Source organism: Fundulus heteroclitus, chromosome 13, assembly GCF_011125445.2.
Source record: "Fundulus heteroclitus isolate FHET01 chromosome 13, MU-UCD_Fhet_4.1, whole genome shotgun sequence".
In the NCBI taxonomy this organism is placed as follows: Eukaryota; Metazoa; Chordata; class Actinopteri; order Cyprinodontiformes; family Fundulidae; genus Fundulus; species Fundulus heteroclitus.
Genome location: NC_046373.1, coordinates 9,712,017 through 9,782,796, shown reverse-complemented (window position 1 = coordinate 9,782,796; position 70,780 = coordinate 9,712,017). Strand labels below are relative to the sequence as shown.

At 40.0% G+C, this 70,780-nt stretch overlaps 4 protein-coding genes across 5 annotated transcripts; 2 read left to right on the top strand and 2 right to left on the bottom strand.

Moving 5' to 3' along the window:
* Nucleotides 1–5,561: 5,561 nt before the first annotated feature.
* Nucleotides 5,562–8,373, bottom strand: tfpi2 (tissue factor pathway inhibitor 2). The gene is made up of 5 exons (XM_012860199.3): nt 8,239–8,373; nt 7,958–8,128; nt 7,322–7,501; nt 7,059–7,232; nt 5,562–6,684 (listed from the first exon to the last, which is right to left on the bottom strand). Exons 1-5 carry the CDS (start codon nt 8,312–8,314, stop codon nt 6,602–6,604), a joined length of 684 nt encoding a protein of 227 aa, XP_012715653.2. The 5' UTR covers nt 8,315–8,373; the 3' UTR covers nt 5,562–6,601.
* A 3,162-nt stretch (nt 8,374–11,535) lies between these two features.
* gngt1 (guanine nucleotide binding protein (G protein), gamma transducing activity polypeptide 1) lies at nt 11,536–12,487 on the top strand. Of its 2 annotated transcripts, none has more exons than XM_012860030.3 (3): nt 11,536–11,646; nt 11,783–11,881; nt 12,013–12,487. In XM_012860030.3, the coding sequence occupies exons 2-3, from the start codon at nt 11,786–11,788 to the stop codon at nt 12,136–12,138; spliced, it is 222 nt and encodes a 73-aa protein (XP_012715484.1). In that variant the 5' UTR covers nt 11,536–11,646; nt 11,783–11,785; the 3' UTR covers nt 12,139–12,487. The 2 variants fall into 2 exon arrangements, with proteins under 2 accessions (XP_012715484.1, XP_012715488.1); XM_012860034.3 differs by having other exon boundaries at nt 11,560–11,650.
* Nucleotides 12,488–14,028: 1,541 nt separating this feature from the next.
* On the top strand, nt 14,029–44,132 carry zgc:85777 (acyl-CoA/acyl-ACP dehydrogenase). Its single transcript, XM_012860204.3, has 9 exons — nt 14,029–14,253; nt 19,712–19,832; nt 33,528–33,657; nt 34,954–35,060; nt 36,910–37,077; nt 37,854–38,027; nt 39,917–40,078; nt 42,328–42,478; nt 43,567–44,132. The coding sequence occupies exons 1-9, from the start codon at nt 14,053–14,055 to the stop codon at nt 43,655–43,657; spliced, it is 1,305 nt and encodes a 434-aa protein (XP_012715658.2). The 5' UTR covers nt 14,029–14,052; the 3' UTR covers nt 43,658–44,132.
* On the bottom strand, nt 43,999–49,535 carry bet1 (Bet1 golgi vesicular membrane trafficking protein). The gene is made up of 4 exons (XM_036145032.1): nt 49,349–49,535; nt 49,043–49,149; nt 48,874–48,930; nt 43,999–44,720 (listed from the first exon to the last, which is right to left on the bottom strand). The coding sequence occupies exons 1-4, from the start codon at nt 49,365–49,367 to the stop codon at nt 44,565–44,567; spliced, it is 339 nt and encodes a 112-aa protein (XP_036000925.1). The 5' UTR covers nt 49,368–49,535; the 3' UTR covers nt 43,999–44,564.
* Between the last annotated feature and the right edge of the window lie 21,245 nt (nt 49,536–70,780).

Here is a 70,780-nt window from a genome sequence, read left to right as displayed (position 1 = left end):
ATTCTCCCAGGCATTGAACATCTCACTGAGCACTGTAACCAGGATGTGATCATCTACCCAAACTTACAGGCTGAGTTCATTCAATGGAGCAGCCAAGAGGCCTTCAGACGCGACACTGTGAGTTCAATGGCTTTAAAAGAAAGGTTAATGGAGTTTCCCCTCCCTGTTACACAAGAATGTTAATATATATTCATGGTAGACTAAAAATTCAGCAGAAAATCTCCACCCAGTGTGTGGGCTATTTCAGTTAACCATTAACATTTTGACTCACATCCTGCAAAAGTGCGTTGATTAGCGAAAGGAAGGTTCTATCAGTCTATAAGGAAGTGTGTTTTATTTGACGATAACGCCACACCACCAGTTGCCGGGACAAAGTTCCTGTTTGTGACTTTAGTAGAACTGATGCTCTGAACCATATCCATTCCAGCTAAATTATATACAATATGTTTTTTTTTTCAATACTTTTATGCGTTGTGATATTTAACTGCATCAAGTTACACCTTCTAACTTGAATCCAAATCTGAATTATTTCGCACTCAAAGCCAGGAAAACTCTATATATATATACATATATACGGGTAAAAAAGGCATTTGACACGTCAATGTTCATCTCAGTTTGCTGTACATTTTTTCTCATGGGGCCACTGACAAAATTTACACCAGATGTTAACAATAACCCAAGGAATCCACACAATCCAAGGAAATCAAAGCAAATTAGTCTACAAATGGTAGCTATATATAGGTAATAACAGGAAATAACTTTTGAGCACATGAGAAAGGGTGTATAAAAAGGCATATAATGCCGAGTAAGTTGGAATCTCTCAGTATTTAGATAGCGTCCCTCCTGTTTTGGGCAAATAGACACCAGTTTAATATTAACTAAAAGCATAGACCATCACAAAACATCTAACGGTTGGAAAACAAACTAATGGCAGTGATGAGAGCTGCCTTCCTAAACTTCCTAATGGTTCAATGAACAGAGTTGAAGCCATAGTAAGTGGGTGTAAAAAAAACAAAAACAAAACAAAAAAACATATCACTGTAAACCAGCTATAGCCAGGTGCCCCTCACAATGTTTCTGACTGTGGATTTAAAGGGATGATAAAAAAGATTTGCCCAAGAGCTGCAGAGCACTTGCAGGTAGCAAGGCACAGTTTCTCCTATAAAAACAACTGTAACAGATCATTAGAAACGGCCTCTAAGTACACTCAGAAGAAGTACATGCTGAAATAAAGAATATTGAAGCTTGTTAAACGTTTGCTGCAAAAGATTTGGATAACCAAATGAAATAGTGGGTGAGTATAATCTGGTCAGGTAAGGCCAAAAATGAATTCTTTAAATGTCACTGCACACACCATGTTTGGAGAAAGAATGGCTCTGCACATCTCCCCAAAAACACTATGCCAAAAGTGAAGCTTTCAAGTGGAAACGTCATGAGGGCCGTCTTCAGCAACATATGGTTAAGGTAGACTTCATATAATTGAAGGAAGGGTGAAAAAAGAAATGTTTGGGTGCAGTCTTGATGAGGGTCTGCAGATGAAATGAGGGTAGACAATAGTCCCAAACACACTCTCTGTGTTATAGAGAGCTAAGACCTTAGATACAGCAGATCCAGCAGTAAATCTTGGTTGCACCAGGAAGGGCGTCTGGCAGGAAAACTCTACCAAGTCTGTGTGCAAGTTGAAATGGTTTGTTGTGGCTGCCTCCCTGAATAAGGGAGCAGCCGAATGGACTCAAGATAGCCCCAAACACATATAAAGAAAACTCTTAAATGGTTCCAAAGAAGGCAATCAAAAATGTTAGAGTAAAAATTATGGACGGGACTGAGTGCATAGAGCAACCCCCACCAGAACATGTAAGATTTAAAGAGTTTTTGTGGAAGAAGGCATCAAAACCATTACCTAGCAATGCATGTGATTAGTTTTGTCCATACAAGAGATGTCTTGTGCTTTTCATTACCAAAACAGGCTCACAAATTATTTAATACATCTTTGTAATTATGTTCAACACCAATTTCCTATGCAATTGTATTTTATTTTTTACCAATAGCTTCAATTATGGGGTGATTTGCTTTCAATACTTTGTATGTTTAGATTACTCTGGTTGTAACTGTTGTGTATTCAAGCCATGGAGGACAAATCAGACTGTATGTTGGAAACAACATGAAACGTGAGACCTTTACAGGCATCAGGGCATCACAGCAGGGGGTGCCAACACTGCTATGTACCCAGGCCCCATAGGATTCATCTTTCTCTTTTCCTGTGAGCCCTCGTGACACGTGGTTCACACTGGGTAGACAGCCACCTGAGTCGGACTGGATTCGGACACCCACGAGCATTTGTAGTGCCGGGCCAGGCTAAGTAAAGTCTATTTTTCTGTGAAACCAACATCAGAACTTAACAGCCGGCTGCCATGGAGAAGTTCTGCTTGTAAGCTTTCTCAGATGTTACAGGAAAGCTGCGTTCAGATGGCAGCCAGGTCAAGCTATGAGGAAAGCTGATCTGAAGGCGCCCGCTGCAAACTGCACAGGCCCTCACAAGAAGCAGCTACGCCTGGGATGCTGAGCGGAGGTCCCCGCTGTGTACAGATTGCCCAGGCCTGGTTTCCCAAATTACGTCTGCATTCCTCTTCCAGTTAGGCGCCCTGGTTTGGCAGAGTTAGGCAGGAAAAGTAAAGTGGTTTACTTAATGTGTTTTCACTGTGTTTTTTCAAAACTTGACCGAGCTGACACGCTAGCCTCACTAGCATTCTGGAAACCAAGCTTTGCTGATGTGCCTTGACTGTGTTTTTATGGTTATAACAAACTTTATTTCCAGAACGGTTTTATACGCCGATGGGACATTAATGTTTGTGTTTTCTGGTCCGCTCATTACGGCCAAATAGAGCTGAAGTCTTTTGAAATAGCACCAAATGTCCACTGGCGTTAGTGCTATAATTTTCCTAGCCCTAATAAACAACTATGGTTCATTTTTTAAACATAATGCTTGTTTTGTTTTGCTCCGCCATCATTTGACAGTGCTATTAGTGTTATTAGAGCACTAATATTGAACAACATTAATGTTCATTTAATGGTGCTTGTAAAACGTTAGGATTAAACTCAAGCTAATGCAAACATTGCCCACAGGAAGCGCACCGACACTTCCGGTCGATTGTTATTAATTTGGTGGTTTAATCCTAAATTACCGATTCAAGCTTTAATTATTTCCCTGAGAAATAATTGCATTACTAAAACCAAGTGTCCTAAAGGTATTGCTTTTACTGAGCAAATCATTTTTAAAATGTCATTTTCTCAAATAATGTTTTGTTCATCTCAGGATTTGCATTGTGAATGGGTTGAAGCACATACCAAATGTTGTTTTAAATTAGTTAAGCTAATTTAATCTCATTCCACGTTCTGTAAGACGAACTTTGGTTCTCAAACTTGGATTTGCAGTGAACCAGGATTGACTGAATCATTCTGATGATAGTTTTCAACTATTTTATTTGTCTTTTTGTTTCTATTGCGTGTACATAGTTCGTTAGCTTCTTTTTATCTTCATTTTGCTTAGTAGTTTAGTTAGGTTTCACTAGCCTAGCAGAATGATTTGTTGATTGAAATGTTTAATTCAGATAACCAGCATTCTATAGTGGTGTTCTCTGGATGTCCATTTGGTTTCTATTAATAAATTCTTGAACTTGAGGAGATGTTGTCACTCATTTATTCCATTTGTGTGCAGAGTTTGCTGTTAAAACAACGCCAGTGCTCGAATCACCTTTTCAATCATTGTTCTGATATCATCTGTTTGGGCTGATATTCACCGGACAATACCTAACAGACCGGGAGTTATTTTTTAAACATTCAATAACGTAAAATAGTGCGTAATGGCACAACATTTCTGACATGGTGTGACTTTTGTGTCATCATCAGTTCCATGAGAAATATTTTAACTGTGAAAAAATATTGATGTGTTTAGTAGATTTAATTTTAAAAGAGGCTTTAAGAGTGAACATTTGTTTTCATTGTTCGAATATTGTAATAAAAGCATGAGAAAACATAATCATTAACATCTATATCTTTATTATCTCCAACCTCCATTACTTTTTCTTCACATATTAAAAAGCATGTAACTCCTGCTACTTATATATTTATACTTGGTGTCTGAACACTGTGAACACTGTAACCGAAGTCAATTTCCTTGGTTGTGCACATAATCATTGCCAATAAAGCTGATTCTGACACTATTTTGGTTGTTAGTTGTAAATCCACCACCAGGGGGCATATCAGAAATTCACCCCTACTAACAACCACTCCATCTGATTTCAATAGCGCCTTAGAAGCATCAAGACCTGAAACTTAATATCTCTGACAACAGAGACTGTCTGACAAACACTGAGAAGAATCTTTGTGTACAAATTAAAAAGTTATTTATAACTAATGAAACATAAAGTTACTATTCATAATCAATGAATTTGTGTAATGTTAATGAGATAATGACACACTCAGACAAGATCAATTAGCCTAACTACTGGAAATGTTTTAAATAGGGCTATAGCATTACCACCCACTGATGGGAAAATATAGCAATTTGTTCTGATTATAAGTTAAACACTGAGTCTAAACTGATTATTTTAAACATCATAAGAATCATAAGTGTTGTTCACTCTAGTTGCTCTGTTATTAATAATTTACAGGCTGATTTTTATCACTTATATATAACTATAGTTGACTGAAAGGAGGATGTTGAGCAACATTGGTTGGTTTTGAGATTACGTCAACTTTGAGAAGGTGCATACAGACTCTGATTACAAAGGTTGCCTCTCTCATAAGGCTGTCTAACAGATGTTTTGGCCTTGGTTCTTCCCTGCTCAGCCAGATGCACTTGTGTTTCATTGCTATTTATAGTCAAGTGTGTAGTGGCGAGTGGTTTCTTTGAGTTTTCTGCCATAAATATTAATGATCAGAAAAATCAAAGAGTGCTTCAATTGCTTTTTTTTATTCTGAGACATAACAAAATACAGGTTTAGAACTGCACATTTATTTTGTCAGATTTCGGTATTAGACTTTGAAGCACCCATCTGAGAAGACTAAAGAGTTACGGACCACAAAGGAGTTAAAATCTGCCAAATTTATGTCTAGTAGCACATTTGTTAGTTTTAATTTGCTCATGCAGGGGCATTTGAATTATAGTTTATTTATTCCATGATTGCGTTATAAATGCTAAATTATAATTACTAAAAGCTCAACACGCACATTTTGAAAACCTGCAGCTTCCTGTCACCTGAATATTCAAAGCCGTTGTAATGAGCCTGCGACATCTGCAGTATTCACTGCCACCATGATTGCTTCCTTTCTGATTCAAGGCCATGCAAAAGCAGGCAGGGATGGACTCAGGCGCATTGCAACGTATTACCTGATAAGGAGCGGCGACAGCAGCATTAGGGAAGGAGATGAAGTGAAAGTGACTGAGAGAAAGGGGAGAAACCAGCCAAGCCTGTTTTTTTTTTTCCCCGACTCAAATAAGACACAGTTTATGTTAACATGCTAGCAGCATTGCAAGACACAACATGATTATTAGGCTTGAATTCCCACGGTTCGAGTTTGTTTATTGTTCAGGTGCCACATACGTAGAGTAAAAAACAGCTGCATCAGTAAAAGTCTGAAAAAAATAATCAAACCTCTTCATAATCTGTACATTTTATCAAAAAATAATTAATTACAATAATGTTTTACTTACATAAAATACAGTTGTTATATATAATGTAACAAAACACAAAACTAGGAACAGTGGTGCACTATCATCAGAGCCGGCCCAAGATCGTGTGGGGCCCCAAGCAGAATTCGATTTGTGGAACATTTCCAGTTTACAGTATTTACCAAATAAAAAGCAGTAAATAAACAGTGGAGACGTTAATAACAAGGTTACTTTTCTGACTTACTAATCAATTTGGTGGTGGTAGTTGTGTCCAGAGTGAAAGAATTCAATAAACAGTCAGGAAAAAGGGGCATATTATCATATAACCAGCTGCTGATTAGTTTGCATTACATTTTGCATTAAATGGGACTCCATTAACAAATATACACTAAAAAATAAAAACAGAGCTGGGTAATAAATTATCTATTTCCACAGCATTTTTAATAGGGTGCAAGAAAGAAAAAAACCTTCTAAATCTGCTTTATGTACATTAAGACTCATAAGACATAATAAGAGGCACAATAATCAAGTTTTAGTAAACACCACAGATGGCAGACAAGAAAAGACTTTCGAAGAAGGGTTTTGACTGAAAACATCAGAATAAAGAAGAAAAAAAGTACAAGTTGACATACTTAAAAGAACACACGCCTTTTGTGATGTTGGTAAAATGTGTGGGGAAAGATTGCTGTTCAGGAAGGTTTATATTGTCTAAAATTAACATTTTGGCTCTGAGTATTATTAACAAAACAATACATGTTAAAAATCCCATTTGGACATTTCAAAGAAAAAAAATGTATATAAGACAATTGAATCGCAGTCGTAAAGTGTGTACGAGCTCTATACCAACGAAGACGACTTTGTCGTTATGTTAGCTCAAACAAACGTTGAGGACTTGTCCAAGCCAGAACTCCTCAGGACAGCATCAGGCTCTCAGGCCTGCAACCACGGGATCCGATTGTTTCTATTTCGCCTCAAGCGCCGAACTTTCCCATGGCTTTTCTGTTTTTTCGCTCCTGAAACAAACAAAAAAAAAATGTGTAGGATCTGGTTAGTGTAGCTCACAAGTGTGACGATAGCTGACTTTCCAAAACTCGGGATCAGGAAAACAAGACCTCTCAGAGATAGACGCTGTCTGGTGTTCTCTAGGTCGTATGATAACGACTGGCTGCAGGATTTGATTTGGAGGGCAAGGGAGGAATTTATTCAGATACCAAGCGTTGTTTAAAGGCTGCTGATAGTGAAATCAACTGAGCTCGACTAGCTCTCCTACCCTCTGACTTAACTGAAACCAGAGCGTGGGTCTCAGAGGCCGCTCTGACGCTGTATTAAACTGCTCTGTGGGGAGGGAAAGCTCCAGCACAAGCGTCAACGATTCACACTTTCACACCTTGAACGCACACATCCACGCAGCTCTGCCGGGACACGAAGTTGTTGCTGCTTCCTCCGCAGCCCGAGTAGACGAACTCCTCGCACATCTTGGTGGCCGCGTTGTAGTAGTACCGAGTTATCGACGCCGAACACCGGCCTTTGTCCAGGGGGTCCAGACAGAGCACAGGAACAGCTGCGAAAACACGAGAGAAAGCAACTGAAAGCTACCCATTGTAGCCGGCATCCTTTGATTTCTTTAACAATCAGCGAAGCTTAACGAACCTTTCTTTGGACTGCAGTACTCCATACAGGACGCGTGATCTTGAAAGCGGTTGGGGTTGCCCCCGCAGCCCCCGTAGTAAAAGGACTCACACTGCATGGTGGTCATGTTGAAGAAGTAGCGGGGAAAGTAGCCGCGACAGTGACCGTCCGCTTTGGGGAAGCGGCAGATTTGAGGAATCTCTGCAGAGAAAAACAGAAGAAGAAAAAAAAGATTGTTTGGAAATTAAATCTCACAAACACGCACAGGTTTATCATATACGGCGCTGAGAGAGTAATATTAAGATCTTTTTTTCAGGTTTCGCGTCTACGGGTGTAAGTCATCAGAGTGTAATTACAACCATCTATGATCCATTGCAAAAATTATTCACACCCATGGACCTGTTTCACCCTGGGTCACTTTACAAGAAAATGCACCCCGCTAAAATTTATTTAGGGGCATCAGAGTAAAGGAGACCAACTAGAATTACACACTTTCAGGATTTTTACTTAAAAACAATTACAGTTATGTGTGAATCTATCATATAAAACGTGTCTGTCGTTGTAATAGAACCAGATTAGATTTATATTTATTTATTTTTTGCCAGGGACAGCTACCAGAGAGTGAAGTTTTTCGTCATAAATGAGAAGAAGTCTTACTGGGAATCCTGAAGCACGTCTTCTGGCACTCCGGGTAGCTCTTAAAGTTGTTGGCGTTTCCCTGGCAGCCCCCGTAATAAAACACCTCGCACTTCTGCGTGAAGGTGTTGTAGTAATAGCGCTCGATTTCTCCCATGCAGGGACCTTCTTCCACTGGAAGCAGACACGCGTCTAGAAAAGAAGAGGCGACAATATTAGAGTCATTATACGCGAAATAAATTAAAAAATAATAATAATAATAAGCTTTTTAAACTTTAACGTTTAGGGAGAAATCGTCTTACCTTTTCTACGGGAAAACGCCAGACCGCTGGAAAACGGGGTGAATAACGTAAAAAGGGCAAATAAGGCGAACTCCATGGTGCAAGCTGCAGTTTTCCGCTCTCTCCGCGCCGACCACCCCCAGCCTGCTCAGGCTTTATAGACCCGAAGCGCTTCCCATGGGGAGGAATTCAGGGGCGGGGATTTCCTTTCTACGGAGGAGAGGCGTGATTAATAAAACTATGACATCTATAAAAGTTTATTGCGTTGTAATATTTGCTTAGTTATGACTAAGCCTGTATTCATAAAAAAAAATGCAAGCGCTCTCTGCCTCTCTCGATCGTTGAACGGGTTCAAAAAGTTGTTGCGAGATAAGGATCTTGGTGAGTTTTCCACAAAACTGTACAAGCAAGATTTTCTCCAAGGAAATGAAACGGTTGAGAAACTTACTCAGGGTCCCACCATAAATCATCACGCTCCAAAAAGGGAAATAAAAGTGGGTAAAAAATGTTTTAAATAAAGGTATTTGTCCTTCATTTGAGCAGGTGAATAAGATTATCTGCCAATGTTGACCCCTAAAATAAGATAATTAGATATGCCGCACTTGAAATAAGATGATGGGGGATGAGTTGTTCCTATTTTAAGTCCAAAACTCTTATTGGCAGATAATCGTTTTAGCCTGCTCAAATCAAGGACAAATACACTCCTTTCAAGAAAATTGTACCCACCTTTAGTTCCCTTTTTGTAATGGACACGCCCACTTTCACTCATTTGTTTGGCTTAATTGCAATCACCTCCAACATGAGTTTTTGGGAGCGCTAATGTCTTGTTTTACCGGTTATACTCTAGGTTTTAGCATCTATTTATATTCAGAGATAATACTAACAATGTTTTGGCAGTTCGCATTTTCACCTCCCTCCTTCCATTTTGTACCCATACACAAGTCAAATTGTGCTTATGTTTTTAAAATTAAGATAAAAAAACAGTAGGTGTTCAGATCTATCACAATTTACCTATCTATTATTTTGAGCAGAAACTCAGCACGCCCTGTCAACTATCATTAATATGGGACACAAAAATAACTCTAACGGATCTCCTGTCAGGAAATATTATTCATTTGTGTTACAAAAGATTTATATTTCATTACAACAAATTCTGACAAGAATGTAGGAGAATACCTAAACCATATAGTGAGCAAAAACAAAAGAGGCAAAACTACAAAGGTGTGAAACAGGGATGGAGCGAAATGACCAGCTGACCAGGAGTGCTGTGAAGAACCTCTCAGTTCGATTCACCTCCACGATGGAGGTTTAAGACTCGGGAAAAGGTGAGTTCATCACCGTGGCAGAGTTCACTGAAGCAGATAAAAATCTCCCCGAAGGCAGGCTGTAATGAATGGATGAGATTGACCAAGAAGGCTGAGGGCATTGCACATTATGGGGAGATCATGGTTGACGGGCCAGTGTGACATCTCATGACAACACCTGCACAGTGGCAGCAGAGCAGGTTGGTGGTCCCAATGTATAAGAAATGGAAATGGAGCAATCTCACTTTATTCCTAGAAAAGTGCACTTTAAGGTGCTGGACAGGAGGCTCCTACCAGCTGATAAACCTTGATTTTAACCAGAGGCCAATCTGGCCTTTGGCCAGGATCTGGAAGAACGGACCAAGGGTCTCATTTATAAAACGCTGCGTAGAATCCATGCCAAAGGTGTAGTTACGCCAAGAAAAAGAAAATAGCGTACGCCAAAATATAAAACTTCTGATTTAGAAAACCATGTGCATACACACCAACATGCAATTTTCATTTATAGATCATAACCATAACTAAACGTTTGCGAACCAGGTTCCCCCTCATGTTCTGCCCTCAACAGGCCCAGATTAAACTATACATTGTCAATGCAAAGTGCCTCAGGAATCTGTATTAAAAATTAGTCAGTTGATTTTATTTTATTTTATTTTTTTCGCTGAGGCTGTGCATCCTAAGGCTGTGACAGCGGGAGGAATGGGAGGCTTCCCCCGATGATAAGCGGCATTAAAGCGCACCTTCTATATGCTCTAGGGTTTGGAGAGCGGGCTAAAACCCAGCACCTGGGGGTTGTAGCCACTGTCGCCTGCTGGTTATACCAGAATGCAATGCTTTCCACCTAAATCTGCATGTTACCCGGTCATTATCATTGGCCATTAAATCTTTGATTCTTGAAACCAAGTTCCATCCTAATTCTTCCATCTACAAGGTCTTCCAGCGGTTCTGATGCTTCCACCGCTCAGCATTACACACGAGTGTATTTGACCGTTTACTGCAATCAAAGTAATTGCCTCACACCTTGTCACTATAATCTCTTAATCTGTGGGACACGCCACCCTGGTGATCATAGGGGAGATGAATGTGATGGTAGAAAACGCTGATGAAATGTTGTGTGACTTTTATTTAAAATGGATTATGGGAATTTTTTTTTATTTCACTGGATGGTGCAGGAGACGGATATACATATCTGGGCCTTGTCTGGAGTAATGCAGGTGGTGCTCTGCTCTGCTGTGGAAAAGTAAGAACAGGGATAAAAGAAAAGTAATTAATTTACCAGTCTGGCTATATTCTGAGCTTTACCTGTGGTCATGCGATATGGATGAGGACCAAAAGAATCAGATCCCAGATACAAATGGCTGAAATGAACTTCATGTGGCTTGGTTCATCTTCTGAGATAAAATGAGAAGCTCTGCCATCTGGAGTTGAGTTGCTGGTTCTCCACTAAAACCAAGGCAGCAGAGGTGGTTTGGGGTTCTGAACAGGAGGCCTCCTTGGCACCTCCCTTCAGAGTTTTTGTGCAGACATGTCCCATTGAAGAACCTTGGAACTGGCCCAGGAAATATGATTCCTTCCTGCTTCCTTCTGGGACCACAGAATGAGCTGAGCGGGCGACAAACGACAGATGAATGACTCAACATCACTGTTCTTGTTGATATTATCCATTTTACATAACATTGTACCCTTGCTGTCACTAAGGTGTGACTTGAAGGAGTCCGGTACAATCATGTTCAGACCAATGATGCGTCTCCGTCTTGACAGGTGAAGGCTAAATACAGATTAGCCGTCTTATCAAAATGCCCTAATACGTAAAACACCACCCACTGCCCCACATATCTGACTCTGAGGAAACCATCGGCCAAAAAAGCTCAAATTCTGATTCAGTCTGCTTTAAAGAGTAAACAGATTCAAATGTTTTCACGTCGATACGACTGAAGCAGAGGCCTCTGAGGTACCTTCTCCTCCTTTGATGGTGTTCCAGAATAACTGGTCTGATCATTCGTTTTAATCAGATTAGCAGATTAGAAATGTTGGTGCAGATTACTTTATAACCCAGATTGAGGGGAGAGGAGAGGGATTCTTCGGCAGGATTTTGGCGGTGAAGGACTGCTACCTGTGAGCACTCGTAGGTACCTTCCTCTTCTATAAGTGGAGTTGGGTGAAACATTTTTTTTTTTTTTTTCAACCTCCGAAACCAACACCACCCGTTCGTCACCTCGAGCGAGCTTTGCATCGGCTGACCATTTCCTTTTCTTTGACAGAGAATGCCGGTCATAAATGTGGAGGAGCTGACAGACAAGGACAAGGCTGTGATGGAAGTTAACCAACTCAAAAATGAAGTAAAGCTCGAGAGGTGGTTGGTAAGTTTATCTTCCCCTCATTGTTTCGATTTATAATATCCAAATGAGGCTTTTCATCCAAGCGTACAGTTTATTTCTCAGGGATGATATTATAAACCAAAATGTCCACACGTCTTGTCTGATCATTTTAGACATCTAAATGCTGTGAGGAAATCAAGGAGTACATTCAGGCTGGCGTGGAGGAGGACATCCTGGTCAAAGGCATTGCAGAGGACAAGAACCCCTTCAAGGAGAAAGGTGGCTGTGTGATCTGCTGAAATGAACCCGAGGAGCTTTTTCCTATCCCAGATTAGTACCCAAGGACATTCTCCCTCCCCGTGTAAAGTGGATTTGCAGACTGAGAAGACTAGAAGGACACGATAACGACATAAGTTATACGACTGCACGAGCTACCCTGTAAATGAATCCAATACTTCTTTGGGAGCAGATTTGTAGCCTTATAATGTCATCATATGAACAGATAAAGACAATGAATAAGAGTTTTTGTTCTGCATGTGTTCTAAAGATTCCTCCCTCTCACGTGACATATATAGTCTGAGTAAACGGGCCTGTGTGTTGTTTCGTACACTGAAGCAGCTGTCATTAAACGTGCATGTTGATAACTCAGCCTGTTTCTGTGATTCCCTGTTTTTTTTCCCCTTCTGTTTAATATACAGTAACAGATGCATAATCCTTATGTCGGCATTAATTCTGGAGATTATATTTTATTGTCATAAAGCAATCAGCATTATTAAGGTATTTTTTTAATTGTATAGCTGATGATGAAACAAAAAGTATCCACAGACATTAATAACAAGAATCATTTCATTAATTTACTTTTTTTACGTCTCATCAGATTACAGCCTCATGAAATACTGCATATTTAAAAGTGGAAGAATAAGGAAACATGTCAAGAATTATTTGATGATTATATTATTTTATAATATTTTTTGATAACAAACTTTTGCTGCAGTTACAGCTGCATGTTGTTTAGGCAGACATTCCTCTAAGGGGTTGACTGTTGTAATTGCACATTAAAGACTTCAATTTTAGAATGCTCCTCTTAGCAAAGCAGGTCAACCTGAGGGAACGAAGAGTGTCTGTTAACACCATTTTCAAGAGTTGCCAAATGTTCCCAATTGGATTTAGGTCTGGACTTTGACTAGGACATCCTAGCACATAATATGCTTTGATTTAACCCTTCGATAGAGGCTCTTGGACAGGTTATTATCTAAGGCTACTGGAGGGTTACCAGAAAATAACCCTCAGACCCATTATGAGACCATATGCTGGTGCGGTTGGCCCTGGGTTCGCCCTAATGCAGGACAATGGTAGACCTCATATGGCTGGAGTGTGTCAGCAGTTTCTGCAAGAAGAAGGCATTGATGCTATGAACCGGCCCGCCAGTTCCCCAGACCTGAATCCAATTGAGCACATCTGGGATATCATGTCTCTCTCCATCCACCAACACCGTCCATGTTGCACCACAGACTGTTCAGGAGTTGGCGGATGTGTTAGTCCAGGTCTGGGAGGAGATCCCTCAAGAGACCATCCGCCACCTCATCAGGAGCATGCCCGGGCGTTGTATGGAGGCCATACAGGTGGAGGCCATTACACACTACTGTGTCTCATTTTGATTTGCTTTAAGGTCATTACATGAAACCTGGATCCGCCTGTAGTGTGTTTTTCCACTTTAATTATGAGTGTGGCTCTAAATCCAGACCCCAATGGGTTAATAATTTTGATTTCCATTGATCATTTTCGTGTGATTTTGTTGTCAGCACATTCAACTGTGTAAAAAACAAAGTATTTAATAAGAATTTATGCAGATCTAGGATGTGGATGTGTTATTTATGTGTTACCTTTATCTTTTTATTATTTTTCCCGTTATTTTTTTAGTATATATATATATATATAGATAGATATCGTTCAAAGAAAAGAATAAAGTCTTCATAATGTCTATGTTTCTGCCACGTCTAATAACTTATGAAAAGGTTTATTAGACGCTTACATATAAATATAGATATATAATCTGCGGAAGCGTCTAATAAACTTTTACATAAGTTATTAGACGCGGCAGAAACACGTTATTAAGACTGTATTATTTACTTTGAACGCTTTCACGCTTTCAGCCTTTATAAACAAAAAGGCAACACGCGCATGCGCAAACCAACAGCTGAGCGTCAACAACCATGGCGCTACGCGAAGGAGCTCTGCGGGCGAAGCTGCTGCTCTGCAGCCGCACTTTGTCCAAATTCGCCTCGTTTTCATTCGCTCGCTCGCTGTCCGAGCACGTGTCGTCCCAGTCTGTGACCTCCAAGCCCCCAGAGATCGCTGACGACCATTTAATCTACACACAAGAGCACTCCGCGTTGAAGGAGGCCCTCAGGAAGGTATGCAGGAGTGCTAATGTCAACATTTATTCACAGCGAACCTAAAGCCGGGAGCTAACAAGTCAGGGCTGAGGCTAGTGTGACAGTTTTGGATCCTCTTATCAGCTTGTTCCACGCAAACAGCGCTGTTTTGTCTGGTGAAAGCAACGAAAACTAAAGCTTTCTAATAAAAGTGGGTGAGAGGTCACAGTGTTAGCTTGTTTTGATTCCTCCGCTGCCTGATAGCTCGTGTTTGCTGCCTGTCCTGCAGAGATTTGAGGCTCCCTCAGCTACATAGTTCCTCACTGCTGTCTGACAGCGCTCTCCATAAGTATGTGTGGGAAACTGAGCGGATGCTGCACAGATTCATGGCACCAAAAACAACCTGACAGCCGTCCTTCATGACACCCCTCCCACCTTCAGCTGCTGCTGACTTGCACAGCATCCGTCCTCTGACTCCTGCATGATAAATCCTGCATCTTCACGTTCCCCCAACTCATTGGTAACCTCACAAAGTGCAACACAAAGTTATCATTTGGAGAATGGCAGAGGTCCGGACGTGTTGAGGGATTCAAACATAATATGCCAAAGAAGTTATTCGGTTATCTTCAGATGTACTTTATTTAGTTATATGTGTAATGATCCAAATTAAGTTTTGTAACCCTGATTTCCCCCCACTGTTGCTGAATAGACATTTGCTAGTGATACTAAATCGGATTTGCATTTAATTACAACGTAAAAGGTACGCAAACTAGTTTGGATGCAACGATAATATTTTGCATAAATCAAAGGTTTTTAGGTACCCAACCTTTTGTGTCTTCCTATTGGTTGTTTTCTTCCTCCTTTGACAACATGTGATTAAAGTAAGGTCTCTTTAATTTGCTCATATGGTGGGAAAAATTCCTCTAATAGGAGACCGATTGACTGTCCCAAACAGGGATCAGAACCATACTCAGTTTATTTTATTTTAATTCAGCATATATAATATCAGCATTTTGTGAATTTTATATAAATATCTAAAAACTACAAAGAATGAACTACACAGAGAAATTGCTTCTGGGTTAAGCTCATCCATTCGTTATTTCCCAAAGGTCATCATTTTATCTGCATCTGCTTCCATTTTTTCCCCAAAAAATAATGCGCTTGACCTTTTGCTTATCAGTTTAATTCTCTTGGAAGTTCGTAATGTTTGCTGAATGATCTAAAAAAAAAAAAAGATGAAATCTCAGTTATAATTCGTATTGATTGTACCTAATTTGTCTGAGAATAACATTACTCAACTGACTCGTTCTGTTTCCCGTTGGGCCCAGTCGAAGAGGAAATTAAAATAACTCAGAGCGGTCTCCTGGTGGTATAGAATATTTTTCCTAACCGGATTTCATGACAGTAGGCTGATGTTTGGGTCATGGTTCATCAAAGCGGGAAAGAAACACCCTCGGTGCCTCGATTAACGCCTTGTCATTACAAATCCCCGCGGCTCTTATTTCATAACCAAAACAGTCGAAAGACTGTTGAAAACCGCAGAAGCACGAAGTGGCAAAGGTGAGGATCGACCAGGGAAGATGCATAAAGTGTTACATTAGTGTAACAAGTGTTACCTGTTATCTGTAGCAGCACTGCTGAACTGTTTAAGTCTTCCCATTTATATGGGTTATCAGATATTTGATATGTTCTAATGTTATACATAATCTCATAAATACTGATTGCAGATTGCTTAAAACTGCCTTATATCAGTTATCATAACATGGCATGTGGGGCTGTTTACGGTTTCTTTCAAGCCAGAATAAGACAATATGATCTTGTTCTGTGTTTATGTAAAAGTCTCTGACTATCTGACTTTAGGATAAAAAATAAAAAAATAAATAAAAAATCATTTTTAAGACCCTAATTGTTGCCTGTGTAGGAAAAAATAAAACAAATTTCTTGTCATAGCTACAGAAAATGGGTTTACAAATTCTGACACGCCCAGTTTTTGTTTCTGTCTATTATTTCGGCCAAAGAATTAGTTTGACAATTAGTAATCAGCGTGACTCATTTTTAGATTTGTGTTACCGGACTAAAGTTGGAAATGAGTTTTCATGATGGCCACAAGAGACCCAAGACGATGGGAGCAAAAATATTACTAAAAGTCTCAAGACTATTTGATTTTAGAATAAAAAAAAAAGAGAGACAAATTTCAACCTGTTTGTTAAAATATCCTTTTTAAGACCCTAATTGTTGCCTCTGTAGGAAAAAATAAAACCAATTTCTTGTCATCGCTACAGAAAATGGGTTTACAAATTCTGACACGCCCAGCTTTTGTTTCTGTCCATTATCTTAGCCAAAGAATTAGGTCGACAATTAGTAATCAGCGTGACTCATTTTTAGATTCGTGTTACCGGACTACAGTTGGAAATAAGCTTCCAAGATGACCGCAAGAGACCCAAGACCATGGGAGCAAAAATATTACCCAAATTCGAGGGAAGCGTTTTGTCTGGCTACACTTGTTTTAAAGAATGACTAAAGGCTGAAAATAGTCCGGCGCTGGGAATACTGGGAAGGATGGCCATGTGGAAAGGAAATCCAGAACAATATGGTGGGATTGCAGGAAGGGGGAACTTGACTGAGAATGTTTTATTAAAAGAATTCACTATACAGTAGCGTGTGTGTGTATATAAATGACTTACAGTTAGGGTTGTAGGAAGTCCCTATAGTCAACGCTCAAGGCTACAGTCACAGAGTGCCAGTAATTCTAAAATTAACTTTAACTCACAGGCGTTCATAGTCCTGCATGTGTTCAAAACGCTGCTGCCATTGAAGATGACCAACAGATTTCCCAGAGATTAGTAAGAAGAAGTCGTGCATTGCTTTGCTTGGGTTCCCTTGAGGATTTCCAGAAGCTTATCAATAAGTTCACGGTCATTTGGATAGGTAGCACCAACCAATCATTAGAGTAGCAACATTTCAACACTACGGCTGAGCCACGCTTTAGAGCAGACGACTGCAGGCCAAACTTCACACAGTTCAAAAAATACAAAAGGGTGTGAGATTCTGCTAATCTACTGAATTCACAGTGTATCCTAGGTTTTTGCTGAATTCTATGCAGTAAGTCCAAAATAGCAATGAGTTGTTCATTATACTGTATATATTTTAGCAACAGAAGAAATATATGCTGCTTATGTTTTAAATGAAAGCATGTAGATCACATTGTATAATTTCGTCTTACTTTTTTTGTCAGATTAGATTAGATCAGATACACTTTATTCATCTTAAATCTGGGAAATTCATGTTACAGTAGCAAGAAATTTATCTACAGATGGCAATTAACCGTGTCACAATAAAACAATCGATACTGGCATTAAAAATTAGACGCAGTCATCATCTCCCACCAATCTGTACCTATTAATAATAATAATAAAATGAGTGACAAAGACTATTTGACAAAACTCTTAATATACATTGTATATAGGTACATTTCAGATACAATTCATATTCATGAGATATATTTGATGAATATTTCTTAGTTTTTTGCTCTCTCAGTTTACTCCCCTTGAAATAAAATAAAATTTTTTGTAATGACTTCATAATTGCTTATATAATTAATATGTATTGCATATATCCTCCGAAAGCTCAAAACGGCCAGCCATATCGTAAAATATTATTTAATGGGAAAACCCTCTTCTAATTTTGTCATCTCCAGAATAGCTTATCCAGTAAAAAGCATCAGCTTTCCAAACTGAGCATGCTGAAACGCTGCGTAATGAAACATTTTTGACCCCGTCTTACTGAAAGTCAGCTCACTTATGTGAAATCCGTCAGCTATGCGGCACCAGTTGAGCAAAATAAGTTTTTCGAGGACGTCTAGGATTACATCCCGATGACCTTTATGTTTTGCTTTACAGCAGCTAGCCGGCCCTCCCTTTCCCTCCTCACTATCTGAAATTTGAACATGAACTACAGGTTAAGCGAGAGGAATGCCTGTTTTCTTTTTCTTTCTTTTTTTTAAGTTTCTCACAGTTTGTTCTTTTTTTTTGGCCTGACGATGGTTAGCTGGCGTGGTTTTTGTGTATTTTGGCAGGAGTAAATGACTCTGGACTCATTTTGCAATTTTGGCAAAAATATTTGACAGTTGTCTGGAGCTGTTTGTAAGGACTTGACAACACATGAACAATATTTGATTTGGTTTATTTTAAACTACATTAGCTTCTGTTCGTGGCTTAAAAACGAAAGATTAAGTAGGTTTTTAAAGTTGGTCTTTTTAAACATTTCTTGTATTTGGGGAAAAAAACTACTTTTCTTTAGAGTAAATTGCATCAAGCTGCAAAACAAAGTGGTGTAGATACTTTTTTCTTAAAGGATCACACTGTGAAACCCAATATTATTAATGAAGGGAAGCGTTTTCATTCTATTGAATGAAACTTACCCAACTATTCATCAAGTAGTTAAAGTATAACAAGCTGATATAAAGTGGTTGATTACTCAAACCTGCAGTCACCTGCTTTACAGATAAGCTTGCCAGATGTAGCTTTAAAAAAGTTCTACCCTTATAGAGCGTTGGATGGTCCTCTTGGACGTTCCGTGCCATAATTAAGCACATTTTGTTGCAACGGGGAATATTGCCAAACAACCAAATTTGTGAAAAGCCAGGAAAAAGTGTTCGAGGTCTCTTTCAGCTAGCGTCTCATTACGATATGACAGGATATATTTGTGGTTTTGAAACTTGCTATTCATGACCTTGATATAAGGTTATGATGGGGGAGGCACGTACGTGGAGTGTTGCAACACCGCGCACCTCAAAGGAGGTGCTGAGACCAACTGTACCCGGTCATTTGGCCGCCTGTGTCCGTCATGCTAATAACAGCTAGCGTTAGCTTATGTTGTCCGGGGAGGTTTACTTCTAAACTGACCTTTTTATTGTTGCTTTCAAACAGCTCTGCACTCCATTCAGAATTACCACTTCAAAATGTTCTAATTGGCCGTTTTTATAGAAAAAACACGATGTGTAAAAACAACCATTGAAATGTTTTCTGTGTAACTGGTTGAATTCTGATGTGTTGAATGGCCAGAAGAACTCTTGGCCTCAGACACCATCACTACTGAAGTGTAAGTATTAGCCTTCAACGTCCCCATCTTTAAAAAGATGCCGTGACACTTTTGCATACTTTCCTGGCACTTAGAATAGCTGAAGACTCCCACGCAACGGATTCTGCAGGCAGTTTCCTCTGATATGTAACAACTTGTCTCCGTCGGTGTTAAAAGACGTAGACTCTAGAACAGAAAAACTGTTGTATGTTGTTCTTGTACTATTGCATGTAGTTTTTTTTTTCGCTCCCTTTTGACAAAAGGGAGGAAATAAAACATTTTCATGCAGACACTTCTGCTAATATATCAGAATAGCACTCATTATTTACTGGACAAGATTGTTCAGATTTAATGCATAGTTTTAAATACAGGAACTCCCTTAAGATCATGCTTTGGGGCTGTTGTCTCTGTGCTGCAGCTCATCGACCAGGAGATTAACCCTTACGTGGATCAGTGGGAAGCAGAAGGGATGTTTCCGGCCCACAAAATCTTCAAGATACTGGGAAATGCAGGCTTCCTTGGAGTGAACAAACCAGTTGGTAAGTTGGCCAACTTAATATCAGCTGCCACGCGGAGAAGTTGGTGTTCTGAAAGAAATTAGTTTTAAAATTACAAGGATGCGCTTATGTTCTTTGTGAATTTGGAGGTGAGGAAGACACACGCTGAAGATTGGGGAATGTTTTAAATATGTGGATGGGAGCTAACCAGTGTGGGCTCTCATAATAAGCTAAGAGTTTTTCCAATCTAAAAAACACAACATTCACAATGAAAGAATCGATAGAGACTGTATTGGTCTCTGCAGCTTACGGTCAGTCTTGTGTTTTCTGTGAACCCGCTCTACCATACCGCTAATCTTGCTTGCACAGAGAGCTGCAGACTGGAGATCTGAAACAGTACTTCTTAAAAAAAAAAACACTTAAAGTAAAGCCTTCAATTCTTGAAGCAGGAGAAACTCTTTACTGTAAGCATAGTCTGCACTAAATTCTGAAAATAATGTTACTACCTAAGAGCTATAGCAGTACAGAAGGGAAGAGAGCTGAATGAACATGCTACAGCAGCAAACTATATATATATATATATATATATATTAGGGCTGGGCAAGTTAACGCGTTAATTTCGCGTTAATTCATTAGACTATTAACGGCGATATTTATTTTATCGCGCATTAACGCATGTTGCTCACATCATGCTTTCAGTCAGTGTCAGTCAGCACGCGCGCTGACTGCAGCACGCTGTCACGGCAGCACTCTCCCCCTCCCCTCTCGTACATGGCTCAGCGGCGCCAGCCAATCAGCACGCAGGCTCAGCCTGGCCCGCGCACTCAGCTCTCACACAAACTTAATACACAAACAGCTGAGAGAGAACGCAGCAGCGAAAAAACATGAACAGAGGAAGTAGCACCGTTCGGCTTTATTTTAATACCGTAAATGAAATCAAGCTGTATGTTTTGTAAAAAGCCGGTTCATTTAAGTGGAAACACAACAAATTTATCTAAGCACGTGAAAAAACATGAAAACGTCGAGCCCCAGAAACGGAGAGAGGAGACGAAACTTCTCTCACTGCCCCGACAGACCCACAGACTGACGTCTCTGACTGAGGCGTTTCAGTCCTCCAGGGAACATCCAGGTAGATCAGTGGATGGATGGATGGATGGATGGATGGATGGATGTTACTGGAGCCCACACATAACATGTAATTAAGACCTTGAAAGAACCCAGTACATATATTAAAAAGTGTTATTTAAGATAAGATAACATTAGCTAATCCTTTTTTTATCCCACGACAGGGAAATTTATAGGATTAAAGCAACAGGCAGGTGCACACAACACAGACAAAATTATATAAGGATTGAAATATATAAGAGGTGGATTAGCGAAAAAACACTGAACATAACATTATTATTATTATTATTATTATTATTATTATTATTAAATTGTAATAATAAAATAAAAACCACAAAACCCAAAAGGTCAACAGTTTCATGATACATCAAGCTTAGGGACTGGCTAATATACAGCAGGTCAAAAAAGGCCATATTTTGGCTGCAGTGCTTGTTCTCTTATGAAGAAAAGATCAACTAGTGCACTAAATTCAATAGATGGGTTGAAAATATCCAGTATAAAATAAGTGCTACAAATGTTACAACACTTTTGTTCATATGGCAGCAGAACATTAAAATAAAAGTGCTCTTTACACTACTTTTGAATTCATTCTTGGAGTTTGTAAATACAATGCGATTAATCGCGATTAATCGCGATTAATCAGGGCGATTAATCGCGATTAAATATTTTAATCGTTGCCCAGCCCTAATATATATATAAAATGTGAAAAATTAATTTCACATTAATTTTTTTAACTTTACAAAACAATTTTTAAAGGACCAGCAGGTCGATATTGAAATGCAGCTTTGAATGTTCAGTTGTACTGAAGCAGTTTTTTTTTTTTTTTTTTTTTTTTGCTTTAATTTCATTAATAATGTATTGACATTTATTAAACCTGGGATATTGTTTCGTCCAGGTGTTGGAATAGATTTCGGTAACAAACCAGTTTTCCATTAAATTATCCTTATTGTCCTAAGTGTATAGCATTAGGGAGCATGATGGTGCCAGCAAATCATATTGAACAGCCTTACAAGAACTATGTTGCCTCATTAGGCAAACGACTTCTTAATGACAGCAGCTCTAGATCAAGACGTTATAAAAAATAAATAAATAAATAAAAAACGATCCACAAACAGAACTTTTTTCCTCTGAGTTATACTGAACTGAAGGTATATCAGCAAAAGGTAATGCCAAAATTACAATGCCGTACGACATAAAAATCCGGGTTTACATCGTTACGCATCTGACGGTGTAGCGTTCACAATTTGATCACCAGAAAGACAGGAAGCCACAAATCATTTTGATTCGTTGAACGTTTCCTCCACACGACTCTCAACGGCCTGCAGCCTGACCATGTGCACCACGGCTACAGAAATGACACAGCCCAAATATTACAACAATTACCGAATAATATTACTTAAGCTCCCACTATGCTGTTTGCACTGATAAAGATTAAGCTATCTGACAGGCAAGTTGAAAACTGAAAGTGGAGCTGATGGCTTGCCATACTGTCCGACTAATTTGTCGGATAATTATCCAGTCACTTGGAGGCTCTCATAGAGAATACAAATTTAATTTGCAGACAGTCAGCTGGCGCTTAAATTTGGGGTGGGGGTGGGGGGAGTGCATGGCCTCTTTGTGTCTAAAACATGATGATGTCATGTGGAGAATCTTGATCCCAGTAGACATGGGCCATTCAGAGCTGGAGCACATCTAAAGTGTTCAGAGCTGGATGTGTCAACGTAATGTGTCAACGTACATGGCAAAATAGGAAACACTGTGACAACAGCTTTAATATCCGGATCTATAGCGTAAATTACAACAAATCCCAAATGCTTCAGATTATGTTAAGGGCACATCATCAAGCTTTTATGTAACCCATAATACTAGACCGTTCAAGGCGCAGCAAAATGGCATGTAATTCAACAAAATAGAAACCAAGTTTGTTAGAAATTAAGATTTAACAAAAGCAGTGTTTCCAAAGTCAACGCGTCAGTTTGACAAATAATCATGATTTCAAAATCATCAAAATAGTAGCAAATGTTTTTGCTGTTATGGAGCAGATTTACAGTTAATCCCCACAAAAAGTGACTCATGTTATCGTTTTCGTGGATTGTAGTTGGAAATTGCCCAAACAGAGAGGGGTTTGTTAATGGGTTTAGTATCAGTGATGGGTCTGAGTATGCCTCGCATGCTGGGTTTGGGGTTTGGACTTGAGACGCTTAACATTCTTGCTTTTGAAATAAAATAAAAAAAATAGGTTGGTAACTGACATTCTTGAATGCATTTTTCGCCTCTGAGTAATCCTAGATGCCGAACATTTATTTAAAAAAAAAAAGAAAAAATCTGTATTTTTGGCACTGAACTCAGTTCGTATTGTGAATTTCATTTGGCGAACTATACTAACATGGAACCAGATTAATCATCTCTGCTTCAGTCGACATGACAAATGTTCTGTACACGTTCTGTTTGTGGATCTGTTTTCAAAACTCCCATGATAAATGTGTAACACCTCCTAAAGCCTGGAAAATCCTGGTCAAAGCTCAAACGTTGCTATGAAGGATGACATCTCGAAACTAGAGAAGGCAGACCTGAAGGCCCATCAGTCAAGACACATCATTTCAGGGGCAGGTCCTTGACTCAGAAGAGGTGGCTTAAATTTTTGCCTGAATGTCATGATTCAAAACAGCTGCTCCGGCATACTTTCTAACACATTTCCACTCGTGTACCCAGCACGGTTTTGTCTGGGGTGGAGGAAGCAAATTGGATTAGGAGAGTACAAGACTACTAATGTTTACAGTTTAGCTGAATCATCACTTCTGGGTTTGTGACTATAAAAAGAACACTTTCGATGTCTCAGTGGCTTCTGTGTTGCCACTGCAACAGACTGGCGTCGCCTAATTATTTCTGGCCATTCTTATCCTCGTGTTTCGAGAGAGAATGACAGCATAAGCTGTGGCCTTCGATGCAGAAAAAGAACAAAGTATGTGAGTGACGGTGGTGGATAGTGAGTCCCGAAGGGAAGATTGCACCGCGAGTCTGTAAGTCGGGAGAGGAGGGAAGGCGAAGGAATTAAAATATGCTGAGCAAGCAGGCATTAGGCATTAGATGACAAGATTAGAAAGGAGCATCTGCCCAGTGGTAGACTATGGGAAAGATGCACCGTGCTTCAGTGTAGCAATGTACTACTTAGATGAGAGGCTTCCTTCTTTTTCCTCCATATTTAATGGCGGTCATCAATTACAGACAAGTGCTTCAGTGTCATCAAGCCACAGGACATGTCTTTTCATGTTTCTTTTTGGAGTAATGGCTTCTTCCTTCCTGAGTGGCCTTTCAGAATATCTTGCGCAGGACTTGCTTCGATGTGGATAATGACACTCGTCACATCGTGCACCAAAACCAGAGCCAGGCGGTTGATGTATTTTACCCATAATTTCATGGACCAAAGCAGTGAAGACGTCCCTTTTTAAAATAAGATCCGCTACGGCTGTGGCTCCCTTTAACTCAAATCTTCTGAGCCTATAAGAATTTAGGGGCGTACGTACGTTTGTCAACTGCAGTTTCAACATTAATGGCCGTGTTTTGAGGTAATTTTCAGGGGACATCAAATTTCCACTGTTTATAAAAGTTGTACACTGACCACATTGTTTCAAAGTGTTAGATCTTCAGTGTTGTCCCATGAGAAGGTGTAATAAAATATTCACAAAAATGTGAGGGGCGGACTGATTTTTGTGAGATATTGTACACACATTAGAGAAGACATTGTTGAGAGAGGTAGTCATAATTTTGTTGGCTCCAGCTATCCATATCTACCTCCAACATGTTTGCTAATAATGGTTTATATTTAACGTCGTTCAGATTATGACATATATGCAGGGGCTGTTACTTCCTATCTTTATAAAATCCAGGTTTGTTTTTCCAGATAAAAACCCAACTTCTAATTTTTTTCTTAACTTTAGATATGTGCATTCCTTAAAAAGTTGTGCAAGACTGGACCTGATTGCAGTTGTTTTTAGATTATTTTTACTCATAGCTGTAGGGACAAAGACCAGGACTGCAATATAACTTTCAAACAAACAAAAATAAAGAGTTTAAATAAACTTAACATGATGTTTATGATCGCTGTACAGTGCAGGGCTGGTGACTAATCAAGAACATTTGAGAAACACTACTGTTTCACATGCTGGATTAAATGAGTGGGAGAAGGGATTTATGAGCTGGTTTAATGGAGAAATGATTCATGAAGTACAATTAGAAAAGTGCAAAACTTCCTCCAAATGACATATTCTCTTCAAAAGCATACTTTTCCAATCAATGATAAATGGGCTGAACATATACAAGTTATTCAAAAGGCTTTTACACCAACATATCCAAATTCAGATCTGCTCCAAAACTAAAACCTTAAAAAGTACAAACATTGAAATTGGATTAATAACTTTAGGAATATTCTAAACATGCATTAAAAACCGTCAGTTAAAACTACATTTTAACTCGGGCGTGTCCAAAATGCCATTTGCGGCCCCTGCACTAATCTTCTGCGGCAGGTAGGGACAAAACAAGTTATTCATCTTTTAATAACGACACTTTTTACATTGTCTTTAATCTCATAGTAAACAGGACCCCATCGATCCGATGACTTTAATTTAAATGCAGACTTTGTCACATTTAAATCTGCTTTTAATGCATTTATCAATATTTACAAACGGGTGATCCTCTCAATATGGCAAATGAGCCAAACCCATGTTTTAACAACTGGATGTACAATGTTTTACAATCAATCAATCAATCAATCAATCAAATTTTATTGTCAATTACAATTTGCATTGCAATCAAAAAGTTAGTTCCAGTACAACCGTCCATCACATACACTTCTGTTTCCTAATTTGTTTAATTAAATTTATAATATTTGGAAGAGCAGATCATATTTTTTTATTATTTTTATTTTGGTTATTGTCTTCTCTGATCAGTTATGCTGCTACCCCAACAGATGATGGCGGCGGAGATCACACTCTCCACAACTTACCTAGTCATTTCATCTATAAAAGCCCAGAATGCTGTTAATTGTTACTATGAGCATAAAAATGTGATGGTTTCTTCCCTTACCTAGTGTCTACTTTTTCACCAATATGTTCCTTATTGCTTTCAGCCAGGTGTGGCCGCTGGCAGATAAAAGCAAATTGACCAATATATTAACCCATCTCATACAGCTTGACCCATTGGCCATTATACAAAAAACGGCCAACAATTTCTTTTTTTCCAATTGAAATTAGTTAGATAAGGGCGGGGAAAGCCAACTATTCACTAAGAACAGTACATATTTCTTGGATTAGGGAACGCATCATTTTATCAGATAGCTTATTTTATGTAGTTGGAGGTAAAAAGTAATTTTATTACATAATGTTTTTTTACAACACACCTAACATTGGTATAGTAGAGATTACATTTAATTATAATCAGGTTGCATAATTTCCTCTTAAGAACATATATAATTGCTTAAAATAGAAACATTTAATAATTGGTCATGGACGGTATAAAGCTAATGGCCAAAAATGCTTGTATTAGTATTAGTTTGATGGTATTTTATGGTATTGTCCCATTTGAGAATATCATTTGGGGTAACAAAAACAAAATGAATCTGTTTTTGGAACTGTCCAATGGACAAAACAGATCATCTTCCAAACTCATATTTTCATCATTTATTTAAATGTTTGAGCTGCACGGAGTATTGAATCATTATGTACAAAATTTGCAATTATAAATCCCTGCTCGGATGAGGTAAGGGAAGGCAAATTTATTTGTATACCACAACTTAGTACAAAGACAACGCAAATTGCTTTACATGATTGAAACGTAGGAAAAGAAAAACAATAAAAGCAGTTTCAATAAAATGTAGAGAAAATTGAACAAAATAAAACATGGGAAAATGGAAACTAAAAGCAAACATTGAAAACAGTTGGACTACTAACTTAAACTAGTGATGTTTCAGTGAAACTAGAACTGTCAAAGCCAATCCTAATATATGTTATCAATCTTGATTTAAAGGAACTCAGGCTTTCAGTACTTTTACAGTTTACAGCCTTTTACCAGGCCCATACATTTACGTCGTGCATGGCAATATTAATTTATCCAATTGGATGGGTCCCCACATCTGACCAAGATGCTAAACCTCACTGAGAGTAATGGAAACTTTGTGGTAATAGGCTAAAATGGGGAAATAAGAGTGTAAAAGAAATGTGGCCTAATCGCTCATCTATATCGTCATTACAATATTGCAATTGCATGTTTGTTTTTTTTGCAATCTTACTCAACTTTTTTGAACCACTTTAAGGCATCTGTTTACAACTTTTCTGGCCATCCAGTGGAGCCATCCCTGTGTGGTTCAGCGCTTGACTTTCCACTCGACACTACCTCTCTAAACACGAGAGCAGGAAGTTTTTCCAGCACCGCCGCGTTGAGGGAGAAGTCAGAGATGACCCTTGGCTTTCCGCCTGTTTTCCTCTGCTTTGACAGCGAGGAATCTGCAGATTATAACATGGAAATGGCCTTGTCCTCAGTTTGACAGATACACCCTGGCAGCTTCCACATTTTCCCTTTTGAGTGAGTTTTTGAAAATACAAATGTTGAAATCAAGTACCTCCAATTGAGATTTAGGTCTTCAGGCTTCTTTCAAAGTAAGTTTTACAGGCTAGACTTTAGAATATGCAAATTAGGTTAGTCTAGTTCAATATGTTGTATTGAATCCTAGAGCAAACATGAAGAAGAAGGTGCTTTGGTCAGATGAGACCAAAATTGAACATTTTGGCCTGCATGGGACGTTATGCTGTGGGTGGCTAAAACCTTACTTTGTACATCATCCTGAACACACCCTGCCTACGAATGTGGCAGTATTATGATGTGGGGAGGATTTTCTGAAGCAAAATCCAGGACAGCAGGGCAATGGCCCTAGACGTAGAGCCAGAGCCAAAATTTGAATGCTTTACAACAAAGCACATTCATGTTTTAGACTGGCCTGGTCGAAGTCCCAGACCTCACTCCAATTAAGAATTTGAGAATCTGAGCTTCAAGTAATGCAAAAACTGCCATCTCTACATGTGCAACTTGGAGAGACGACACCCAAAAGAGACACGGTGTTGACTCGTCTAAATGCGTGCAACACTTTTCCTTCATACTCTGCGATGTCCGACAAGCTATGTCATGAGAAACATCTGTGTATTGTTCACATCACCACGGCAGCTGACTTCCCTCTCCCTTAGGAGCTCATATATGGAGCACCACCCTATGTGAGCCTATGGTGAGGAACATCTGCGCCTCCAAAGAGACATATGTGTGTTTCGGGGGTCGACGTTTGCTACAGAACTCTGTTTGTTTTCCTTCTGCTCGCTGGTTGAACCAGACAGCCCGCTGTTTAGTTTAAAGCAGGGTAGACCTAGTGCCACCTCTGCTCACATCAGCCGCTGCAGGGCTTCCAGTGCTCAGAGGCCTATCAGCGCACAGCTGCACCGGTTTCCTCTTATTTTTGGCTACACCCAGCTCTCCCTTGTGTACTTATCCCACTTTATTGCTGCCTCCTTGTGTCTACGCTTTGTTTGGTCCCGTTTCTTTTTTTTCATGCCCTTGGCGTTCCACATGACTTTTATTTTTTATTTTTCTTATTACCAGTCGGACAGGTAATCAGGGTAGTAAATTCCCTTTAAATTATTCATAGTCGATTAGCCCTTGCTTCTGTCATTTGGTTTGTTTGTATTTACTGAGTGAAAAGCTTAGGCGAACCTCGTTACTTTCAACCACATGAGATCCATCCATAACGAGTAACTGTCAGTTCTCGTTTGCTTGACCAGGCATAAAACGGTGATGTTCACTGTCTGTGTTGTGACAGCTAAGGAGGAAGACACGTTTGAGTTTAGTACCTTTTGAGACTCAAAGATGAAGTGTTTCATTGTGTTCTCCTGCAAGGGAGAACTACCAATTTGACTGAGAAAGTGAGATTGTTGCAGCGTACAGTTTGGATAGGCAATGGTCGAATGCTGGCTGTTTGTTTGTTTTATATCACAAACTCTTGTAGAAATTCACTTCTCAGACTTTTTCACCATTAAAAGATGTTTTGAAATTCATCCTATTCATCCAATTCAGGGAGACGACTCCCTGTGGCTCTACGCTTCTCCAGGAGTGAATGCTGCTTGTCGGGACTTTGAAGCAATCAACTGGTTCCCTTATATAGGACATTTTTGACCAATCTGTATAATATGATTGAATTTGACTTTGTAAAGTGCCTCGAGATGACATGTTTCATGAATTGGCGCTATATAAATAAAATTTAATTGAATTGAATTGAATCCGTCTTCTTTGCTGCATAGTCGGAGCCCCTCGGTCTGAAAAGGCTGCTTGAAAGATAAAACTCGCTCGTTATGAAATAGACTACCTCGGCTCACCGATTATTTCCAGTGGCGACGTTGTACGGTGCTCTAATGGAACCATTAGTGGGATAGGTCAGACAGAAAAAGTACCAATCCCCATCATACAGGCAGGTTTAGGGCTTTGCAAATAGCATCGGAGTTTGTCGTTCAATCACGATTCTCTTGAATATAGTTATTTCCCCAGTGCAATACGTTCACATCCCTATTCTGAACTCCTGTTTATCTTCATGTATTTAGTTTTTAGTTTTAAATCCAGATTTTCAGAATTTTCGCAACATGAGATGTAGATGCTGATCTAGAGACCGCAGTGGCCTCTTGCTCCATGAAAACCTTCGATTTTTGGCTCCATTCGCTGCTGGAAGGACAACCTTTAATGATGTAAGAGGTAGGGTTGTTCAGTATAGCGGTACTAATTTGGTACTGGAGTACTGCGGCATTTAAAACACTACTATACTGCATTGTGATGGAACTTGTACTTGCAGAGAGAGTGTTGGATACTTTGGCGGACACACCTAAAAGCGTAAATCGGTCCGCAGTTTACTGTTTTTAGCGAGCAGTGGGTGCTGCTGCAAGCCCTACCCCTCCCACCTTCCAAGCACTGGAGTCAGTGCTTCGTCCTGCTGCTGCATGCGGAGGAGGAGGAGACCCGTTCCACTACATGTCCACATTTCAAAGAATCACACATGTGCAAAGCTGCCACTGATCCTGCCCTGGTCTACAAAGCGGAAGGTTAATGTAGTAATTTTTTCCATGAAACATCGTTGCACTAAAATAAATCTCTGCTTGAAGAGAGAGAGCAGCCTCTGCCCTGCGTTAAAATGCTCGGCTCAGGCTGTGTCTGCAGTTTGTTTGAGCTGATGACGTCACGTCATAACTATCGAAGCTTTCTTTTCATTACTGAAGTTTGTTTTTTTATGGTAATATCCCGACTTTACTCTCATATCATCACCGCTTTATCCTGGCAATATTATGACCATGGTCTCCTAATTCAATATTGTCTAAGTTTGGCCCAATCCATGCACTTTTGACTCAGTAGTTATATTGTTTTGTGTTCTCTATTTATTTGAAACAGTATTGAAAAGTACTGAAATACATGTTGGTACCGATACCAAAATGTTGGTATAGTGACAACACTAGTGTGAAGGATAACCAGCCTTCATATTATAACCTGGTCACTGGCGGCAGAGGGAGAACCAGAAGAAGAGGAGGCCATGAGGAGTAGAGCTGTGGTCAGAAATTCCCACAGCAGTTTTGCAGTTCCTCCATTTTACTAAATGTTGAAGATCAGCTAAAAAAAAAAAAAATTGCAGATTCATCAGAATCCAAATTTTTCCCATTGAGTCGTGACTTGTGTATTGACATAAACAGCTTAGATCAGTGAAGCATGTTTTCATTTCAAAGCTAATCACATAAACATGGAATATCTTTGATGTTTTAAAGGTATACTATGCAACCAGGGTTGATTTTCCAGCGAGGCTCCCCCCAGAGGGCGAAAGTAAATGTGCACTGTCATAAAGATGCTCAGCTGTTCTGGTTTCTCAGTCAAGCCAGGCGCGGTTGTTTTGAGCTTAACAGACAGGCGAAAGCAACGAAAAGTGGAAAAAACGGCAGTACAAACAATGACTAACACAGTGAAAGTATGAACATCAAGCTTCCCGCAGCGCTATCTTGGCGAGACGCGGCCGCCGCGGTAGCGTCTCGCCAACATTAAAAAAAAAAATGTTAAAAAATAAATAATAATAATAATAAAACTCGATATGCTTGCATGTTTATTTGACGTTAACACGCGGTTCTTTGTTGTTGCTTTCGCGCGTGCATATAGTGAATGGCAGGGCAAAAACACATGGAGTTCTCGCCGTAAAGCAAGATCGACTCTCGCGGTCTAGCACGAGACTTCTGAGCCTGTGTGTGCGGCCAAGGGCTCTTGCAATTGCAAGTGCGGTATTTCCCCCACAGACCACCATATACACATGTGTGTGTATATATATATATATATATATATATATATATATATATATATATATTAGGGCTGGGCAAGTTAACGCGTTAATTTCGCGTTAATTCATTAGACTATTAACGGCGATATTTATTTTATCGCGCATTAACGCATGTTGCTCACATGCTTTCAGTCAGTGTCAGTCAGCAGGCGCGCTGACTGCAGCGCGCTGACTGCAGCAGCACTCTCTCGCTCCCCCTCCCCTCTCGTACATGGCTCAGCGGCGCCAGCCAATCAGCACGCAGGCTCAGCCTGGCCCGCCCACTTAGGTCTCACACAAGCTTAACAAAGAAACAGCTGAGAGAGACCGCAGCAGCGGAAAAACATGAACAGAGGAAGTAGCACCGTTTGGCTTTATTTTAATACCGTAAATGAAATCAAGCTGTATGTTTTGTAAAAAGCCGGTTCATTTCAGTGGAAACACAACAAATTTATCTAAGCACGTGAAAAAACATGAAAACGTCGAGCCCCAGAAACGGAGAGAGGAGACGAAACTTCTGTCACTGCCCCGACAGACCCACAGACTGATGTCTCTGACTGAGGCGTTTCAGTCCTCCATGGAACATCCAGGTAGATCAGTGGATGGATGGATGGATGGATGGATGTTACTGGAGCCCACACATAACATGTAATTAAGACCTTGAAAGAACCCAGTACATATATTAAAAAGTGTTATTTAAGATAAGATAACATTAGCTAATCCTTTTTTTATCCCACGACGGGGAAATTTATAGGATTAAAGCAACAGGCAGGTGCACACAACACAGACAAAATTACATAAGGATTGAAATATATAAGAGGTGGATTAGCGAAAAAACACTGAACATAACATTATTATTATTATTATTATTATTATTAAATTGTAATAATAAAATAAAAACCACAAAACCCAAAAGGTCAACAGTTTCATGATACATCAAACTTAGGGACTGGCTAATATACAGCAGGTCAAAAAAGGCCATATTTTGGCTGCAGTGCTTGCTGTTCTCTTATGAAGAAAAGATCAACTAGTGCACTAAATTCAATAGATGGGTTGAAAATATCCAGTGTAAAATAAGTGCTACAAATGTTACAACACTTTTGTTCATATGGCAGCAGAACATTAAAATAAAAGTGCTCTTTACACTACTTTTGAATTCATTCTTGGAGTTTGTAAATACAATGCGATTAATCGCGATTAATCGCGATTAATCAGGGCGATTAATCGCGATTAAATATTTTAATCGTTGCCCAGCCCTAATATATATATATATATATATATATATATATATATATATATATATATATATATATAATATAATATGTACATACATAATATTCCATTTCACTTTTTTCTATTTTAAATATATATTATTTTCAGTTTCAAATGATTTCTTTTTCGAACAAACTTTCTGACCCTAGTTTAGCTCCATACTACTCCTCCTGATGCCTGGGCACCTGCAGCACTCCATAGTTTGGCTCCACTTCATCAATGACAAATTGTTTATTATTTTAACAACTGGCTTCAGGCATGGTGTAATGTACTTATACCTGCATAAGTCTTGCAACAGATGTTGAAAGGCAAATAAAAGGAAAATTAAAGAGATGCATTCTTTTCCTTGTGTTCTTTTTTTTTTTTTTTGAATGACTGACAAATTTGAGTTTATAAACTACTGTGTGACTCCATTAAGGACCTGAGATTTTTGTAAATTTCTGCACTGTCAAAAGAAAGGAAGCAGAAACCAGTGTTCCTTTTTTTTTTTTTTTTTTTTATCACAAATCGGTCTTCTAAAGGATCAAATCAGGTTTCATATACCAAGCAGAACAGATGGAATGAGAAATTACAGTGACCCTTATCTGCAGCGTGCTGATCGGCAGCACGCTGTAATTACACGAAATTGCAGAGGACAGAATTAAAGATAACATCCCGGCATTAATCTGAGTGCATGCTCCTGTGCTAACAGCTCTCTTCTCAGTGATTATGTACAGAGATCTGAGTATGTGACGGTTTTATCACAGGGAAAACAGAAAAGATTAAAGTCAGCCATGGAATGTGATTTCAACTTTAAGGTGTTTTTTTATTAAAGATTGACATATTATTTCAAAGCAACTGCTCTTTCCTTTGTTTTTCTTAATAGCAAGATTTTGCAGCTATTCAGTTTTCATAAACAAGAAAAAGGCAATAATCATAGACATTATGACAAACAGTGAGCACATCTTTAGTTTGTTTGCTGTTCTGTGCAGAGTACGGAGGGTTAGGACTCGACTTCAGCTACAGCGTCGCCGTGGCAGAGGAGCTGGGCAACATTCGCTGCGGAGGCATTCCCATGGCCATCGGTGTACAAAGCGACATGGCCACTCCCGCCCTGGCCAGGTAGTACCCTAACAACCCTAATTTACATGCTCTGACAATATTATTATTTTACAATAATATCATATTCTGACTAATCTGTACAAATAGGTGTCCCTGTTCTTTTTCACACCCCTTTCTCACAAAAAATGTCATTGTTGAGATACAAGCACTCTCTGAAGAGCTGCTTTTTGCTTAAAACAAAAAACACTTTTGCTCAATTTCTTTTCTATCCCCAGGCTGTACACTGTCATTTATTTGTTCTTTTTTTTCACTTAGGCATAATTTTACTGCCTTATTAAGGGTGTGAAGGACACCATAGTATGACAACATGAAGACTCCTGTTATACTTAAAGATATTCGACAGATTCACTGTGGTGTGAAATGCAAAAGCATTTCAGCCGGGCTGATTACACTTACCACACAGGTTTACAGTTTAAATATCACAGAAGAGTCACATTGCAAGATATTCATATGCGGGTGATTCGTGCACTTTTTTCCCCCAATAGATTATCTGTCTCCGAAGCATTAGTCTTCTTTTTATTATGGAAATGTTTAGCATGCTGATTGGTCTGTGCAGAAAGTGTCAACATACATAAATTAGGTAAACACTCTGATATTAAGCGTGTCTTCTTCTCATTCCACAAACACAGCTTTGTCCAAAGCACATCTTTGGCTCTGTGGAACATGTGTTTGCATTTTGGCAAAGCATTGTTGAGGACTGGACTTTTCTCCCGAGACGATCCTTAAAGATTAAAATCTGAAAGGTTTGAAGGCAGTGGAACATTCCCAGATACTTGCATGGGATTGGTTTGCAAAAATGTTCCCATATATGCAAATGAGAGGTTGTGGGGTTCTTCAGCAGGACATTGAATTGTAAATAAACAAAAATAGATGGTCAGAGTGTTATCTGGCGATAGCTGTATCCAGTATCAGTCCCACAACCATGCAGACGTGTCACGTGTTCCTGCTAAGTAGCAGCTGCTGTTGACACATTATAGAATTTGGGGGAAATGACAGTTGTAGTCTCAGGAGCTTAATTAGGACATGGAAGAAGTCTACGCCTGCAAAGGGGTTTATGTATGAAGGGAGCTGCACAAACGGCGGTAGCGCTTACCCCAGGAGACCTAATTTCTGTCCCTGTGGACCTGCAGTTGCTTCAGTCAATGTAGGCAGTCAGTATGTCTTCCCACAGTTAGGCAACAGCATTTGAAACGACTCCTGTTTCACTCGGCTGGCCGTCACGTTTTATGTGCAACACTAGCGTCCGTGCAGTTTCTTTTTTTTTTCATGCATCTCTGTGCGTGTGTGACTTGACAGGTTCGGTTCAGACGAGCTAAAGAAGGAGTTCCTGCTGCCCTCCATCATGGGGGACAAAGTGGCCTGCCTCGGTGTGAGTGAGGTCGGCGCTGGCTCTGATGTCTCAAGTACGAATTCATTCGGAGGAATGCTGTGATCTGAACTTGTTTTCTCCAACACTGTTTTGAGTTAAAAAAAAAAAAAAAAAGTCGGAATAGGCATTCGGCAATATAGAGTCCTAGTTCAATTCTTCTATAAAATCATTATGTATATGCTTTAAAATTCACTAGCTTTTAAAGAGTAATAAACTACACATCATCGGTGTTACATGGTCCACAGTAACGTTGTGATGGTGCAGTTTCCACCATCCATGTGTCCTGAGAGCAGCAGAGGTTTTTGCAGGACAGCCTCTGGCTTTTAAAGATCCAGCATATCTGACTCAATACGCAGCTATGGCCTTCAAAGTCTAACTCACCCCCATGTAAAAGCAAAAATCCCACCCCCAGACAAGTTTGAAAAACTCCCTCAAAGTGGGCGGGGATACGTGGGAACGGGACGGCAGGGGTCTGTGTTCAGGATGGGGGAGGAGAAGCCGCTTGATTCACCGTATTGAATCATGGAGAGTGAGCAGATGCTGGTAGATACGCCACGGTTCGGTCTGTTGAGGTGGGGGATTTTTCGCCCCCCCTCGTCCCCGGAGGTTGAGGGAGGCTTGTGAAGCTGAGCACTTTCAGTTTGAGCTGCTGGCTCAAGACGCTGACTCAGTGAAGCCCGAACCCGAGGCAGTGGAGGACAGGATCAGTCCAGTTATATATTAGATTTATTTCCCGCTTTGTAATCCAGGCGGGGTCACCGGCAGCATCATGATTCATTTGTAATGTGGACATGAAGCGCGGTTGATCTTCTCTTTGCTCTGACGGCAGCAGGCAGGTTTCAATACGAGGGAAGGCAGAGAAGGAGGTTCTAGGTTGGACAGGGGACATTGGCGCGTCTGCCTCCTGTTCGAGCCGATACATGGCGGCTGATCTGGGGCTGCCGCTTTCTTTCTGCTGGCCGTTGAAGCCGCGGAGCGCGAATATTCACCCCAAAACCAACGTCGCCGCGGTCTCATAGCAGCCCCTTCCCGGCTGCCTGAAGACACTGACGGCAGAGCAATTGGTTGCTTTCACGTAAATTTGCTAATAACGCATAAAAAGTTGTTACATTTCTTTCCAGTAGAGTTTTTTGGGGGGGACAAAACGCAACACTGATCTCTATGGACACACAAGATGGAGCTGTGTTGTTGTTTTTTTTTTTAAATGGAGCTGCTTTTATACCCCACAGCGTCGGAGCTACCGACGTCACTCTCTCTAAATTTTGTCACAGCTACCCAAACGATACAGATTCAAACTTCAATGCAAGACCAGCGTTTAGCCCTAGGAGTGGGTCACACTGAGGATTTCCGACACAAAAGCAGCATTTCAACAAACATGCTCTAATTTTCACAAAATAATGACCAGGATATGCAGACAGTACTATAAGTTAACAACCATGTTAACAGTTTATTGGCAAATAAAAGGTTGATTTGGGGCTGAGTTACCCTTTAAGTCAAATCTTGGTCCTTCTGTTGATTTTCTTCATGTGAAACAGTTAGCTGAAATGCTAGGCTAACGTCTTCATGCTTACTGGGTGTTTTTGATATGACTTGTTGATAGTGTTTGCTCCCTTACAGGTTTCTTTAGTTTTTACTTGTTACCATGAGAAGATCCTAAGGCTTTGATCAATATATCCTCAATAATTAGTCTTCTTTAAATACTTCTCAGGTTTACTTAGTGCCCTGTTAGGTTTGTTTCCCAGTATCGTCCCCTCTCCTTAGATTTAGTAAAGTTACAAACTTAGGATGGCTTTGCCTCTTTGTTTACACCAAAGTTGATTATCCCTTTCGTCATCTGTATCATTTTTGCAACATGACGCACGTTCAGCTGTTCTTTAACCCAGGTATTAAGACCAAGGCAGTGAAAAAAGGGGATGAGTACGTGATAAATGGTGGAAAGATGTGGACAACCACTGGTACCCAGGCTGACTGGATGTGCCTGCTGGCCAACACCAGCGATGGACCCCCACACAAAAACAAATCTCTCATCTGTTTACCCATGAACCTGCCAGGTAGGGTCATATATATTTTTATACATACATACATACATACATACATACATACATACATACATACATACGTACATCTATACATACTCCATCCATCCATTCCTCCATCCATCTATACATACATTCCTCCATCCATCCATCCATCCATCCATACATACATACATACATATACATTCATCCATCCATTCCTCCATCCATCTATACATCCATCCATCCATACATACATACATACATTCCTCCATCCATCCTTCCATCTATACATCCATTCATCCATCCATCCATCTATACATCCATCCATCCATCTATACATCCATTCATCCATCCATCCATCCATCCATCCATCCATCCATCTATACATCCATTCATCCATCCATCCATCCATCTATACATACATTCCTCCATACATACATACATACATACATACATACATACATTCATCCATCCATCCATCCATCTATACATACATACATACATACATACATACATTCCTCCATCCATTCATCCATCTATACATCCATCCATCCATTCATCTATACATACATTCATCCATCCATCCATCCATCTATACATCCATCCATCCATCCATCTATCTATACATGCATCCATCCATACATCCATACATACATATACATATAGATAGTATGAATTTTAGAGGTGATTATGTGGTTTGGTAATGATGTATATCAATTTTTAGGATGTTTTTAAATGGGATTAATTGTTTCGGAATATGAGATGTTTTTGTGTACATAACAAATCTGTTCCCTGTCTTCCCCCGAAAGGAGTACACATTGCCCGGAAGATTAGTAAAATGGGGATGTGGTCGTCAGATACAGCTGAGGTCTTCTTCGATGACGTCCGCGTTCCCTGCAAGAACATCATCGGCCAGGAAGGCATGGGCTTCACCTATCAGATGCTGCAGTTCCAGGAAGAGAGGCTCTGGGCCGTGGCCAACAGTGAGTGAAGCGTCCCGAATCGCTCTCGCTTCCTGAGAAAGATCCAATCACAACATTCAGCATCTCTGAAGTTTTCTTCTCTGCTTTTCCTTCGGTTCGTCGTCCTCTTTGGTATTTTTCTTTGGTTTTAATTAAGGTTTCACAAATGGGGAGTATGGGTCACGCAGGTTAAGCTCCTAATCTTTTGTAAAATAGTTGCTTAATTTTGTGAAACAAGTCTGACTCAGTGTTTTCTTGGCAGGCCGTCAGAGAGGCTTTTTTTCTAAATGAAGCAAACCGAAATGCCTTTACTGAAATGGATTGTTGCACATCCGTCTGTCTGACAACTTGCTCAACTTGCAGTGCTGTAGATCAGCAGAAAAGTTTCTATTTCCTCAACATCAGCACGAATGCCGTTACTTATTTGTGTTGCAGTTATTTATTTCAGCCATTCTCATTTCAAGCAAAGACGCAGCTTCAGTGAATGATAAAAACACAAATCAAGTGCACACATTTAAATTCCTCGTGGATTTTCTCAGGTCTACGTTTTCTTTTAAATGTGTACATACAGGAGGAACCGCATGACCTGAACTGTCCCCCTCAGCCGGTCAGGAACAACCCAGGTACCACCAAGGACCACAGCTATGATAAGCTGAAAGCTGCTGGAACCCCAGTGTTGCTGCGTACTATTACGTTTATTAAGACCAAGAGGGGTACAACAAAAAAACGAGCACATCCTTACCTTGAAGCTAGACTAAGATTAGCTTCTGCATTCTTCTAGAGAAGTGTTTTCTGGTCCGACGAGGCAAAGATTTAGTTGTTTGGCCTCCGTGACTAGGGAGATGATTGAAAGATTCAAGGCGATGCTTTGAAACATAAGAACAAAGTCTCACTGCATCAAGAGTCAAGTATCGTGGCGATACTGACTCGCCCCAATTGTTCGGTGCCAGTCAGAGTGTTGCATAGTGGGGGAAATCGTGAGAAAGGAGGGCCACGTTTGAGCTCTTGAACTTCCAGTCAGCAGCTAGATGGTTGCAACTGGGACATAGTAGATGTTTTTTCAGCTAGGCGATCCAAAATTGGGTTTGGGATCGATTACGGAGGCAAACATGAAGCTTCTGGATTGGCCTTGACCTAAACCGCTTAAAAAGATTTAATTTGCTGCTGGTGGTCACAAAAAGACAAGCTAAGGGACATTTAGCCAAAAAAAAGTGGATTTGTACGTCTATATTTATTAGTATTGCACCGATACTGATACCAGTATCGGACAGGGCCCTGATCCAGCACTAAAACGGTGGTATCGTTATCGGCAAGTACCAACAAATAGGGCACTGATACCGTTTTGATGTTTGTATGTCACTTGAATGCAGCCTTCTCTCTCCCGACTAGTATTATACATGTTATATAAGTTCATGAAAGTTGCACTATTTTGGCATTTGAGAGCCAAAACTCTGGGTTTAAAAGAGATTATTCAGTTATTAATGTAATTTTACTGTTGCACTACTATTATACATGTTATAATTTCACGAATGTTGCACTATTTTGGCCTTTGAGAGCCAAAAGTTTATTGTCACTATTGTCACCCATTCCAGGTAGGCAATAAAAAGTTCTACTACCCTAAGTAGTATGCAGTTCTTCATATATACACACACACATCAATTTTAAACAGATGGTATCGGCCAATACTGCACAGCCAGGTATCGGGTATCGGGGCCAAAAAATAGCATCGGCGCAACACTAATATTTATGTAGGATTAGACCACTGTGTGAATCAGAGAGGACCCAAAAGAAGCTAAAACTTGTGTGTCCGGTTCTTGTTTTTGAAACTCTTTGAAGTTGTTTCTTGCTATACAATCATTACAGACAAATCATTCAAACTTTTCCTCTTTCAATTTTGTCTTGACCTCCAGTCGTGACGACGATGGACAACATCATTCAGGAGACCATCAACTACACGCGGCAGAGGAGGATCTTCCAGCTCCCTGTCCTCCATCACCAGGCAGTTCACTTCAGGTTGGCCGAGCTTCAGACGGAGGTGGAGCTGCTCCGCTCCCTCCTCTACCGCGCTACAGGTACAGTCGCTTTACTGAGATGGGGAAAAAAAAAAGTAAAGGTCAATGTCAGCCGGAGGGTGTAAGTCACATCCTGACGCCTCTATCCTCTCTAAACCGAGTTCAGAGCAACTCAAAGAAAAGAACGAAGTCAAGAAGAGATGCTGTTTAATATTTCTGCAATAAAAACGGTAACATTCTGCTCATTTCAGCTGTTTTTGCAGGGCTCCTTATGAAGTAGTTAATTCATTTAATTTGATTTATTAGACTGCTTCTGTTTTAATGTCACCTCTGTTTTATAACAAGAAATCCTGTTTTATTAGGACAAAATAGAATCTATTTTATTTCCTTTATTTCTTGTTCAGAAAGGAATGAGGAGGAACTCTAGGAAATAATAGTCTGTCAGAAATGGACTCATTACAGAAATGTTGGGGGGGGAGGGGGTTCAGAAAAGAAGTGGTTATCCTAATTTTCATGCTTGCCTTCCCTTTACTGAATCAGCTCTTTTATTTTGCCTGGGGTTTAATAGAGTCTGCATGTATCATCTAATCACTGACGCATTTCAGTTTTTGGGTTCAAAAACGTAAACTCATTTAAAGATTCTGATTCGACCCACAGATGTATATGTAAAGCATTAATTTCTGTTCATTATTATGGCCTGAAACTAATTAAAACACAACATTTAGGTTCTGTTCTAAAAGTAGAATATTGTAAAAGACCAGTAAAGAGCCACTGGCCCACTGATTTGTTCAGGCGCTGCATTTTATGTGCACCCACTACTTGGCTGGCTCTCCTTTTGCATGAATTACTGCATCAGTGCTGCGTGGCATAGAGGTAATCCGCCTGTGGCTCTGCTGCCGTGTTAAGACAAACGCAGGCTCCTTTGACAGCAGCTTTTAGCAGTTCTCCATTGTTGGCTCTGAGGTTCCTCATCTTCCTCTTGACAATACTCCATAGATCATCAGTGGGGGGTTCAGGTCAGCCTAGTTAGTCAATTAGAGAGAGTGATGCTATGGTCACTAAAACCAGGTGCCGGTACACTAAGCAGTGTAGGCAGGAAAATGAAATCGACATCTCAGAGCTTGTCAGTGGGGCTGGACGATAATTCAGTAACAATATATATTAATCGATAGACATATAGCAATGATAGAAAAAAATCAATCAATAAAAAGGTCAGTAGAATAACAATTTTCTTTCCTTATGTTTTCTAGCCATGTTGATTAATACTACAGTCATTACATCCTCTCAACCAATCACAACACAGACCCAGGAACGCTCCGTCACCAAGCCCCGCCCCCTTCAAAGAGTTCAGAGAACAGCCGTTCTTTTTTTCTTTTTTAAAAACTTGCAGTTTTGGTAAAAAGTTGGTTGAATAAAGGGTTGAGTTTAAATTCAGTGTTTGTGTGTTCTGTATCTAAAAATAGGTTGCACTTAAAATATATGATTTAAATCTCTTGATAATTATCGATATCGATCAATTTGATTTCCATTTAATCGATGCACTTTTTTTCTATATCGTCCAGCCCCACTTGTCAGTAATGGTAAGCATGAACGGCTCAAAAAGTCGCCAGCGTCTCTGATTTTGGAGTCGATTCTATCTTATATTGAACATTTCTGAGAAGCAGAACATGGATTTTAATTGGCTCTAAACCACAGTTACCATAATTGAGAGAAATAATCGAGAACGGATCGTGTTTTAACTTGATAGAGACGCACGTGTGGAACGGACCTTTAAACCAGAACGTATGGAGAGTCATGTCATTTCTGCACATTTAAAGCCAGCATCCCCACAATCAGGACACACGGGGAGTGTGGGGCTCCCTCCTCATAGGTGCTGCTGTATTCCTATTAATACGTGGCTCCCGTCACATATTCACATCTGTGGTTTAGACACCGGTCAGGCAGGAGTCCAGCACCGATGTCTGGGTCCACCAGCATTCTGGCGCTTAAAACAAATTAATCGCGTTGGTACCAGATTACGTCCCGCTTTCCATGAATCAAGCATCTGCACCTGTTTGGCACAGGTCGCGTAATTATGCACCCAACCGACCAAATACTAAGAGACGGCGCAGCTCCCTCAGCCTTTTGGAGGTTCCCTACGATAAAAGCATCAGTGAGTAAAACCAAAGGCTTTGAATCAGTCCGAGTCAGCTGCTGTTGTCTCTGAATCTAAAGCGCGTTTGTTTAATGCTTCCTCCTCTTTCATGCTCTTCCACACTTTTGTATTACATTCTGCCCCCCCTTTTTTTTTTTTTTTTTTTGCCCTGCAGCAATGTACATTAAAGGCAACGACGTGACCAAGCTGGCGTCCATGGCCAAGTTAAAGGCCGGCCGCCTCGCCAGAGAGCTGAGCGACAGCTGCCTGCAGTACTGGGGAGGGATGGGCTACACCAGCGACGTGCCGGTCAGCAGATTTTACAGGTTAGACTGAAACGGCCGCCATGACGACTTCTCCTTCAGGTTTCAGATTCTGTGTGCCTGTTCTGATACGTCTGAAGACGCTCAGTGGAGCGGAGAGGATGTAAACTAGACATCTGCAAGTTCGTCCTCTAACCTGATGGATATTAATTTAATGCACTGCACAGCTACTGGCATCCCTGGTAGAGATGTGTGAAAATCCTGAAAGGAATTTCTTTTATTGCTTCAGCATGATCCTATACAAATTAGAAAAATACAACTTTTATTGTATTCCTCTTTTGTCAATCAGAATCCTGTCTTCTCTTATGCACGTTTTAGTTCACAGCTGCAGATTTTCTGCAGTATTTAGGTCTTGAGACTGAGGCAAACATTTGAAACGGATTAATTTCCTGCCTACAGACCCGATGGCGGCTCATTTTCACCTTACCGAAGAAAGTCCAAATAACGCCATGTACTTTAACAAGGCCCTTAGGAAGGGTAACACACCCATGGCATCACAGGTCCGCCACCGGTGCTAATATATTTACGTTTCCCATGCCAGACCCACCTGGACTGTTTGCGGATGAAAGGATCCATTTTAGTTCTGATCAAAGCTCACAGTTCTAGTAAAAAGTCCCAGAAATGTTTAGACCTTTCTGGATAAATATGAAAATGAGTGAAAATTATGAGAATATTTCAGTCACTTTAAAATTTGGTATTTAGTTTTATCCAATAATAGTGTTACCAACAATAAAAATGTATTCTAATAAAAATTCTGAGTGAAATGCTTTTGAAATACAAAAAAAAAAAAAAAAAAAAAAAAATCACAAGGCTTATTAAACTGTGACCTCTTTTTACCATTTTAGATACACATATCAGACGAGCTATTATGGTAGAGCAGCTTTATAAGAGCGGTGTGTTTTCTATGATAAGAGCATTTACACAAAGACAGGATTTTGATTGTGACTCATATACTTCAGACCAGGATTTAATATTTTACGCCATCCTTACATTCCAAGACACAAAAACTGTCATAGAAATTTTCAGTCTAAACCTCAAATCATTGCCCAAAAAGAGGTTTTCATGCCTAATTTAAAACGTGTTCTGTGCAGGGACTGCAGGCTGTTGTCGATCGGAGCAGGAGCTGATGAGGTGATGCTGGCCATCATCTGCAAATACATGGACACGCTGCCCAAGAAGTGATCTCGGCTCGGTGGCGGCTTCTCGCAGACTGATGTCTCACCCGTCCCGAAGGCGTGCTAATCATTAGATCACCAAAGTGCAATTCTAACATGTTTGTGCTCAACAATGAAGACTTTTTTTCTTTTTATTCATGATTTCTCTTCCCGTCTTCATAAGGTAGTTAGGCACTTAAGTTTTCCTTTCTCGTTTTAATTTAAGTGATACTTTTTTAAAGTGTTTATTTTTGTAGAATAAAGCTAAATAATAAATACCATATTAAACTAGTTTTACACATCATTGACAGACTGTAGGCAGATTTCCACATCAATTACGTGCTGATGAAACACACACACACTGACCTGTTCAGTACATAAAATTTGTTTATTTACAACATTTTTACATTAGATCTGAAACAGATATTGCTGTCATTAATCTGATGACTGTATATCCATTTTTTGGAGGTGTGGGGGGGAATAAACACCTATGGTAAATTGCATGTTCAGGGTGTGATTATTTTCCATTTATCACTTAACATTTGCTCTATTATAAGCATTTCCACAGACGTTGAATTCTACGTTTCCACAAACTGCATCAAGGTTCTTAGTGTTTCAAGTTAAATCTTGTTCCATCACTTTAGATTAGGCAGTTCTGAACCGTAGATAAATACTAACATGGCTTTAGGTACATAAACTGTACACAATTTATCAGCTCATTTATCATTTTAGGTCTTTTCCTTTCCAGGAAAAAAAAAACTATCACAACCCCAAACTGGTGGCTCAGACACTGAGCACGTAACATTGAATTATACGCGTTTATCCTTGTTCCTGCCTCTACGTCATCACCAATGAGTTGGTCTAGTGTAGAGCTGCATCAGACAGGAACTAAAGTTGTGGAAGCAAAGGTCCAAGTCCGAGCTGAATGCACCTTATCACCTCAACTTCATAAACCAGTAAAGAACAAAGAAGACAAAAAAGCAGAAGAGCAGCATGTAGCACAGCAGTTTGGTCTGGCTGCCTCTGGACAGCCGTTTGACTCTGCCGATAGTGGCTCCGAGCAGCCCGCCTGTCGAGTCAAAGTCCGAGTCCTGCAGAGGGGCGGGGGGGAGAAATAAGGCGGATTAAAACAGTCGGACATCCAGATCAGTCAAACCATACCACAGCAGGAACATAAACATCCCTGGAGCCATTTAGTACAACTTCCAAGTTCATTTATAAGACACTTTATTAAAAAAAAAAAAAAACATTATGCATATAAGATTGTAATACACAAAAGACCATAGAAGGTAACAAGGTACTTAAGTCTACAAAATTTAAAAAAAAAAAATGTAAAGGGGGAGAGAATGAATGTCTACTCATAATTATGGTTTAGAGTTTAAATTTCAAAAGCAGAAATAATTGGAGCCTTTCTAAAAGGCAGAGAGAGTTCAAGCACTACTCAGATGGCCTGATCTCCATCTACCAGTTAGGAGGATCTTGGGACAGCACAACTTAAAGCAGGCGACCTTTAGACCCCAAAGATCTGCAGGTAGTCAGACAGAAACAGAGGGTTGCCAATGAAATAACTTGGATGTCAAGAATAAAACATTTTCCTTACAGGAAGCCAGTGAAGAAAATCAAGCGCTAGGGAAATGTGAGACGAGGTGCTGCGTTCTGGTCCGGCTGACGGGCCTGAGGAACGCCAACAGGGAGTTACTAAATTCAAGATGGCATAAAGTGTGTGGATCAACCTTTTAAAAATAATTTTAATAGAAAACTAAGTGACAAAAACTGTTTTTTATTTTTTTTTTTTTTTTATGAAACCGTTATAAACGATTCAAACGTACCCAAGTCATGAAATTACCACTGGGTCCAAATATTATCAGACTTTTCTTTTCTTAAAGCCGCCAAGCTTTAATGTTTGCACAAAAGTCAAACTGTTTTTTTTTTTTTAATGATGAATGATTTTTTGAATGAAATGAATGATTACATTTCATAAGCAAACATATCTGGGTATCATCTGGATAGATATAATATTATAATAATATAATCAAAGAATAAAATTGGCCCAATGGAACCTTGTAGATCACCACAAAGGTAGGCGTGCTGTAGGAAAAACGGACGCCTCATCTCTTTAACTGTGCTCTGGACACTTTAGTATATTGGGTAATGCTATCTGCATCGGACAAGAGCACCTACCGTTGTTACGACTCCATCCAACATGCTGAATATTGCACCACCGTGCAAAATATGAACTCATGACACAATTAGGCCTTATACACTACTACTACTTTAGAAAGCACTTTAAAACAACAGCAGCTGCAACAAAGTGCTCTACAGACAAACATACCTTTTTATATTTCTATAGCAACCTTTTGCTTTTTTTTTCCATTTTAAATAAGAGCAAAAGCCTCAATATGTGTGTTAAAAGCCAAGGAATGAAAAAACCTCTTAAGGTGAGTTTTAAAAGTGGACAATAATGAGGCACATCTAACATGGAACAGCAGAACGGTCCATAACTTAGGAGCAGCAACGCTAAAAGCTCCGTCTCCTCTGAGCTCAAGTTTAGACCTGGGTACCTCCAGGAGCAGCTGGTCAGCTGACCTGAGGCAACGAGCAGGAGAGTGTGGGTGAAGCAGCTCAGAGGTACAATGGGGCAAGAGCATGTAAACTTTTAAAAAGAAATAAAAGAATCCTAAATGAACTCTAAAATGCACAGGGAGCCAGTGGAGGGAAGCCAGGATAGAGGTGATGTGCTCCATCCTCCCAACTCCAGGTAAAAGGAGAGCAACTGAAGACGCTTAAGAGACGACTGGCTGAGTCCACCGTAGAGAGCATTACAGTGATCGAGTCGGGTTGTAATAAAGGCATGAATTACTGTTTGGAAATGTTGCTTTAGGAGAATCGGCTTTATCTTTACCAGCAAAGTTTTCATCCACACAAACCCGGGTAAATCCCCCATTGACCGTCGTTTTAAACATGACAGATGCATAAGGGGCAGTGTACCTCAACGCTGAAACCTACGGCAGCAAAGTTGAAGCCCTTCAAAATAAAAGCGATGTTTAACAGCAATGTGCCTGTGTAAAACAGCTGACCTCCAAGCGCTTTGGAGCAGCAGGGCTTGTAAAAAGGCCTCTGGATCAGCTGAAATTTTTATAATGTTTCATTCACACTTTTACTTTAAAGTCTTGATTTTGAGATGTAAACAGGAAATGCTTTACCTGCGGAGGTAAGGTCAGTTGGAAATAAGCTACCAAAAAATGTCGAAGGTTAGTGAATGTGTCCAGTTCAACACCGATTCACCGATATTAACAGCTAATCACAACAATATAGAAATCAGCAAATCTTTAACATTTCATTCATTTTTTACTGCACTAAGGCCGAGTCTATAACAACGGCTGCACGTCAGCGCCGTGATGCGCCTTAATCTCCGTCTTTTCATGTACACACGCAGACTCAGAACCAGAGCGTTTCTAAATCTCCACTTTGGCCGGAGCTTTTAGGATCATTCGTTTTAAGGGATGTATAACTCCGTTTATGTGTGGCTGAGAGGCACAACCGCATAAAAATGTCTCATTTTTCCCAGACATCCTGCTACGTGTGGACTAGGCCCCGTTCTCAACACTCCTTTAGCAATAACAGTATGTGCAATGCTTTTATTGCATAGTGATTTTTTTTTAATATTGTGATGTTGTAAGAGCATGCAATGTTACACTGCTCCACAAGAGAGATTTGTTTAAGGTGAAAGCAGCAAAATGGCAGAGTGTCCTAAATCAGTGGCAAGGAAAAGGTCAGGAGCAGTTTCTGGCTATGAAGGGGATTTAAGTCAGAATGAATCATTTTAGGAATCTAATATTAATTTAAAACAGGATTTAAGTTGCACATACATCCCAATACATTTGTGAGAAATGGATGTTTTGAACAGGGGCTAAAATTTGATTGAGGTGGATTTTAGAAAGTTTTCATAGGAAACTTTAATCAAAATAGTCATCATTGTTTAGCAGTGAAGTAAAAAAAAAATGCAGTTTGTTAGCACTCCTTTTGTTAATTTATTGACGTCAATGATTAATAGTTGTTGGTTAATCAAGTGTCCGTACAAAATGGTATTGGGCAACGTCAATTGTTGGTTCTCAAAATGAGGTTAAGAGTTCAACTGATCAACCCAAAAATGTTTCATGGCTGTGTGAAAGAAACGTGTTAGATTGCTCTATACTTATTAGGGCTGTACGAGTTTACAAAACTGCGATATATTTCAACCATAATTGTGATTTAATTTTGACTATCACTGCATTAACCACAGGCAACAAAAATGGCCTGTAGATAAAGATGTTTGTAAACAGGGACTATTTAAAACAAGGAATGTTCTTAATTTTTCAGCATATCATTATTCATGAGAATAGCTTTGGGAGTTGGACATCAGTCCTTGTTGAACATAAAGTGCAACCAACAAACAAGTCTACGCATTAAGCAGTATGACCGCCCATTTATGTTATTGTGAGATTCCTGATAGTTTTTGGTAAAACGGTGTGATTACATAAACTCTAAAAGAAGTAATAAAATTAGATTATCTCAGCTGCACTTCTCTTCCCTTCCATGTGGAGGTGAACACACTCTTTAGACATTTTACCGACACCTAAAGGACGCGTCTTCTCCATTCATTGTTACATAGCCAAAAAGTGCAGATTTAGAAATTGTGTTGTTTTTTTTTATTACGATTATATTGCAAATGTGATTAATTATCAAGCCTAATACTTACGAATTTCACATTAAGTTAAATTTACAACTCATGTTGGTAGAGTACTGAACTTTTTTCATGACGACGCCACTGAGAAATTACCACTGGCTGTAGGTTTTTTTGGTGCACATTTTATGGGGGCCTGTGTGTGCAGCTTTTTTTCCCCTCTTGGCTTTAGTGCAGTGGGTGTGCTATGGGTGGGCTCTTCATCATTTCATAGCTCTAACACGAGTTCAGTTCAGAAGAGGTTGAGATCTGGACTGTTTTTTTTTTTTTTGTTTTTTTTAGTTTGTCATTAGTTGGCTGGTTGCTTACTTAATGTTTGGCTCTGGGAACTGTCAGTCAGCTCAGGCAATGCCCCGGCCACAGGTGACACATGTAAACAGGCTGACAACAAAAAAGGTAAGACACAGTGCTCTAAAATTAAAAAATATTCCCTTTAAAAAAAAAAATGGAAAGGAGAAAAACTACTTGTTTTGGCTTTTGTATAGAGAGCGGAAGTTTTAACAACATGAAGTGAAACTCACCATATCGCTCAACAACTGATTCTGCACCCTCACTTCGGTTCCGATCTCAATTGACAGCTGTGAAAGAAATAGTGTGTATTCCATTGGCAACATATGGACACCAAAATTGTTCCTCTACAAACCATTTTAAGTAGTGATTTGTGTTAACGCGTTGTTTATAGATATTTACACTCTTTAGGGCGCCGACTTTAGCCCTCAGTCCCTCCCGCAGCTGCTCGTTTTCCTCCTCATGAACGCTGTAGCCGCTGGCTACATAATGCCCGGGGCCTCCTTCACCTGCAGGAAACACAATCAACCATTACTGGGCTTTATTCTTGGCCTCTCTAGTCCCGCTAGGAGACTAGAAAACACAAAGCCTAAATAAGAGTTCACAACAGGTACGATCCTCTCAGACGGTAAACACGTTAGCTAGCTAGCTGGATAGCGAGCTGGACAGGAGCTCGGAAACTATCGGTTCTCATTTGGGTTTTCCTACCCAGTCCGGCGCGCCTCATCCCGACCCAGTGAAAGGAACGCTTCCCAATGTATGGTTGAAGTCTGGAGGAAAAAAGGATAGCGGCTAAATAAAGTCGGAAGCGACAGTAAACCGTTGCCCGGTGGGTGTAACGCCGACTTCCGTCACTGTTGGAAACGCCACGACATCATACGGTGGCCGACGAGGACGAATCTTCCTCAGCAAAGAGGCGTCTCGCAGAAACATGGACTCTTGTGATAATTATTACCGCTATAATAATAATAATAATAATAATAATAATAATAATAATAATAATAATAATAATAATAATAATAATAATAATAATAATAATAATAATATCACTTTCCTGTTGTCCTGTTTATTTCTTTATATATGTTTCTATAATCCCGAAACATGAGTATGACGTAGCAATTTTATTGTTGCCCACTTGAAGCAACAAGTTTACCACTCAACATAAAAGGCAAGACTTTATCATTGATACCATGTCAGTAGCCTGAACTATAATTTATCCCCGATTAGCCCAAGCTGTATGTAGCTATCAGAGATGGGGCCAATTCATTCCTTCCCAAGTCACAAGTAAGTTTCAAGTCTTTATAGTCAAGCCTCAACTGAAGAATAACAAGTCCTCAGGCGAGTCCTGTGTTTTATATTTCAGGTAATTAACAAACCAGAATGATTTGTCTGCAAACATGGAAGCCAGTAAGAGAAGCGGACCAGAAATAGAACAGAATATAACATCATATACCCATCCTTAGGGGTGGGTATTGCCAAAGAAGTCACGATTTGATTCGAATCACGATGCATCACAATACATCGCAATAATTCAAGTATCGTGAATATAACCTGAAACAAAAACATTGCGATGTTTTCAATGAACATTGTTAGAAAAACATACAGCCATTACCAGTGGCTGACTGGCTGTGTATGATCTGGATAGTGTTTTCAATTGATACATAACTGAAAGAAACTGAATTCATACATAGCTGTATTTATTGAAACGACTTTTGGAGGTATTGCCATGAAAATAAATATGACTGTTACTGGACACAAATATTACTATTACTGGAGTGGACACACTGACAAAAAGTGCTTAGGATTTATAAAACTTAAAATAACAAAATAAGGATGATCAGTGCTGTTTACATGGTCTCAGTTGTCCTTTAAACCAATGAAGTTGTTTTTGGCTGATGTTCGCCAACCATTCATGCAATTTTATTTATTTTTTTTAATTAATAATCGATACTTGGCGTCAAGAATTGATGCAGTAGATCGTGAAAATTAGAATCGCGATGCATCATCATGACGATTATTTTGCACACCCCTACCCATCCTGTGTTAGTAAAAATCCAGTGGGGTTTCACAGCAGCATGGCCATTGAGGAAAAGGCATAGCAGGCTGTCGTCAGTGGCAGGCTGTTGTGTATGTGCTATTCCAATTTGAAACACCAGGTGTGATTGTTACTTATTGCTCCTTTAAGTCAAAGTCGAGTTACAAGTCTTTTCTGATATAGTCAAGTCATTAAATCTGTGACTCAAGTCCAAGTCTAGTACTCCGGCTATGTACTGACTACAGGGCATTCAATAAAACCTCTTCTAGAATCACACCCGATTAAAAGGTGGGTTTTAAAACATCTTTTTATTTGTTTTCGGGAGCATGAGGGAGAATACCAGCGTGACGCTGTGAAGTAAAGATGTGAAGGAAAACTTAATTATGGGACCTGTGACAATGTAACCTAAAGAGTCTGATATTGCGATCCCAATCGTTGTGTTTGAGTGTGAATAGCGAGTTATACAGCGTTGCAGTATGCTGGCGTAGATTCTTTATCATCCAAGTCCTTAGAACTCTGTTATGTAGAAGGTAAGTTAACTTTTTGTTTCTTGAATAAAAAAAAACAAGAGAAAATGTCCAATTGTATTCTTTTTAAGGGCATGGCAGTATGCTGATTCAAGTTTTAAATCCAGGATGCTTTTTGCTCAGCGGGCGCCACTTACAGCGTCTTCTAAAAGTCCTCACACCCTTTGAACTACTTCAGCTTTTGTCACGGTACAACCAAAAGAACCTCACTGCATCTTTTCTGGGTTTTGTGTGACAGGACATCATGTAGTGCAGATGTGCATCCAAATGTTTGACAAATAAAAACCTGTGATGATCTCATGCCTTTTGTATTAAGTCCCCTGTACTCTAACATCACCAAGCTCCTTCAGAGGTCGACCGTTTAGCATGGAATCCACCTGTGTGTCATTTCATTTTCAGTGTAATTACAGCTGTTTTGTGAAGTCCTTAGAAAGAACTTTGGCAAACGTGGCATATTAGGGTAAAATTAACTAAACGTGAACTCGTCTCTGAAAATCAGAAAATCCATTTTTAAATTTGACACGAATCACAGCAGCTGTCTGAGCGAGGAGGTGTCAATACCGCTGACGAAGACAAGCTGCCTTCATCAGAGAGGCCGTCATCATCCATCTTTATTGACTTTGCTTCGTATGCATTCTGGACCCGCAACATTTTCTTTTCAAGGACATAAACAGGAATTAAGAGTTAATCTTGTTGCGCAACAGTCCACAAGGTATTCTTCTTTCCAATTTGTGCGACGCTTCTATGTAACGTTACCCTTTTTTGCAGACATTTTGCTTTACTTTATTTGTGCCATAGCAGAGAGCCTGAACAGTAGGATTCCCCATTAGTTTAGTAATTCCTAAATTTTGAGATTATCCTGCCGTAAACGCGATTATGCTCTCTATTGTGTTTTGCGTGTAACGGGGTTTGCCGAGCGTATTCTGTGAGTGAAAAAAGGATCATCCTTTTAGTTGGTAAGCTTTTAAAAAATTTCTCAGTGAAACACAAATTAACGACATATAAAATGTATTCTTAACAGTACCGATCCCAACGTGGGACACATCTGAGGGTTAATCTCCGCTTGGTAGCAGATCATGTGATTATAAGAAGGTTTCTATATGATCCTTTCACGCGCGGGCAGATTGCTTCCCTTTGAACATTTCGAAAGGCAATCACCATAAAATCCAGACGGATGTTCTTTCTGGGTTCACTCCCAGGTTCCCGCTGACACATCCGTCTGTGCTGCATGGAGTAGAAAAGATTTTCTCAACACTTCCCAAAATCCTGTAGGTGCTTTTTTTTTTTTTTTTTTTTTCCTTGTCATGATTGGCTTCCTTTATCCCCCTCATACGTCATCCATCACCTAGCTTTATCCCAACACGGAAAGAGGCAGCTAATCTAGTTTGAGAGATTAAAATGACTTTGGTGGCGTTAATTTATCACGGGCTGATATCTTAAATAAATACACAATTGGATCCAATCTGCTGGACCACATTTCAACATCCTATCTGCCGTCTCTTTATATCGGAACGGATGGCTCTGCTGGCGATGTAACCTTAATAGGAGGGTCAAAGGTACAGATGATGCTGACTGAAAAGAGTGTGAGCGTCTTGGCCTGTGTTGTGGGTCCAGGAGGATTTTATTTATCCAAAGGGCATTCAGAGTGCAAGAAGCAGACCTAGATGTTAAAAACTTGGCGTTTAGCCTTGTAACAGTATATGCAAATCCAGACCGGAGCAAAGATCAATATAACAGCCCCTAACCTTCATAAGTATACAGCCCTTCACATACTGCCTCTAGATTTGCCGTATATTCCACTCTGAAAGGGTTTTGCGATGCTGTCAGCTTCAAACTGAAATCTTATGATAAGAGCGGCAACAGTTATGCAGAAAAGGGCGGCGAACATTTGTATTCGGTCTCAGCTGAGCCGATAGTTTATGGAGCCGCGTTTCGCTGCAGTCATAGCTGTGTTACTACCAGCTTTAGACATCTGGCCACTGAATGTTCTGCCAATTCTTGCTCAGGCCAGACTGGATGATGGGCAGAATCTGTGAGCATCAATGTCTGGTCAATTCACAGATTCTCATTTACATTTAGGTCTTGTGTTTGCTTGGGTCAGTCTAACACATGGATACGCTTTGACACGTGCGGGTAGCCTTGCCTAATCAGGCAACGTCTGAAGGCTACTGGTTTCGCTCAGTTTATTTCAGGGGAATGATGGTAAAAGGGGTTGAATACAAACGTTTAGCCAAGCTTCATAGATTTTTAGTCGTGGAAACCTGTGATATCACATGTGTCAACTTTATTGTGCACCGGCTTTTGTTGGTCTGTCACATAAAGTGCCAATAAAATCCATTGAAGTCTGTGATTGTGGCGTCGCAAAATGTGATAAAATGTCAAAGGGGTTTTAAAACATTTGCATGTGAAGTTATTAGGTTTTACAGAAAAGTATTAAGATCCTCTTTTCCGAACAAACTGCCATTACTTACTATGGATTTAAACAAAAAAGAAAACAAGAAAAGCGAAAGCTGCTAATTGCCAGCTTTGTAGACACCCTGCTGATCCAACTCCAACAAACTGGACTAATATCAGTGTTTCCTCTTCCTTTGCTCTATAAAAACGGTATGACTAACTGTTTGGAAGATAAATATCTTTTAAAAAAAATACATTTCCTTGTTGAGCATGCTGTGCACCAACTACAACTCACATAATTTTGTTGGAAAAACTCCTACAACTTCTCAATACCAAGAGCATGATTTGAAGAGATCCATAAAGTTTGTGGACCGTCGTCGGTAGAAAATGAGAACAGCTCAGCTACATCGATGCTAAATCCAGGCTGACGCAGAACAACATTTCACCATCCCTGATTAACATGATTCCTCCAGAGATCGCAGCAATGAACGAGTCAGGCGACAAATTAGAGGAACGGAAAAACATGCCAAAGTGGAGATCAAACGATGCAGCGCTTCCTACTGCTAATGCTGTTTTATATCCTGGAGACGAAAAAAAAACTGAAGAGAGACTAAAGGGCCACTGATGCCTGACTCGCTCTCTGGCTTGCAAAGTAGTTATCAAAAGAGAATGAAGATCTTTAATAAAAAGTGCATGATGTAATTTAATGTAATGGGACTAAAACTGATATTTGGAGGAGCTTGGGGAACACAAGGAAGAAGTGAGCACTATTTGAACTGCATAATTAGCTGAATAATAAGGAATTGGATCAAAGTAACAAGATAAATCTGAAAAAAACACTTTGCATCAAAGCTGCTAGAATCCTAATATCAGGAGAACCGCAAACCTAAGAGTGCATACATTTTTTTATCAGTTTACAGCAATTACCTTCTTATTATAGTTATTTTAATTTGGAATTTAGCTCCTTCTGTTGTACTCGCTGATCTACAACAGATGGTTTCAGTATAAAACTATAAATCAGTGACTGTTTGCCGTTCCCACAAATATCCAATTATCACACACCTCTAAAACTGTAAGCTGTGTAATGCATAATTTAACCCGGGCAGTGTAGTGTTGGAAAGCGGAAGCAGCATAATCCTTTTTTGTATATTTTTTTTAATCAAAAATTTTGACACCTTTCATTAAAATGACCTTTATAGCCGGTTTGTGAGGAGTTATGCACAGTGTCAAAACCCCCACAGGTTAGTTTACCATTTTAAATACAGAACTGGTATGAATAAAACATGCAGCGCCTGCAGACCTGAGGGAGGAAAAGGACTCAGAAGCCCTGGAGTTGAGAAAGGAAATTACTGCTGGTGCCTTTCTCCAGGGGTCATTGTGGGAGGCGGGGCAGGCTCTGAGCTTGTCACCAGCCCATTGCATTTATACCTAATGACAATTTAGAGAGATCAATTAACCCGACATGCATATTGTTTGGAAGGTTGCAGGATACCGTGGAACCAGGAGAGAACCCATGGATGCATGAGGAAAACATGCAAACTCCATGCTGCATGTCCCCAGGTCAGGATTCAAACCCAGGACTCTCTTTTTGTGAGGCGACAGTGGCGAACACTTTACCACCGTGCAGCTCCACCTCCACGTACACAACTCCTTTCTTACATGCTTGGCGCTGTGACAAACCCCAATGGTGCTTAACCCGCTTTCAGTGCTCTGCTCGTTATTACAGTCAATGACATGATTATACGGACAAAAGCACCGATTAAGAGGAAAATGCAAGGGTACAATTAAGAATTTATGTGAAGTTTTATTTAAACAAACTCATCAAGTTCTACTATTACCCCTATACTACACTGCAAAAATAAATAAATAAATAAAAAGCCGGCTGTCTTCCTGTTTACATTTTGTAGCTGCCATCAAAGTCAGAATAAATAAATAAATAATAGATTGATAAATATTAGGTTAAAAATATAGAGTTCATAAATACATATATTTCTTGTAAAAAATAGTTTAATATTAAAGTCTTAATTTTGTGTATTTCATGTATATTGTTTGTTTTGATATGGGGGAACATGTCTTAATTGAGGGGGGAACCAAAGTTTGCTGCCGCGTGTTGACGGGGTTGACTTTTTTGAGTGTTGCTACCTGTTCATTAAGAACATTCTGGACCAAGCTAGCAGGCAGACACCTCGTTGATTCCTCTGGCTAAGACTGTGCAATAATAATTAAAGAAGACTAGATAAAGTGCATAGTGCATTGAAGGACAGAAGATTTCTAATTTTCTCTCAAGGGAAAGTGGCCAATGAGGTACCTTTATGTTTGTTACTATTATCTTTGTTTGACCGTAAAGATGTAACGTGACAAATTTCTGTCGCGTCATGTATGTATGGTCGCGTTGTTTCTTTGATGTAATTTGTTTTTATTTGCTTTCTGTCTGTATATCAAACAGTTCTCACGGCACACTATCATGTTCCTTGTGTGATTAAAGCCCGTAACTTTTAGAACGACTTGGTTTCGTGATTTCGACTTGAGGGGAAATTACACATTTATTTGTTTATATAAAATGCAAACAATTACAGTGGTAATCTGGCTTTGCTGTTAATGTGCTCCATGAACACAAAAACTAGACTACATCTAAAAATTAACACAGTAGAGCAGGGATCTTCCAGTCCTGAAGGTGTCCTGCGATGTTTTTTTGTTACAAATAATCAGGTAATTAGCAGGACCCTGGAGAGCACAACCGCACATTGAAGAGGTAATTCAGTCTCTGGACTCAGGTGTGTTGGACTAGGGAAACGTCTAACAGTTCCAGGACACCAGACTTCGAGGAACAGAATTGAAAACTCCTGCAGTAGATCATTTATGATGAGAATGTAAATGTTGCTTGTTTTACTAAACACATTTATGGGCGACAGCAAAGGCCTTGTGTCTACTACTGCTGCTGCTTCCCCATAGGTTCATTTTTGGGGAAAATTTGCAATTATGAATAGTGATATTTTGCAACCTCTTCAAGGTTAAAGAGTTAAAGAGATTAAGACAGAAAATAGATTGAGGCAGAACCTATAATTAATCATGCACACACATGCCATTTACTGCACAAGAGTTTTTGGCTTGTGTCATGCAGAACAAATATGCAGATACGGAGAGTGTTTCCAATAATCTGCATGGATTTCCATTTATAGTGAGTTCTTTTTTTCTTCTTTTTTTAAATGAATTTACAGCCTGTGTAAAATGCATTGTTACCGTGATATTTTTGTTTTTTCCTGACCTTGTAGATGAATAAAAACCGAATATTAGCCGATGAAATCTCCATGGAACAATGAAGGTCAGTCGCTTTCTCAAAGTCAACGATCTGAAAGCCATTAAAGCTTTATGGGTCTCCCAACATGGTCGAATTCCTTCAGGGAATCCCAGTCGCTCCTAATGAAAAACACCATAACTCTCAGTAAAGTAAGTTGTCGCCCCTGTGCCGCTGCTATTATACACCCATCTCGTGTGTGTGCCGAGGTGTTTGCACTGGACAGCCTGTTTAAAGCTGCATTCTCGAGAACCCAATGGATTCAGCAAAAATGGAGAAAAATCCATCAGAAACTGGAATGACTTTTTTTTTCTTGTTGCAATACACCCTTAAATTCAAACCTGACACTCTCAAGCACCATAAATGGTGCCTAAACTGCCTAAACTGCTAATCTTGGTATCAACTAACATAAAGGCCCTGGAGGATGATGTGGGTGTAAACATTTGAGAGTAAATGATTCTGGCCCTGAGTAAATGAGATTTAGATACCCAAAAAATAAATTCCACCTAAGAAAAAACAAAACAATAAAACTGATGTTTATGTACAAAACTTCTGACTTTTGCTATAAAGAAGAAATAAAAAACACTATAAATTGTAACTACAACATCTTACATCAGTAGCAAGTTTGGTGTCCACACAACAAGCAACTGAGAAGTTATCCATGTTTAGATTGACACAAAAATTCAGGCGGAAGCCAAACTATTTTGTGCCATTTTGGCACAATTTTTGAAATCTGGAATTTATACTTGAAATTGCTATCATATATTTGGTAGATACGTTTGTAGAGGAGTCTCAGATGAAGATCTGGACACATAAGTGTGTCAGTCTCAGTTAGAACTGCCAAGTTCTACAGCTTTTGACACTCCCAAATGCTTCAGATTATCAAATATTTCTATTATCCGATGAATATAACCTGAATAAATGAAGAATTACTTACAAATTATTATTATTAGATGTATACAGGGAAGAAAAGCTATCCAAAGTTACCTGGCCCTGTGAGAAAATCTAATGTCCTCAATGTTAAATCATGCATTAACTGATTGTTTCCGTTTCACCAGCCACACCAAGGCAGCCTGTCCAGCAAAATCTATAAAGCAATTAAACAGTACATGCTGGACAACATGAAGTGGATAGAAAATGTAACAAAGAAACTCCTTCCACTCCGAGGAAATTTAAAATGCAAACATTTCAAATCACATTACCCAAAGATAACATGATTTCCAGGACATTTGGGATAACATTCTGTGAACTGATGTAACGAAAGTGAGACGTTTTGGAAGTTGTGCGTCTCACTACGTAGAACTACAGCATTACAGGAGGACGGTATCACACCAACAATCAAACATGGTGGTGGCAGTGGGAAGGTTTTGGGCTGCTTGCTTCTTCAGGACCTGGATGACTTGCTATAAGTGACGGAACCATAAAATCTACTCTTTAGCAGGAAATCCAGAAAAGAGAATGTTCAGCCATCAGTTTCTCTTTATTTTGGCACTAGGAGCCTTTATTTGTCAGAAAACAGACAGGAAATGGGTTGAGAGAATAAGGGAAGACATGCGGCAAAGGTCCAAGGACCAAAACTCGAACCGGGCCAGGCCGACGTACATGGGTGACCAGCAAGGCTGATTCTGGATGGCAAAAACAGAGATAAAATTTAGATTTTGGAGAGCCCTTTGTCAAAGTTTGGACTTAAATCTGGTCGTCATGGCTTGGACTTAAACAGGCCGTTCATGCTCTAAAACCCTGAAATGTGAATAAATTATAACAATTCTGCAATTTTTTTCATATTGGTTATACTTTTGAATTTTGCTATGCTGAAAAAATGTAATTATCGTTTGAAAACCACAGTTTGTATTTATTTGGATCATCTCTGTTTGGTATTAAGATGTGTTTGATGATCTGTGGCGCATTTAAATGTGAAAAGAAATCTGGAAGTCAGGAAAAGGCTTTTTTTCACTGAAGTGTTCACTTTTTTAAAGTCTGAACTGGTTTCCTTGTGCTGTGTCATATTAAAGAGTCTGTAATCACCGGCTGACTTTGGTTTAGCTGCAAATAGCTATTCAGGGATCTGAAGTTGTTTTAATATACGACACGTAATGATTATGAGATTCCGTCTTCAGTTTGATTCTGTCACTGATTACGGTCCTCTGGTCTTCTTCGTCAGTCCAGTGGGAAGGATTATTTTTAACACCTTAAAAACGCACGCCGTTGTTTCCTTCAGGAAAGCAAATATTTCCCTCAGCCTGTTTGCATATTTTACCTTTTTCTGGGAAATGCATCCAGTAGGCGACCTTTTCCAGACATAACAAAGGTCGTGTCCAAGAGGGAATGTGGCCAGGAGCCCCAAACAGAGGGAGAAACGCTCTGAGACCATGAACGTCTCATCAAATGGCCCAAAAAGCCCGACACCTACCTACCTACCTAAATTGTGGTTTAAAAAAGCTCCAGAACAAAAACATAATTCGGAGTCTGCAGTCGACAAATGTATGTTTTGGTTATTACATGAGCGTTTGCTGAGAGATTTGTGCTTCTCGAGGGCTGTAAATATTTGATTTCCTTTTCCTTGCAGCCATTTTTCTTGAAGCCTGGAACCGAATTCGTCTTCCTTAATTCCTTTGTTTTGGACGTCGTGCATGTGTAACCGTCCCAGCAGCTGTTTTTCTTTCTCATTCAAAAGCAAGTTTATAAACTACGGCTTTAATAAGAGGTGGCAAGTGGAGCATCTAGCTCTATGTGCCGGTGTGCCACATACATACCGTGTTCTGTTTCCTCTGCAGAGCCCACATATTTCATTTGGAGCCACGGCACAAAGCACAACATGTAACTCACGGCTGCACGGCTCCAGCGTGGAGCCGTCACCCGTTTGCTCCGGCTGTGGAATCACATATTGTGTTTGTACAGTTACACGCAGCGGCCGTTTCAGCTTCCTGGATCTGGACTTGTTTTCAGCCTCTAATCTAAGCAGAACTCTGGTTAAAGGGGGGTAGGACTAAATCAGTCGTTTTAGGACACTTTAGTTGTTGATGCATTTTTTTTTTTTTTGTTGTTGTTTGCAGAAAAGCTTTTTGGCAGCTACATCAGTGCTTTAAGTCATAAGTTAAATGTGGCACACAGGACCAGTCGAAGCTTCGGCAGACGTATAAAGTCCACAAGCTCCTGTGAAAATGGCAGCTTTGTATGATGTAAAAAAAAAAAAAAATGAAACTAATACAAGTAATTGCAGAACTTGTTCCACCTTTAATATTAGCTTTTTGCGTACAACGCTACTACAAAGCATGGAATCAATTAGGCAGAAATACTGCGTGAAAATCAAAACAAGTTAGGTAATAAATGCATGAGTGTGCGCACTTAGGTCATGATACGATTTGCAGATGATGACCAAACGGTGGCCTGTTAATTCTCCCACGAGGTTTTGGGAGATTTTAGCCAAGTCCATCTTGTAACCCTACTATACTGCTCAGACATGTGGAAAATGAAGGAGATTGTTGTCACATGCGAAACACAGCCATCCTAGGACTTCAGAGGCTGAAATCGCTGCAGCTCCTTGTGTGGGCCTCTTGGCAGCTCCTGACCAGCTTTCTTTGCATCTCTTTCATCACTTTAAGAGGGACGTCCTGACTTTTTTTTTTTTGGCGATGCCACCGTTAAACCTTATTTTTTCCACTTCATTGTGACAGTTTCATAGTGTTGCATGGCATATCTAACATCTACGACATTCTTTAGTACTCTTCTCCTGATTGATACCTTTGGACAATGAGATTGCTCGGATGCTTTAGAAGCTCTCCTCGGACCGCGGCTTTATTTGTGGAGTGTGGCTATGAAAATAATCAGAGAAATCCTGCAAGAAAAGCCAAACTTCATTTGCTGTTAATTAGAGGCATTTTAAATGATTGCAGGTGTTTATTGAGTCCAGTTTAATGTGAGTTTGAATGTGGTGATTAATCTGGTTGCTAGTTTTGTTCCCGAAGGATTTCTATATGACCTATAACAGGTTATAGGTCGTGTTAAAAAAAAGAAGTTTTGAGATAATTTATTATTGCTTATTTTTGTTTTTTACATGGCAAAACCCGGCCTTTTAACAGAGATACAGTAAGTCGACTTTTTACATCCATTGTAAACGGTGGCATCTAAATATAATGAAAAACACTTCTTATTGTGCCAGTTGCCCTAATTAGGTTTAGGTATTGCTGTGCCAACGCTTAAAGGAGAAATGATTGCAAGTCAGGAAGGCACAATTTAGCTTGGTGAGTCATAAACCAACTGGGAGCGCATTGAACACGCGTGCCTTTGATCACCAACATAAAGACGTGTCTGTCGCCTCTTTGAATTCCCGCAGTCAACCTGGATGCTTTCGCATCAAGGCAGTCAGACAGCAGCGTTCAAGTGGAAGCTGGTTTTGCTTTGCTCTCATTTTATTAGGAGCCTTGCACTTGAAACTTTGATACGCTGCTCAGTTATTCCCGGCTATAACAGGCCTGACAGCTCCATTAGCGGCCATAAGCAGAAATTCTATTTAGTCAGTCAAAAAGAGGAGTAAACAAGAAAACTTTGATGTGGATTCCATTTGAAAGCCCACCTTTCAAATGGAAAAACAAGCCGGGCTGCCACGTTGTGCATTGTTGTGGAAATTATAGCAAATATTTGGTTCATTGTACAATTGAACATTATATCCCCGCAGTTCATGACTTTGTGTCGCTAAAATTTGATATCACACAGGCTCATGACCAGCATCCTCTTACACTTCTGCTGCATGACCAGTTTTGATGAGTAATTTCTAGTTTGTGTGATGACTCGTGTTACAATGACGCCCTGGGGGACAGTGTAATGTCAAACATCCCGTCTTGTTGTCTCTGTTGAATACTCATTGTGCATGAAAGACGACCTGATCAATGATGGATTCATATCCAGACCGGAGAGGTTTTGGGTGATATTTAGAGAGTGAAATCCCACTGAAACGGTGCAGTGTCACAAACTGTCTGGGTGACATTAAAAAATGTCATTTGGCGGATACAGGGAGGGTCGTTTAACCATTTCATTCTGGGCCGTTCCAGGTTTTCTTCGTTTAAGGGGGTGAGATCTTCCTCCAGATATCAAGGGGACAAACCAGGACACTGCTTACCTGTTTCGCCTTTTGCTACGCTGGCAATCTTACTGCCATCAACAAACTCCTGGGGTGATATTTGACCGCTCTTCATGGATGAATTAATTCAATTGATTTCAATTGGTTGGTTTCCTTGCATTTGAGCCCCTAGGGTTGAGGTTGGGACCATTCAAGAAGGGGGATTGTAATGCAGTGGTGTTTACCTGAATATTACATTTAAAAGGGACTATTGTAATGCAGTGATAGGAGAACTCGATATTTGAGCCGGACACAGTGAAGAGCAATAAAAGTTTATTTAGAATGGGTGAATGATGGTCAAAAATGGGTAGATAACCAGATGATGATGATGACTGAAGGTAGCTGTGCCTGCTGACCAGGTGATGCAGACAGACTTGATGCATGCAGAGGTTTACTTGATTATGCAAAGCAGGCGATGTGGCAGGCAGAAAACTGAGCCGACCAGCTGTGGCAGGCAGAACCAGACTTGATCGGGTTTTGCAGACAGAACCAGAACTGACCAAGAGACGCGGGCGGAGGTTGACTTGTGAAGCAGGCGATGTTGCAGGCAGAATCAGCCTTGACTAGAAGCTGTCGATGTGTTCCCAAGCGTAGGCAACGTGAGGCACAAAAAACCCAGAAGAAACGTTTACCAGGCGGTGCACACAAGCACTCGTTAAACAGAACTAGTGGGGCAGGGCGAGGACAGATCCAAAGGATCGAACTGGCGATATGAAGACACTGGGACCCAACGTGCCTGCAGTGAGACAAGATGAGATGCTCTGGCAGGGATAGGTTGGCTGTGGCAGGCATAAAAAGGCAGGGTGACAGGTGAGCAGAGGTGGCACTGATTAAATGTAGCAGGTGGAGCTGATCATGTGCTGAGTGGTGGCTGGGAGATGACAAAGCTGATTGATCAAATCAGTCCAGAAAACAAAAGTGCAAAATTGTGACAGGTAATGTTCTCCTAATGTGTTGGGAATCATTGTAAAGTTGGAATACCAAACTGACTAATTTTCAACCATCTTGCTTTTGATCAGGTTCCTACGATGAAACAAATTAATTTCAATGTACAAACGAGTCCAAGAAACTTGGTCAAATATTCCTCCAGCATTTACCAAAAGCCTATAAATTACTGCAAAATGCATTTGGTTGTGATACAATAGGGGGTTTTCAGCTGACGTCACGCTCACGTGACTACTCAGCGCGTCCGCCATATTGGGTGTCAGTCGTTTCGCACCGTTGACCTGCATTGTATGACGCCTTAGGCAGTATTGGAAGTGAACAATGGGGAAAACGTGTTTAATGGTTGGTTGCACGGCCCGTGGAGGTGGAGATCAACGCTTTCTATCGCCTACCAGCCGTAATAGTGAATCAGTGTGAAAAAAAAAACAGCTGTCTGAACAACGCCGTCACCTATGGCTGACACGGATATCCAGGTCCGATTTGGACGGTGTTAAGCTGGAATACGCCAGAGTCTGCGGTGCTCACTTTGTCACAGGTAATTAACTGTTAAGTATTTAAAACATGTAAGAAGAATATATTAATAATAGGGCTTGGGCGTTATGACTTATTACTTTCCGCGGCTGCCATGTTGACTGCCTCCGCCGCCTCTACTGTCTATGACTACCGCGTACTGTACTCCCTCTCTCAGCCGTGTTTTAATTTGATTAATTTTACCTTAACTTGATTTCAACCATGGTAAACCGTTGCTGTATTGTGGGCTGTAACAGCACAACACATGATCGCCATGGGAAAAACATAGAAACAGATTAATTTTCCACCGCTTTCCTGCCTGGAGGCGCAACCACGGAGAACAACTGTTAGCGATAACAAAGAGTCGTCGGCTCGCTTGGATCGCGGCTGTAAGTCGACCGAACATAACTTTCCACAGTATCCCGATGTCAATGAGAGTGTGTTCTAAACGTTTGAAACACATAGCAGCAAGTTAAAAGTACATTACATGCGTGAGTGGTTGTTAGCGCTAACGGTTAGCATGAGCCAGAGCCCGGCTGAGCGCAGCTTACCTTTGAACGAGTTACTGTGTTCCCACTGTTTGCTGGCTTTATGATCTGCAGCTCCTACCGGCGCCAATACGGTAAATACAACTTAATTTTGCACTGGTCATTGTTCTGCTTAAATAATTAAAGCCGCGAGCGGCGTCGATCGGCTCTGCAGCCAAGCGCCTTCGCGCACCGCCGGCCGCCAGCCACCGCAGAAGCATGCGACACATTTGCGTCGGATTGTTTACATTTTTACCATCTTATTAAAACTCACCCGTCCACGTATGATGGCGATTTCCTTGATGTACATAACCAGATGTGAACTGGTTGTGAGCCTCTAGATCCTTGTAAGCTCTCATTTCCTCAAGAGTGTGCAGAGGGTTTTCACTGAACACCAGGTAATGCACTATGTCGCCGTGCTCTACATTTGGCCAATCATCTGGATTACGGCTAAACAAGGCACCGTGGAGGGCATAGGGGTCCATATGGTCGATCACGGAACATTTCCTCAGATATACGTCCTTATCTGGTCGCTCTAGCGTGCTGGCGTACTTATCCATTCGCGATACGATAATACGTGTACGACAACTAGAGATAAGGAAGTGTACCACCCAATATGGCGGACCGGAAGTTGGCCAGTGACGTCAGTGAAAACCCCCTATTGGCTAAGACATTAACTCAAATTTTGATGGGCTTGCATTTGATTTTACATCTATACTTTCAACAATGCCAGATTTACCACACTGCAGTACAACAAACACAGTCATTCATATTTCTACATTTATTGGGTGTTTGGCCACAAATGTGTGCACTAAAATACAATATATTGCCAAAATATTGCTAAAATTATTGGGTCACCGCTCCAAATCACTTAATTTGGATATGAAATCCCTTCCACGGCCACGTGTTTTTGCAACTTTAAGTTAGGGCTCAGTGAATTCAGTTTGATACCTTCAGCTGATATAAATTCTCCAATAAGTCCAGTTGGGAAATTTCCTCCTCTTGAATATCTGTCGACTGTTAGTGGTATTAAAGCAAACTGGATCCAGGTAGAAATGGAAGCAACTCAGTCATGATGTGTTACGGGACAATGCAAAGCTTCGGATGCAGTGGGAGGTTCTGGAGCACGTGAGACGGAGGTCTGGAGTGACCAGTTGTGTCTCAGGGTCATGTAGCTGCCACGAGAACAGCACTAGCCCCCGCTCTGTGCCCGGTGTAAAGTTTGGTGCTGTTATGGTGCAGGGCTGTTGTTCAGGGATTGGGCTCAGAAGCTTCGTCCCAGTGATGGGAACTCTTAATGTTTGAACCCACCAAGATGTTTCGGACAATTTCCTGCCCCCCCAAGTTTGTGGAAACAGATTTTGGAGCATCCCTTCCTGTGTCAACATGATTGTGCACCGGTGCACAAAAACATATTTTTGTTTTTATATTAATAAATTATTTAATATATTAATTCAATAAACATAATATAATGATATAATCCTGACCTAAGCCCAATAGAACACCTTTAAAATGAATCAGAGTGGAGGCTGTGATGTTTCATCCCACATCAGTGCCTGACCTCAGAAATACTCTCCTGTAAGAGTTGCCAAATATTCCCCTAAATATACTTCTAAACCATGTAGAAAGCCCTCACAGAGTTGAGGCTCTCTGAGCTGCAATGGGGGGTCCAGGCCCACATTAAAGTATTTTTATCAAGAACGAGACATTATTAAAGTCCATGTGACCTAATTCTTCTAACAATATAGAGTATTCTTAGCAGTAATGAAAGAAACCCATGTGTTGCTAAGACTCCAGTGTTTTTTTTTTTTATTATTTTTGATATATTTTACTTGTAAAAATTGTTATCTCTGTGGTGTAGCAGCCAGAAGGTCCTCGGTTCAGATCCCAACGTGGGTCCTCTTCCTGCAGCGGGTTAGCACGCGCTCCCTGTGAGTACCCTCTTCCGGTACCCTGGCCTCGTCACACACGGTCCAAAAACGTTCCTGTCAGGTTAATTGGACTCTTTAAATTACCCCTAGTTCTGACTGTGTGTGTGTGTGTGTGTGTGTGTGTGTGTGTGTGTGTGTGTGTGTGTGTGTGTGTGTGTGTGTGTGTGTGTGTGTGTGTGTGTGTGTGTGTGTTGTCTAGTCTGGCTGTCTGTCAATAAGTCTGACGACGGACGGATGGATGGATCTGTTGGCCAATCAGTGAACTTTAAAACAAAGCTGACAGACTTTTTATTCTGACTGAATACAGATCAGCTCTACATTTGATTTCAGAGCGTCAGAGCAGCTCACAGCTGCAGCTTTTTGTTGAGCAGAGTTTCTGTTTTCTGAAGTTTCACAGATGAGAGAATAGGACACTGTTATCCCACCTTTGTCTGAAAAATACAATTTACCCAACAAAAGCACAAACTCATGTGAGTAGAGCAGCCGGCTTTCATTACTCTATACCGTCCTGACCCACTTGTCTGTCTTGGAAAGTAAAGTCTGACTGCACGAATCATAATCAGATCATAAAAAGCTTGCACAGGTACAAAAGCTGATGCCTTTTCCACAGTAAGTGAGGGGAAATTACTGACATTTGCCATACCTATGATATAGAAGGAGAAGCCAGAGGCAGAGCTGAAAAATGAATAAGTGAATCCTGATTGTTAGACAGCTCTTATTAAGCAGAACTGTATGGGGACCGCATTTCTTTTTATTGTCGATTGGGGAGAATTTATGTTTTCCAGCCCTAAAAACCATCTTTATCAATATTAACATAATCACGCCTTGATCAGGCCGCAATTATTGATCATTTCTAATATTATTCAGATATGGGAAAGATTAAGTAGTATATCTGAAGGATGATCACCACAAAGACATATTTTCTCCCTTGAACATGGCAGTAAAAGTGGAAGCAGAGCAACAGTGCCACCTAGTTCAGTGAACCTTGAACAACATTCCTGAGCCGTCCTCCTGTGTGTCAAGAAACATTTACTCTTAGCGGGACGCCTTATGTTCAAATGGCCTCTATATTCAGACTGATTGGCATAATCAGTGTGATTGATAGTCTGTCTCCTTCCGTTTTGTTGGTATGATGAGAAAACAAACAGGTGACAGGAGTGTACAATGATGTAAATCGAAGGAAGCACAGGCTATTTAATTTAATCAGGCACAATTATTTTATTTTTTTTGCTCAGTTCTTAATGGTGAATTATTTTGTTTTGCATTTTATGATTCACATTATGTTTCCATGATCCCTTGTATGATTCAAACAATTACTCACAGCAACAACATAAGGACAAACAAACTGTGAACTAATAGGCCCTTTTAAATGTAATATTCAGGTAAATGCAAATAGCCCCTTTTCTTGTTTGGTTGCCAATCCTGCGTTAGTCTTAGCCAAGTAGCCATCTCTTCCCTAAAGCTGAGATCAGATGGCTACGTCTCAGATAAAAGTCACACACCTAGGATAGAGGAGAGAGAGAAGACCAAAGTCAAGTCCGAGATCGAAATCTGGAGACAAGTCCTGAAGAAAGAATCTAATAAAATATGCAACTCAAAATCTTTTTGTTGTAGATCCTAAATCATCCCGGACACGACAATCCAATCTGCTTAAAATGAAAACAAATGTCTTGTATCTTGAAGACTGGGTGTCTCATCCAAAAGGCTTGTTCAACTTTCAACACAGGTTGTAAAAAATTGCAGGTTTATAAATTCCAATCGGTAATCACATTAATTGCACAGTTAGGTTCATGAATGGGGCTGATAAAGTCTCATGAGTCGCAGGCCCTACCCTCCATTCAACGCGACGTTTGGGTCGTCGTCACTTGACAATCCCTGTGTGTCATCAAACAACGCAGTATGTGAGCTGTTTTAGTCACGTCTTGATGTGTGAGCGGCTGAGAAACAATGTGGGGAAAAACCTGTAAAACCTCATGGAATGAAAACCCCCTCTGTTTAGTGTGGGTTTTATTTTTTCTGTCTAACATAGATGCCTTTTTTCACCCAAACTAGCAGCTACAGAGCAGTCTTGATCCCATCTCCGTGGGCTTTCCAGCCATTTACCTCGAGACACCAGGTCAGCCTGGATGGTCCTCTCCACAGACCCGACTGTTGGTTGCTGTCTGGACCCGTCCTGTTTTCTGGAGGAGCCGAACCACACGGTGATGGACGGACACTGAATGTTGTCAGTGTAGAAGATGAAGAAGCTGGAGATCCACTGACAGGTGGAAACCGGCACCGTGAGCTGGGCGAGCTTCTGATGGAGGATGTCTGGGCTGATGGTGCTGGAGGCTGGATAGCCACTAAATAAATATACAAAACTCAATTACATGTATTTTTGGAAGAAAAAAACAAACATTTAATGGCTTTTTACTACGCTTAATAATCTTTACCATGGGGTAAAGCCTTAGTTTTTCTATATGCATTATTAACTAATCCACTTCACAGGATTTCTAAGATGAAATGAAAATGATTCAGATCGAGCCTACTTTATAAATGACCTTCACTGTCAGAACAAAGTCTCTTTCATTTCTTACCAAAATGTCTGAACTGTGTGAAAAAGCTCTGCTGAACGAGGGTTTTTTTTTTTGTTTTTTTTTAAGTGGATCTGGGAAAATGAATAAAAGGAAAAGAAGAAGATCTCAAATCCACATGTACATCACTCATTCACGATGCTGGAAGGCTTTTACAAAGGGCAGGAGGGACATTTTCCTGAGGTGTTATTTCAGCTAAGGACCATCATTTTTTGTCATTACGCTTGATGTTTTTTTCGTCCTTCGCTCTCCTTTAGATTTGCTTTCTTCTGCCCATCTTGAAACGCATCGCATATGCAGATTGGAGAGCTCTCAAAGTAAACACTCCTTACACAGATTAAAGTAAATGCTAAAAACATATCTAAGATTATTTTTGTCTTCAGTCAGTTTTGTACATTTTCCAGATTTTGAGACATAAACTGACTGTAATCTTTCACTGCAAAAAAATTGAGTCAGTTACTAATTATTGCTATTCTGTCATTCAGATTCTTTTTTCCCCCTCTTGAGAAAATGATCTGTGAAAAAAATTCAGAATAACTTAATAAGAGCCGTGCTTTAAAAAAAAAAAAAAAAAACTTGCCTCTGAGATCAAAAGTTGTTGCATGCAGCAACTCAATTTGAATACTCGCTTGAAGACATGATTGGATGTTTCTTATTGCGTCTTTTTTAATTGCTGTAATTGCAGTTGCCTGGTGCGTAATTAGAAAGGGGGACGCAAAAGCACCATATGGGAAACAGAGGTTAATTATCTTCCAATTGTACCCAAAGCAAGTGTTTTTTTTGTTTTGTTTAGTTTTTTTAAGCATGTGCAGTTAGTGAAGGTTTGATGCTCCCGTATACTGTAATGGGGATCCTCACTCGGTGCTAAAATACGGTGGACCATTCATGACAGAACCACCTCTGGTCGCAATAAATAATTAAGTGAAGACAATAATTCGCTCTTCTCCTCTTTCCTTCGTGATTCTAATTCAAGTGTCCTGACAGCTACTGAGCTACGGACCCAGAGCCCAATTGAAGCCCGGGATACCTTTGTTCACTGCAAAAACAGAACTAGAAATAAGTAAAATGCTCTAAAAATGTGTGTATTTGTCCTTGATTTGAGTAGGTAAATAAGATGATTTGCCAATGAAATTAGATTTTTGCACTTAAAATAGGAACAATTCATCTCCATCATCTTATTTCAAGTGCGGGATATCTAATTATCTTATTTTAGGGGTCAAAATACTCATTCCATTGGTAGATAGTCTTATTTACCTGCTCAAATTAAGGATGTATTTATCCTTAATTTGAGCAGGTAAATAAACATTCTAACTTTGAGAACATTTTACTTATTTTTAGATCCGTTTTGCAGTGTATAAATTTAGTGCAACAGATGAAACATCTTAGCAAAATCTTTAGTGATTTCAGTCAAAATAAAAACTTTCTTCCTCTCTCTCCTTCTCTCTCTCTCTTAATCTTTTTCGAGGTATACGTTCTGATGAGGCTCCTTTGATTAAAAGCACCTTTTGAAAAGGATCTTTAAGCAGGCATTGAACATACTTTTCATCAAGCCCACATTTCTGTATTAGACTTTTTTTTTTTACTGGTCTGATGTAATAGTCTATCCAATTATTACTTGTTGTATAATGAGTTTTCATTATAGCAAATTAATTAAGGCGTAAACGACCACAAAATACCAATTTCAGTGCTGAGTGACTCTAAAGTCTAATAAAGTGTCAGCAAGAAGTGGTGGCCTGTGTCCCCGCTTGTAATTACCCGATCCAAGCCGACCATTATCCAGCACTTCAGATCAAATCTTTAGAGTCCTAAAAACACTTTGGTTCTCCTGAAGGGCAAATTTCAGCTTACCAAGCCAATTATCTCATGCATAATTATCTATGTGTCGCTGTGGTCCATCTGCCTGCAGTCCGCTGATCTATGCCCGTCTCCTCCCAGCAGCGCCACTGCGTTAGCTCTGACACTTCTTTTAAAACTAATCTTTATGGATGGCTGCCGTGTCGTGAGCATCTGACGCGATTTACAATTCTAATCTATGCAGATCGAGCTTTCCTTTTTTTCTTTTTCCCCTCAACGAGACTCTCGGCGACTCAACGGGACCTTAAGTAAATGCAGCAGAGCGGAGAGGGGGAGAGGAAAACATCACATTAAATGTTAAACTACTCGGGGGAGGATCAGTTCAAGAAAAAAAATGAATGAAAAGGGGATTATCTGACATGGCTCGTCTTGGCTGTGAGAGGGATGTAACATCAAATCACATCTGACATCCTTTGTGTGTTTGTATCAATAA

What these genes read in the sequence shown, in the direction of transcription:
- tfpi2 (XM_012860199.3), bottom strand. Translation starts at nt 8,314, where the DNA reads ATGGAGTTCGCCTTATTTGCCCTTTTTACGTTATTCACCCCGTTTTCC. An exon ending in GGCGTTTTCCCGTAGAAAAG is followed by an intron (nt 8,129 to 8,238) that starts GTAAGACGATTT and finishes CTTCTTTTCTAG; the next exon opens with ACGCGTGTCTGCTTCCAGTG. An exon ending in CGTGGATGTGTGCGTTCAAG is followed by an intron (nt 6,685 to 7,058) that starts GTGTGAAAGTGT and finishes TGTTTGTTTCAG; the next exon opens with GAGCGAAAAAACAGAAAAGC.
- gngt1 (XM_012860030.3), top strand. Translation starts at nt 11,786, where the DNA reads ATGCCGGTCATAAATGTGGAGGAGCTGACAGACAAGGACAAGGCTGTG. An exon ending in TAAAGCTCGAGAGGTGGTTG is followed by an intron (nt 11,882 to 12,012) that starts GTAAGTTTATCT and finishes TGATCATTTTAG; the next exon opens with ACATCTAAATGCTGTGAGGA.
- zgc:85777 (XM_012860204.3), top strand. Translation starts at nt 14,053, where the DNA reads ATGGCGCTACGCGAAGGAGCTCTGCGGGCGAAGCTGCTGCTCTGCAGC. An exon ending in GCCACTCCCGCCCTGGCCAG is followed by an intron (nt 33,658 to 34,953) that starts GTAGTACCCTAA and finishes GTGACTTGACAG; the next exon opens with GTTCGGTTCAGACGAGCTAA. An exon ending in CCGGTCAGCAGATTTTACAG is followed by an intron (nt 42,479 to 43,566) that starts GTTAGACTGAAA and finishes TGTTCTGTGCAG; the next exon opens with GGACTGCAGGCTGTTGTCGA.
- bet1 (XM_036145032.1), bottom strand. An exon ending in AAGTCGGCGCCCTAAAGAGT is followed by an intron (nt 48,931 to 49,042) that starts GTAAATATCTAT and finishes TTTCTTTCACAG; the next exon opens with CTGTCAATTGAGATCGGAAC. An exon ending in ATCAGTTGTTGAGCGATATG is followed by an intron (nt 44,721 to 48,873) that starts GTGAGTTTCACT and finishes GCCCCTCTGCAG; the next exon opens with GACTCGGACTTTGACTCGAC.